Below are 72,089 nucleotides of genomic sequence, written 5' to 3'. Positions count from 1 at the left end.
TGGATCACATTCGTGTTCTGATATGTCTCATGTGTTACTTTCCTATGCTGTGATGGGTTGTGATCTGTTGATTATCTGTACACCGATAAGGTTATGTTTGGGATTTGTAGCGAAATTTGAGCGAGATGGCTCTTGGGGTGTTGAATGGTTGATTTTGACTTGGTTATGGTCTTCCTGTTTTTGGTATATAGTGATATCCATATCTCCATAGTTATGGTCACGTGCTTCATGTGTTTGATGTTAATATATTTATGGTTGTTGATTGTGAGTATCATGGCTCTACGTATTCCAGGTGGACCGGTGTCATATTAGGTCATGCATCGCAGCGGCGTTATGCTAGAATATGATCCTTTGTGCTTATTTCGTATGTTATGTTTTCCCTTGTGTTGTGGATTGATAGCATTGCGCTTCGTGATGGTATCTGTTGAGCCGGCGGGATAGTTTCTTTATTTTCATTCTCTTTCCATCATTAGGTATATTTGAGTTATTGTTCCACTACTAGAAATATAGACTTTTTTCACGGAAGAATCGGTGAAAAATCTGTGTGAAAGTTCAATATTCCCACGACATTACCAGGGGAGACGCTCGGTGGAAAAATGACTTGTGGGAAAATAGTTTTCCATTGACAAATTACTTGGACATAGTTTTGACTTGAGGAATAAGTCCCCAAGCTATATCACGCAAAAATGGATCACCTATACCATTGTCTGGATTATGAACCTATATAGAGTTGAAGAAAATTGAGAAGTTAGAAAATACAACTTGTGCAATAATAGAATTTGGTAATATATTAGTTAACACTTGTATAATCTCTAAACCACTCTGAAAATCTTGGATAAACAACATCTTGGCCAAACACACTCACAAAATAAATGTCTAACATATTTATAAAGTTTAGTAGTTAAAATAAGAACAGATCATGCAAGTAGGTCAGTAATATAATTTCAAACCTACTTGTAAAATTGTTGAACTTCGGGGCAATTGAGTAATACATGTGTTGTAGCTGACTTTTTCTCCATCACAGTCCAATTTGTTTTTGATACTTTTTAGAACTTCTACTGAGTTGATTGAATATGGATATAGGCAGTGCCAAAGGATCATTATCACCTTCATCGTCATACCGATTTGGCCTATTTCTCAAATATGAAACCTGATGCTCAAATAATATGAACAAAAATTAGAGGTTTCTTTAAATAGATATGCTTCACATATTGATCCCTCAATCTTGGATTTTTGTTTCACCATCCGTTTACATTTGCCAATAGTCCTACATAGCATAATTTTAGATGGGAAGAAGTGTAATAAAAAACATAAAGGAAAAATAATTAATGGTTATTACCTCTCAAATGGATACATCCATCTACATTGAACATGCCCTCTAAGTCGTGCTTCTCTTATAAGATGAATTGGGAGATATTCCATTACATTGAAAAAATCTCATGGAAAATTTTTTGCCAGCTTGTTTATGATTAAATGGATTTTACTTTCCATCAAAACTAGATTTTCCTCCCTCAATGTATTAGAACATAGGTCTTTGTAAAATAAGCTTATCTCTGTGATGGGTTTCCATATTCACTCAGGCAATGCGCTAAATGCAATAGGAAGTATTCCATGAAAATATGACAATCATGGCTTTTCATATACACCAACTTTCCTTCTTTCATGTCAAAATAATTGGATAAGTCTGAAGCATACCCATGAGGCATTCTCAAATTTGAACCCAATCATAGATCTTTCGTTTGTCATCCATTTTGAATGAATAACTGGTATTAGGCTTCACCATCATGTTATTTTCTTGCCATAGTTCTAATTCTCTTTGCCTACAGTATTCCTGTAAGTCTATGCTGGCCTTCAAGTTATCTTTTGTCCTGTTCTTGTCATCCATTACAGTATGAAACAGGTTATCAAAGAAGTTCTTTTCAATATGCATGACATCCAAGTTATATCGAAGAAGATTATGCTTCCAATAAGGTAACTCCCAAAACATGCTCTGTTTAGTCCAATTATGCACAACACCATAACCATGTAGTTTAAGCAATGGAGACTCTGTTACCTTAGGTAAATTCTTAACCCTCTCCCAAATTTCCTCCCCCGACAAGTTGTTGGTGGCTCATCATAATCAGTTCGATTCTTCATAAATGCACTAGTATTTCTCCTAAACTCATGATCCATTAGCAAAAACCGACGGTGACTATCAAACCATGTGCTCTTGCCTCCATGTTTCAAAGTGAATGCTTTTGTATCTTCCATACAGAAAGGACAAGCTAACTTTACGGCAGTCGACCATCCAGATAACATTCCATAAGCAGGAAAGTCATTAATAGTCCACATCAAAGTAGCACACAATTTGAAATTTTGTTTAGTTGATATGTCGTATGTTTCAACACCTTCATGCCACAATAACTTTAGCTCATCAATCAAAGGCTGCAAATATACACCAATCAAACTTTTTGGATTACTTGGACCCGGAACTATGCCAGTTAGGAACAAATATGGACTTGTCATACACATCTCTAGCGGAAGATTATACGGTGTAACAAAAATAGGCCAACACGAATGTCACGACCAAATTTTCCTATAGGCCGTGATGGCGCCCAACGTCGCCGCTAGGCAAGCCAATGATGAACTAGCCATGTATTTATTCTTTTAATATTTTAGAAATGGTTAATTTTTAATTATTAAATAAGTAAGAGGTGAGAAATTTAATAAAATAAAATGTGAACGATTTTAAGAATAGGTGTGGTGAAATAAATACTCAAAATCATCAAATGTCTACTAGCAAAATTCCAAGACCTGGTATTACAAGTGTATGAGATACTAGTAGAATATACAAAATACTAACTACTGTCTGAAACAAAGTATACAGAAAGTAAATACAAAAGAGAGACTTCGGGTGCTGCACAACGTACTCGGAAGGCAGCTCACCGCTAAGTCTCGGAGTATCAGGAGTGCGCACTCGGATGACTACCAGATGCACCTGCTTCAGATCCTGCACGGTTAGTGCAGAAGTATTGCATGAGTACATAAACAACATGTACCCAGTAAGTATCTAGTCTAATCTCGAAGAAGTAGTGACGAGGGGTCGACTTCGATACTTACTATGGGCTAACAATAAAATATCGAAATTCTAAATAAGCATGAGTTATGTAAATAATAATGAAACTTAATAACAAGCAGTGAATAAATAATTCTTTCACTAATAGTAAATCCCAAGTCAATTTTCGTCATTAAATAATTGTAACATCTCAAGCCATAAAATAATAGCAAGTATAATTAGGCTCCGAGTATTATTACACACGATTTATGCCGAGGTCGTACCGTCCGATCCAAAATATATTTATATATATACTGTGTGCACTGCCGAAGGTTGAACGACATGAACCATAGATGCATCTATTAACCTACCGAGGCAAAAAACCCACTCCCATGAGAATAGAGAAGTTTACCTCGCTCGCGGAAGTACTTGCGGTGCGAGTGGATATGTATTTCTTAGAGTTATTATATATATTCCTTAGTTCTTCCCAAAAATAAGAAATTTAAATTGGAGAGTTTCAACTTTACAATCCCTAATCTCAGCTTTATTTTAGACAATTAATATGCATAAAAAACATAACAGTACAATCAAGGCATAATGTAAATCTAAGGCTACTCATACATCTCGTGGAATATCGCTACGCACGGACTCTCATCACCTAGTACGTTCGTTGCTCCCCTCACAAGTAATTCACAATAAAAAAATACCCATAAGGGGATGAGTTCCCTCTTACAAGGCTAGGCAAGAGACTTACCTCATTCTCAAGCTCACTTTTAATCCACAAGTATGCTTAAATTCTCAACTCGGTGCCAAACAACCCGAAACTAGTCAAATGTTATATAAATTAATCAATATGTGTTCAAAAGTTCATAATTTAACTATTAGAGTAATTACCCAATCCCAATTGGAAGATTCCTAAAATTTATCCCCGGGCCCACAATTTTTGAAGATAATTGTTACTCATAACCTCACGAACTCAAATATATATTTTTCACTCAATTCCATAATCATTTTCGTGGTTAAATCCCATTTTTATTAAAACCTAGGTTTTTTAACTAAACCCATAATTTTCACAATTTTACATGTTAACATCTACTCATAATCTATTTATTTAACTTACATGGGATAGAAATTACTTTCCTTCAATAGCTAGGTGAAAACCTCTCTTTAAGAAGCTCCAAAATTGCCCAAGGAGTGAAAGAAATGAGTAAAAAATAGCGTAAGTCCCGTATTAAATGAACCTCTCTGCCTCTAGCACTTCCGCTTCTGTGGCTCATTGGCCGCTTTTGCGGCTCCGCATCGACGGAAAGATCATCGCAGATGCAGTTCTCCCCCATTTGGCCTACTTCCGCATCTGCGGACAACTGGCCCGCTTCTGCGGGACCGCTTCTGTGACGCACATGCCGCACCTGCGGCTTTGGCCGTTTCTGTGGTTGCTTCCATCGCACCTGTACTTTCGCAGGTGCCCACCATGCTCCGCATCTGTGATCTCTGAGCAGCCCACACTGGGCTGCCTCTGCGTCTGTTGGCTCGCTTATGCGAGCTCGCACCTGTGGCTGGCCCTCCATAGGTGCGATTGCACCAGAAACTCTCATGCTTCAGCTATTCTTTCCAAGTCCAAATGAGTTTCGTGCCTTGTCCGAATGGCATCTGGGGCCCCCGAGGCCCCATCCAAACATAGCAACAAGTTTATAATTATGAGACAGACTTGCTCGAACCATCAGAACGGGGAAAGCAACGCCAAAACTAAGAATCACACCCCAAATCAAATCAGATCATCTTATGAACTTCAAGTTCTTCCAACTTGCTCCGAACGTGCCGAATCGTACCTAAACTACTCGGAATGGTATCAAATTTTACGTGCAAGCTTTAAATCACCATACGGAACTATTCCAAGGCTCGAAATCCCAAACGGACCTCGATAATACCAAAACCTACTCCCAACCTAATTTAAAGAACTTTAAAACCTTCAATATGCCAACTTTCAACTTTATGCGCCGAAATGTTCCTAGGTCATCCAAAACCCGATCCGGACACACGCCCAAGTCCAAAATTATCATACGAACCTATTAAGACCGTCAAATCCTGATTCTGAGTTTATTTGCTAGAAATATTGACCCAAGTCAAACTTAACCCTTTAAAGCCAATATTAAGGAACTAAGTGTTCCGATTTTAATCAGAACCCTTCCAAATTCCTAACTAACCATTCCCGCAAGTCATAAAATAGTTAAATCACATACAGGGAGTCTTATTTAGGGGAACGGGGATCAAAAAAGTAAAATGACCGACCGGGTCGTTACAACAAATATGGTGCAGCAGAGACAGAAAAAGAAGTGAATCCATCTGCACACAAACCCGACCTAACATTTCTTGGTTCATTAGCGAAGTCAGGATGCATCCTATCAAAATGCTTCCATGCTTCTCCATCTGAAGGATATCACAAAACACCAGGCACCCTTCTATTTTTATAGTACCATCTCATATGAGGAGCCAAACGCATTGATGCATACAACCTCTTTAACCTAGGAATAATAGGTAAGTAATGCATCCTCTTAATTGGAATTTTCTTCGCTTTGGAATTTGTGACTTCCTTAAAACGAGACAATCCAAAAAATTTGCACGCTTCTAGAGCCGCATCATCTTTATAATATAACATAACACCTTTTTCACAACAATCAATTTTTGTTGAGGAAAGTCCTAACTTGGAAACTAACTTCTTAGCCTTATAGTAATCACCGGGTAAGTTAATGTTCGGACTAACTTCACCCATAAGCTCAATTATACCATTCATGGCCGCTTGAGAAATATTTCAATCCGATTTGATAGTTAGTAATCTAATTGTAACAGATAACTACGAGTTTATTGGGCCTTCATACAGTGGACGACTAGCCGCCGATAATAATTTATAAAAGAGTTTTGCCTCATCATTGGGAGACTCATCAACATTTTGTTGGAATTGAACTCCTGGGTGTATCCCAAAAGCATTCGACACCATTTTATGTATTTGAGAATTTTCATAATTATTCTCAAAGAATGTACTACGCTCACAACCAGTAAGATTCTGAAAGGTAACATCAGCTAAATTATGGGTGTTGTCTCCATGAACCGTCCACACATAATAGTTTTCTCTAAACTCCTTTCTATAAAGATGAACTTTAACATCCTCTTGTATCAATACCTTTATACAATTGTACTTAGTACAAGGACACCTAATCGTTCCTTCATTACGGAATTCAGGAAGGCTTTTTTGCATAAACAATAATCCTTTAACACCTTCTACAAATTCTTCCTTCAGTCCCCCAAGATTAGGATGATTTCTATCGTACATCCATCTACGATCTCGTTCCATCCATTACACAATAACAAATAAAATAATTAAATAAAGAAATGAATAATTTATTTTATTCGAAGTTTACAATTAATCTGAAGATTAAACCTTTAAGAACTCACATTTATTCTTTATTTTTATTAAGTCAAGAAAAAACTATAGTTGTAGTTCAAATTTTTGTGAATCAACAATTTCTTGGAATCCGTTTTTAGAAATAGTAAGTCAAACCAAGATTCTAACAAACTTATCTTGTATCAATATCATGGCTCTCAACAGAAATTATATATGTCTTGTAATCAAATAAATTAGTAAAGATATAATCTCAACTTAATGGAATTCCACACAACTACTTACAATCTGCAAATATATGAAGCTTTAATAGAAGTGTTAAAGTTATAACTTTCATTTTGATATTATGTTAGCCACTGAGTGATACTGAATGAACTTCATATCAGGTGGAGGCATATAATCTTGTTCAATTTTATATAACACATGAATTTGTTATGAAAAAAAGAAAAAGAAACTTGAGTCTCAAGCAGGAGAATTAAATCTAAGAAAGATTATCTGCTTACGGCATATAGATGCTCATGAATCACACAAAAGAGAAGTTCAATACTTGGAATTAGAGAATATTTTACTAGTCCAAATAGTTATTTTATATATCCTTTGGTTAGTGCTCAACGTGTCAACTTAACAGAGAGTTTAATTTGACAATGTTTGTTTCAGGCAACCTAAAACATGAATGTTTGAACTGTTAATCTCTAATTTTCATACAAGTAATTAAGCTACCATAAACAAAATGCAACTTGCTAGAATTATTCAAATAAAACTTAATACTTTCTCCAGCTACTGAGTGGACCTTAAAAGATTTCCATTAGCACAACAAGACTGATCCTTAAACTTTAAAAGTTCTAAATCTTTATATTTAACAAAGTCTTCTTTAACATTGTCCAATCAATTTGGATGAAATGTAAAACAAGTGTACCATTGCTTTCTTATGATCTTTTACTTTTTATGTTTTTCTGTCAAGGAATCAAAACACATAAACCCATAATTATAGATTAAATAACTCAAAAGGGAAGGCAAGTATTTGGGTGATGGTTGTTGAAATAAAGTAAATAAATATAAAAGTTTACAACCTTAACACAAAACAGGAGTAAAAGAGCTAAAGAAACCCAAAAGCAAGCATACCTGGAGGAGGAAGAATCACATGTTAAAGGAAAATCAAGAATTATGCAATGATTTCAAAGTAGCAAAAGGGTCAATCAGATTATATCACCTTTAACTGTTAAAGAAACAAACACCTACAAACAATGAAAATCAAATGAAAATGTTAAGCTATGATAAGAACTCAAATGATAAAATCATTCTCAAATAGACACATTGAAGCACCTAATGAAATAAGCCATGAACTCATTAATTTCTCCTCTTTAATTCTGAAAAATATTAGTAACTATTCTTTTTCTTCTTTGTTTTTTTTTTAATTCAAAGAAAAGCTATATTTTTAGATTATTGTGAACAAACCCAAACCTACCCCATTCATGTACTTTTAAAAGAATCTGAAAAACATTCCAAAAGATATTCTAATATAAACTTAGACATTCTAAAATGATATTCCAATATAACGTCTTTAAGCTTATTTAATTAGGTTTATAATTCTTTCATTGTATTCAGTATGAGCAACATATAAGTAAATCGTAAAATCAACGAGCAAGAAACAGGGACTAAAACATTAAATGTGTACACTTAACCTTCAAAAACAAAGCAAATCAACGGTGTGTCAGAATGAGAAATAATTTGGTTGAAAATTTACTGGCAACAATAGTGTCACAAACACTTATACATAAACAATGTGTCAGAATGAGAAACAATTTGGTTGCAAATTTATTAGCAACAATTTGCAGCCTTCTTTTACTTTTTATTTTTACAGAAAGTGAAGCCTCCAACAAAGTCCAATGACGTTGCTTCTTCAACTTTTAGTAGTTTCTGTGCCAAATATGTAAGGGAACATATTATCTCTAACTCTATTTGTGTATGTTGGACTAGAAATATACTTGCTGACACCCTCTTGCCTAATATGACTCTAAGAGACACAATAAACATAATCAATATGTCTAATAGCAGTAGTATAAGCTGGCAAAAATGACAAACCTAGAAGGCTTCCTAAGTCTAACAAGGCTACATTATTTTACAGTTCTCAAGGAAGAAAATATTCTTCATTTTGACATCTTAAACTTCTTTTTGATAAACTAAAATTGGAGACAACCGCAAATAAGAAATGAGAGGAAACGAGTGAGTTAATATTTGCTACAATTGATATTTAGGGAAGAAGAAAAACAAGCCACACAAGTGATGAACAAAAACTCATGTTTCAACTTAATCCAAATGTGAACAGAGTGGAGGGAGCTTCTACTATGTCAAAAGCTTCCCTTGTAGGTTTTAGCATCAATCGATTTCAAATTCTAATCAACCAGAACAAAGAACTTAACAGGCAAATCGCCACTTCCTTCTCTTCAACATGGTCAGCCTCAGATATATTACAGCAATGGCTTGGACATAAACTCTACTCTTTGCAAATAGTAGAATTCTAAAATCTTAGCCCTACTTCATATTTCGATCACTCAACTTCTTCCTTTTTACCACAAAATGCAAAACCCCTTCTTATCACACTTCAACCCAACATTACTCCCTCATTTTTTTTTTCTTTTTCACAGATAATTTATCACTCCCTAGAAGTTGTTTCTTGCTAAAAGTTGAACGCATAGGAAATCACCAAACTACCAAACTGACACCTATAAGTTATTACAAAACAAGCCACAAAAGATGCATATCCAATTATAGTTTCATGTTTGAGCATATATCAACAATCTCCCAAATGCTAAAATGGATAACACACATTTCCTACAACTCTTGCTACACGAGCACTACTTTAAATCTCATATACTCTTTCTGATCAACACCATTAAGACATCTTAGAAATCTTTCTAATTTTTCCATGTTTGTGAAGAAAGTGTAACGACCCGACCGATCGTTTTGAGTATCACAGCCCCGTTTCCTCCTTTACTACTCAATTTGGGCTTTACAATTGTTGTGTGACTTGTCGGGGTAATTGGTTCAGGTTTAGTGAGGTTTTGGAATAAATTGGAACACTTAGTTCCAAGGTTTAAAACTTAAGTTTAAAAGGTTGACCAGATGTTGACGTATGTGTAGTGACCCGGAGAATTTTTTTTACTAAAAAAATTAAGGTTTTGTGGTGTCGAGGTAGATCAATTAGTACAAAGGTTGTAGAAATTTTTTCGGGAAGTAAAGAAAATTTTTGGCGAAAAAACATGTTTCTGCGGTCCATTATGCGACCGCATAATCACTCTGCGGGCCGCATAACGGTCGCAGAAGTGAGGCAGAAGAGGGCCAGTTTGGATGAAATCTGCGGTCGACTATGCGACCGATACGGACCGATATGCGGTCCGCATACACAGACAAATATTTGCTAGTATTGGACACCGATTATGCGACCGATATGCGGTCCGCATAACCATTATGCGGTCGCATATGCGACCATAGAACCTGTTCTGGAGCTTCATTTTTCTGGTTTTATAAACCCGACCCCATTCTTATAAAACACTATTAGGGGTCATTTTGAAGGATTTTATCTGATATTTTAGAGAGAGGTGAGAGAATTTTAGAGAGAGAAAGTGAAGACTTAGTCATTTATCCATCAATTCTTGTTCAATGTTCGAATATTTCACAAGGATCTTGCTAGGGCTTCATAGAGGTAAGAATTTCTTTCCTCAATTCTTCAATTTCGGGTTTGGAGTAAAAATATGTGATTAATAGTATGATTCTTGGGTGTAAGAGTATTATGTATACATACCAATAAGGTTGTGGAAAGATTGTTAAGTTCAAATGGGTAAGGATTGGGTTGAAAATGGTATAAATCTTCATAGACTTTAATTGAAAATTTGAAGGTCGAGTTGATGTCGGAATTTGGTGAAATTTGTATGGTTGGACTCGTGGTTGTATGGGCGTTCATATTTTATAACTTTTGTCGGGTTCCGAGACGTGGGTCCCATGAGCTATTTTTGAGTGTAAATTCGGATTTTGTGGAAAAATTAGTATTTTGATATGGAATAAATTCCTATAATTTGGATTGACTGAATCAAATTAATTGTGACTAGATTCGAGTCGTTCGGAAGTTGTTACGCGCATAATGGAATTTATGGAAGCATTGTTTAACTTGCTCGACATTGGATTCGGCTTGTTCGAGGTAAGTAACTTTTCTAATCTTGGAGTTGAGGGTATGAACCCTGAATATACGTATTATGTGAATTGTTTTTATGTGATTGGTGTTGAGGTGACGGGCGTGTGGGCGTGCACCGTAGGAATTGTGACTTGGTCAAATTCTATGGGATTGTATAGTTGAACTATCTGTTGATATCCGTACATTCTCTACGTGTTAGGGAAAATTGAGCTGAGACTCGTATTAAAAATCATGCTTAGGCATATGTTGTTATTGATGGTACCCATTGGGGTCATTTTTGTGGTTGAATAATATGTTCAAATTGTAATTGTTCACTCAGTCATGTTTATTCATTTCATATCATACCTCAGTCTCTCTTATTTATTGTTGGTGCATCATATCATTGTTGTTGGGCTATTTTTCATGACATCGTGAGCCCGAAAGACTGGAGAGATTGATGACCGAGTGAGGCCGAGGGCTTGATTGTGAGGATGAGTGTGGATCGGGGCTGCCCGCCTGTAGCAAACTTTATTATTATGGCACGTGAGTTGTCCGTGCAGATTCTAATATGATATTATAGCACGTGAGGTTTCCGTGCAGCACGTGAGTTGTCCGTACAGATTATAGCACTTGGGCTGAAGGAGCCCCTCCGGAGTCTGTACACACCCCCAGTGAGCGCAGGTACCTACTGAGTGCGAGTGTCGAGTGCTGAGTGACTGGGAGGCATGAGTGATTGTGAGGTATGCCCGAGTGGCACGAGTGACTGTGAGGTTTGCTCGAGGGGCTGTATATGAGTGATGTTCTGCCCGAGGGGCTTTATGATTTTATCACTGAGTTGCATCGCATTGGCATGCACACATGACATACAGGCATAGAGATGTATTTTTCTTATGCTGTACAACATCACATCATTCATGATTTCTCACACATTTTTGACAGATGGACATAGTGATGCATTTGTTTTATACGGGTTATTTGGAAAGAAAATGAAACATCCCATTTATTATTGAAAGAATTTTGGAAAAATCACAATTTTTAGACTTACTCATATTTTGGTGATTTTAGTGAAAAGAATTGAGTTTTACTATTATATTTGAAAAGAAAACTATTTATTTTTTTGGAACTGTGAACGAAATGAGCATTTTATTATTGAATTATTCATTGTGCTGCCTCAATTTTTTTGTTATGAGATTTGATTTCTGGATATTATTGTGAACTATTGGTTTTGGACCCGACCTTGGTAAAAGCTCGTCACTGCTTTCAACCTAAGGTTAGGTTTGTTACTTACTCAGTACATGGGGTCGGTTGTACTGATACTACACTTCTGTACCTTGCGTGTAGATATTGGCTGTTGATGTTGTTGTGTTCGATGGGAGCTGAATTTGAAGATGTATCTGCGTTCCGGTTGTAGCTGCCTCTTGTTCATGGTAGCCTTAGATTCATAAAACTCTGTTTATGTACTTTTCAAACAGATGATGTATTTATTTCATACCCGCTTTATAAACTCTATTCTTAGAAGCTCATGATTTGTACTACCAGTTCTTAGAGAAAAGTATTGGTTTTAGATACTTTCTTTTAATTAACTGCCTCGTAAATTTTATTGAAATCAGATAGTTGGTAATTGGCTTACCTAACGAGTTGTGTTAGGTGCCATCACGACTAGTTGGATTTTAGGTCGTGACAGAAAGCCTATAAATGCATAGCACCAACCCATATAAAAAACGGATCTGAAAAATAGACCAAACTAACAAGAATAAATCAACCCAATATTGTCTTTTAAAAATTTTATTGTTTCTAAGACGAACCAAATAAAGACTTAGGTTTAATAAGACTATACATGCATTTGAGAACAAAAACAAAATTTTCAAACCTAGGGTTTGAAATAGCAGAAAATCCCTAAGTTTCGAAATAGAGGAAAACACGAAATAGACTGAAAGAAAACTAAAAAGTTATGTGAATAATAATAAAACTTTCCCAATACTTCCCTGAGAAATCTCTGCGGGAAAACCTTTTCATAAAATACAAAAATAAAAAATTCAAGATTTTTCGTTCGCACGGAATCTGTGGGAATATTTAAAAATATATATTTTTATTTTCCCTGGGAATTTTTTTTAGTTTTATATAATTAATTTTTAATGACTTTTCCCACAGAATTAGAGAGAACTAAATTACGCGTATTTTTGCGCCGAAACGGTCCCATGGATAATCAATGGGAAATGTTATTGTTTTTTCCTGGAAAAGAAATTTCACTTTTCTCATTGAGATTCGGTGGGAATTGCCACTAACAATTTGTCCGTGGAAAAATGTTGTATTTCTAGTAGTGTTCATTGGTGTTTAACCCAAAAAATAGTTTTCAAGGTCAAAGCAATAATTTTATATGACGGGCCACAAGCAACTGATTCAATCCGAAAGATATAAATTTTCGTTAATACAACGTCATAGATAAGTGAAAAATAAATTCAATGACAGATAATATAATAAAAATAAAGTAGAGAAAAAATAATTCTTATTTAATGTCCTTGATAGGATGTTGAGCCAAACATAGCTTGAAGGGCCGAACTATGGCTAACTTGGGAGCAAGATGCTATGATTTACAATGTATATAATTGTAGATAAGAAAATTAGATTTCCTGGTGGTGATAAAAGTGTGTCTATTTATAGGGCTAAATCTAAATAACCATTCTCCTTAAATTATGGGTCCATTATGAGCATTTACTCAATCTATCCGTTACTTTTGGAAGACTTGTAACAGCTGTGTAAATGCTGGAATTCCGTAACTGATGAGTTAATTTCGTAACTGATGAGTTAATTCCATAACTGATGAGTTAATTCCACAACTGATGAGTCAATCCCGTGCCTGTTAAGTCAATCTTGTGCCTGTTGAGTCAATCTCATGCCTATTGAGTCAATTTGGTGCTTGTTCAGTCAATCCCGTATCCGTTGAGTCAATCTCGTAATTGATTGCCCTGTTCGGACCGTTACAACCATTTATCGCATTTATTGTACGTTACATAATTGATTTATAACTGATGGCATAATGATGGTAAATCCCATGTAATCCGGGATTAATTGATTCTTTCCTCATATATAATTATGAGCTATTCTCTCGTAACTGATCCGGAACTATTCTATGATGGTCAGTTCCAAGACTAACAGGCACGGTACGAGTATGCTCGGTCCCGGGGTTGTTTCACATATCATATCTACATGTCATTCTTCACTTTTCTCATAACTTTGCTGACATGTGTCGACATTTAATAGACTCACGTGGCGAGTCTATTTTTCACTAATACAGATAGTCCCCCACTTTGCGGTTACTTAATGTGATGTGACCGGGAAGTGGAAGATTTTATCTTTTCCACCCTTGCCGCTGCCTCATTAAAAACCTTGCCAGAAAAACCCATTAGGGACAAAAATCGGGCGAAGAAAAAAAGAGTGCAGAACTTAGAAATTCAGATGACAACTCCGTCACTTATTTTCCTTTCGTCAATGATCGGTTGGTGCTAAAAAAGTATCACTAGCATAGAAAGCTTTATCTCGGACTTTTAACATTCATCCGGAAGTTTTAATCTTTGAGTTTTGACTCTTGGATTTTTAGTTGTACCCAAAACTTTTATAACCTCACAGCCTTAGAGACCGGGGATGTTAATAACCAGGAAATTTGTACTTTTGGTTTGGATAAAGTCTAGGAATTAATGCATCTAGTTAACTTTATGATCGGGAGATCTGGTCGTTAGCCATTTGATTGGTTGACTTTAGAAGAAGAGTACTATGGGTACTAATTCTAGAGAGTGTCCTTGCACGTCTTCCAAATAAAATATTTTACAAGGGGAGGAAAGAGCTTCCGAGGATAGTCAGAGTAATCCCGAACCAATCCTTAGCCTACTCAGTTTCGTCTACGAGTTAGATGTTATTTTCATTATCATGGTGAATGATAGAGAGAGTTCTCTAATTTGAGAAAGATATAAGTACTGCAAATTTAAGTACTGTAATCATGTTTGTATAGACATCATTTAGTACTTTAGGGAATTTATCTGAGTACTAATTTTTCTTGGCACTTTAGAAATTTATTTGAGTGCTCATATTTAGTCTTGTAGACTTAAAATATATATTTGGATGCATTGTTACATGTGTGATGTCTAAAAGTTGCACCTTTGGGTGTCTAACATTTAAATAAAAGAGGGGCTTTTATATATTTTAAACGCTATGAAGAGGACGTCTCCTTTTCATTCAGGCGTAAAATAGGATCGATTGATCCGAGTAGACTTTTAGTCTAAGGGAGTATTAATCTCGATAGAATTTACAGGAGTATTGACCCCATTAAGATTTACGGGAGTATTGATCCCGGCAAGACATTGAGTCTGAGGGAATATTGATCCCAAATAAATATATATCTTAGTAGATTTGTCCTGAAGAGACATTTAATCTGATTGGATTTTGAATCCAAATTGGAGTATATGAACATACTTTCAAGTAGAGAGGGACACATGTCCGAAATAATATTTGAGATTTTCATTAATATAATTGATCCAAGTAATAATACAATTAGCCATTAAGAAAGGCTTATATATTTAACTTGAATAGTCATTGTTGGACCGAATATAAATCACGTGTTTATTCAAAGTAAACTTTATTCTGGTGGCATATTTGCATATATTTATCTTGACTTGAATATAAAACTCTCGTTTTTATCGTGGGATTCTTGACTCTGACATAGAGTTCTCGATCCTTTTTATGTACGTGTAGTATATGTATTTTTGAAGAAATCATACAACACTGTTTGAAGTATTTATGCTTGATATGAGTAAGACAACTAACTGAGTTGAGATTATGGTAAATAATGTCGGAATACTCTTAGGAATTCGATCTCCCAAGGTAATAGATTTTTTGTATCACTTCTTATAATATTAGGTCCAATTGACTAATGTTCAAGTATAAGTAATATCCCTAGTGTTCGAGTTATGAGGTATGAGAACTCAAACACTGGAATCATAATTGGACAGTCCCCACTATAATAGTACCTGATAGGATAGCTAGTTTCGATGTTGATGGACTTTCAAATGGCCCAGTTCCAACATAGGGACGGTACCAGAGTTCTTTTTATCAAATATATTTTACTCTGGGCGGGAACTACGGAGGTTCCAAAATGTTGTCGAGGATCATGCCATATCTTGATTTGAGCTATTCATACAAGCTTTGATGAGTTTTTGATTTAAAGCCTTATTACTGGAGTAATTTTTACTGCTTTCTTTATAAATTTCTCGCATCATATATTTTGTTTGTCTGGTCCATGTGGCATTTTAGCTTTGGGACCCTTGAATATTCTCAAATATAACTCTCCTTCAACAAGGCAGTACAGGATGAGACGCACTCAGAGTTGTCGAGAGCGTGCTTGTCTGTGGGTAAAGTTCCATTCTGCAAGTAATCAATGAATTTATTATGCCAAAATTAAATTAGTCGAGCTTACCTCATTTGCATTCTAGTTGATGATAGATCAGGGATCGCCCAAATAAGGGATGACTCGATCCCGAGACTGTTTGATCCAGAAATAATATTTCTCAATAAGAGCCCGGAGTTGCTTTTGGAGTCGGTGATATTAGCAGTAGATCCGTGACTAGCACATTCGGCTCGATTTTCTTGGGTTGCATAGTTTTTTTGGATTTGATCAATCATTAAACCAATATTTTTGCTCTGAGTCCCCTAGCTGATTCAAGCCCTATAGCATGTTCTTAATACTCATCTTTGTTGTTAGTAATAAAATAACTTTTATTAATTATCTAACTACTTTCCCTGATAGGAATTAAGCATTGTCTCTAACCCGAGACTTTTAATACTTGTGGACCTAATTGTGTAGAAGGTCCAGATCCCGAGAATTATTTCAAAAATAACATGTACTTTCTTTTCAGCTTCGGGTAATATGTTCAAGCTAAGATTAGTCATGAAATATGCTAAACTTGTGATTTTATAGTCGTACATGGCTGATAAATAATATCATATTCCCTAAGTTAGACTACTCATTTAGCTAGCCTTCCTGACATTTCACGTTTATGCAAAATATTGCGTAATAAAAATATAGTGACTACGGAAATTGAATGACATTGAAAATAAAGCCTTAGATTTAAGGCAGCTGCAATTAATGCCAACTTCTCAAAATTTAGATATGTAGTTTCCGTATCTAAGAGCATTTTATAATAGATAGGAGAATGTGTACCTTTATCTTCTTGAATTAAGATTGTATTTACTGAGACATCCGAGACAATTTGGTATACCGCTGGACTCCACTGTCAGGCAAGCCAACACTAAATAGTTAATTAAATCCTCATTTTAATACTTTTGAAATCGTAAATTTACTTCAATTTATCTAGTAAAAGATGAATTTACAGAATAAATAATAATATTTTCCAATTTTAATACTGAACATCCCATAATCATCCCAGAACCCGGTGTCACAAGTGCATGAGCCTTTTCTAAAAATTTAAAATAAAATACAATAACTATCTGGAATACAACTCGGACAGGAAAGAAAATACAATTCACTGAAGGAGACTCTGCTGGCTGCGGTGCGTCGTATAGAATGCAGCTCACCTAAGTCCCCGCCATGATCGTGCCTCTGCGCCCACATGGCCGCTAAACATATGTGTACTTGCACAAAAATATGCAGCAAGTGTAATATGAGTACGTAAATCAACGCGTATTCAGTAAGTATATCACGGCCCAAAATCTAACTAGTCGTGATGGCACCTAACCCAACCCGCTAGGTAAGCCAACTTTTAATTATCCAATTCTAATAACAATTATTAAAGCAATTTAAGTGAATAAAAATCTTAATCTCATACATCCCCCAAGAACTGATAGTACAAATCATGAGCTTCTTAGAATAGAGTATACAAAGTGAAAATAAAATAAATACATAGTCTATTTGAATAATACATAAATAGAGCTTTTATAAATCTAAGGCTATCATGAACAAGAGGCAGCTACAACAGAAACACAGGTATATCTTCAAATCCCACAACCATCGAGCACAGCAACAACAACACCCAACATCTATACGCAATGTGCAGAAGTATAGTATCAGTACAACCGACCCCATGTACTGAGTAAGTAACAAACCTAGCCTTAGGTTGAAAGTTGTGACGAGCTTCTACCAAGGTCGGGTCCAAAACCACTAGTCCACAACAGTCCATAACAACATAAAGCAAATAATACTAGAAGTAACTCAGAGATTAAATGCTCAGCTAAATCATGATTTCAAAAATAATAGTTATTCCTTTCAAGTACATCAGTGAAAACCCAAATCATTTTCCGAAGTTGTCAAAAAAATGAATAAGTTTGAAAACAATAATTTTTTCCAAAATTTCTTTCAATAATAAATGAGATGTTTCATTTTCCTTCCAGATAACCCGTGTAAAAACAAATGCATCACTATGCCCATCTGTCAAAATGTGTGAGAAATCATGAATGATATGATGTTGTACAGCATGAGAAAAATACATCTCTATGCATGTATGTCATGTGTGCATGCCAATGCGATGCAACTCAGTGATAAAATCATAAACAGCCCCTCGGGCTTACCTCACAATCACTCGTAAACAGCCCCTCGGGCATACCTCACAATCACTCATAAACAGCCTCTCGGGCATACCTCACAATCACTCGTAAACAGCCCCTCGGGCATGCCTCACCATCTCTTATGCCTCCCAGTCACTCAGTATTCGGCACTCGCACTCAGTAGGTACCTGCGATCACTGGGGGTGTGTACAGACTCCGGATGGGCTCCTTCAGCCCAAGTGCTATAATCTGCACGGACAACTCACGTGCTGCACGGACAACTCATGGGCTATAATATCATATCAGAATCCGCATGGACAACTCACATGTTATAATAAGCCAATAAGGCCTGCTGCAGGCGGGCAGCCCCGATCCATATAATATTAATAATATATATAAAGCCAACATGGTCTGCTGCGACGTGCAGCCCGATCCTAAAAATATCCTCACAAGCAGGCCCTCGGCCTCCCTCTGTCATCAATCTCTCTAGTCTCTCTCTCATGGGCTCACAATATCATGAGAATAGCCTAAAAATGATGATATGATGTATCAATAAATAACAACAGAGACTGAGATATGATATGCAATAAAATGAATATGACTGGGTATGAATTTTCAATTTAAACAAATAATTCACAGCAATATGACCTTCGTGGGTCCCAATAATACTGGCACATAGCCTCAACATGATATTTAATATGCTTTTCAGCTCAATTTTCTTTAACACATAAAACTGCATGGAAAATGCCAAGATTATTTAACTATAAAATTTCACAGAAATAATTATGTCACAATTTCTATAGTGCACGTCCACACGCCCGTCACCTAGCATGTGTGTTACCTCCCAACGATTTACATAATACATATATTTAGGGTTCATACCCTCAGCTCCAAGATTAGAAGAGTTACTTACCTCGAACATGCCAAATCCAATGTCGAGCAAGCTAAGCAATGCTCCAGAAATTCCATTCTGCGCGTATCAACTTCCAAACGGCTCGAATCTAGTCACAATTAATTTGATTCAGCTCACAAAAATTATAGGAATTAATTTCATATCAAAATATTAATATTTTCCAAAAATCCGAAATTTAGCTCAAAAATCACCCGTGGGGCCCACATCTAGGAATTGCGATAAAACTCACAAAATACGAATCCTCATTCAACCATGAGTCCAACTATACCAAAATTACTCAAATCCGACCACAACTCAGCCTTCAAATCCTCAATTAAAGTCTATAAATTTTTCTACTATTTTCAACCCAAAACATTAATTTATTGATAAAAATAATAATAGATTTGTGTAATTTAACTAAAACCGAGTTAGAATCACTTACCCCAATCCATATGGTGAAAATCACCTAAAAAACTGCTTCAATCCGAGCTCCATAGCTCCAAATGTGTTAAAATGGCCGAAACCTCAAAATATATCTTCTGTCCAGGCATTTACTCTTCGCGATCGCGAAGCACAAAATTTTTCAGCCCCAAAATTGCTCTTCACGATCGCGGGAAATCAATCGCGAAGAACAAACTTCCCCAACTCTTCCAGACAGCCTCTAGTATATTGGTCATAACGTTTTGTACAAAACTCCAAATTGCAAATGGCTTAACTTTATGAACACTAGACACCAAGAGCTACAACTTTCATTTGTTTCTTATCTCCCAATTAGTTATATATTTCTAGATATAAGCTTCCAAAGTTAGCCCTGTGCAACAGATATTTTCAAACTCTTCTCGGACAACCTATAGTATATCCACCATAACGTTTGGTACACAACTCCAACTAATAAATGGTTTATATTTATGAAAACTAGACACAAAGGGCTACAACTTTTATTTTTGGATCATCTCCAAATTCCTTATAGATTGTGAGATATAAGCTTCCAAAGTCGGGTCAGTACAACAGGATTTTCCTCTACGCGATCGCGAAAAGGCTTCCGCGATCGCGATTCACTGTGCCCAAACAACAAAATTGCTCTTCACGATCGCGACCATTTGTCCGCGATCGCGATGCATACCTCTGTGGCCAAAAACTAGCAACTAAGAATGGCATAGAAATGGTCCGAAACCACCTCGAAACTCACCCGAGCCCCTCGGGACCTCAACCTAATATACTAACAAGTCCTAAAACATCATACGAACTTAGTCGAAACCTTGAATCACATTAAACAATGCTAAAACTATGAATCGCACCTCAATTCAAGCCTAATAAACTTTGAACTTTCAAATTCTATATCTTGTGCCGAAATACATCAAATCAATCCGGAATGAGTTCAAATTTTGCATACAAGTCATAAATGACATAACAAAGCTATTCCAATTTCCAGAAATCGGATTTCGACCTCGATATCAAAAAGTCAACCCCTGGTCAAACTTTTCAAAAATTCAACTTTCGGTATTTCAAGTCTAATTCCACTACGGACCTCCAAATAATTTTTCGGACACGCTCCTAAGTCCAAAATCACCATACGGAGCTATTGGATTCATTAGAATTAAATTTCGAGGTTGTTTACACATAAGTCGACATCCGGCCACTATTTTAACTTAAGCTTTAAACCTTGGAACTAAGTGTTCCAATTCATTCCAAAACCTCACCGGACCCGAACCAATTGCCCCAGCAAGTCACACAACAACTGTAAAGCCCAATTTGAGCAGCAAATGGAAAAACGGGGTTGTAACACTCAAAATGACCGGTCGGGTCGTTACAAAGTATCCCGCCTAACCCCGAAAAAGTAGTGACGAGGGGTCGATTTCGACACTTACTATGGGCTATAAATGGGATATCAATGATATAATTAAGTATGGATCATATGAACGGTTGCAAGCTCAATAGTTTGAAGTAAGTAAGCAGTTCTTTCATAATAAAGAAATCTCTAAATTTATCTCCCATTATTTAACAATTTAACTCAGGCCGAGGAGACAATATCATTATTTATAAATTTCAAGGCATACAAGCATGCACAAATCATGACGAGGTCGTACGGCCCGATCCAACAAGTATTTAAAATGTACACTGCCAGATGGTCGAATGGAGCGAACCATAGATGCATCTATTTAATCTATCGAGGCATTCGGCCCGTTCCACAAAAGATAACACATTCAAATAATCAATCAAGAATTCATCAAGGGGAAATTATGCAAGAAACAGGCAATTTCTCTTATAAAAGTCAAGAAAACGATGTCTAGCCTTTTAAAAATTTATTAACATAGTTCGATATGATTTAAGCATTTTAAATTGACAACAAGATTTCAAATATTATAAGTAAAGCATGCTTTTGGGTCCTGGACTACCCGAACTTAGGAATAATAGTAGTTACGCACGGTCTCTCGTTACCTAGTGCGTACGTAGCCCTCACAAATAGGAGCACACAGTGATTTATTTCACCTATGGGGTAAATTCCCTCTTACAAGGTTAGAAACGAGACTTACCTCGCTCCGAAATTCCATAACCGGCTCCAAAGCCGCTCCAACAACTCAAACTGAAGTCCGTTGCTCCAAAACTAGTCAAATATGACGCAACCAAATCAAAATATACTCTAATACTCATAGTTAATCATTTTATAACAATTTCCAACTTCGTTCGAAAAGTCGATAAAATCACCCTCGGGCCCACGTACCCGGATTCCGAAATTTTTTGAAGATAAACTTTACTCATAACCCTACGAACGCAAATATATAATTTATTCTCCATTTTATGCCCAATTTCGTGAACAAAATCCAAGAATACCAATTTCTAGGTTTCCTACCAAAATCCCACAATTTCTACAAATTTCCATGTCTAAATCCATATATAAATCATGTATTTAACTCACAATGTGCGGGAATTACTTACCTCATAATAGATGATGAAATCTCCTCTACAAAGGCTCCAAAAATCGCCCAACTAAAATAAAATGCGGAGGAAAATGGCCAAATCCCGTATATAAAACTTCACTGCACAGGTCCGGCCTTCTTCGCGATCGTGGAAAGACCATCGCGATCGCAAAGGCCAAAGACACAGTGTCCCCAAATTTCCTCTACGCGTTCGTGATGCTTTCCGCCCTCACTGCTTCCCGTTCGCATACCCAGCCTCGCGTTCGCGTAGGCCAAACATCCTCAGCCCCAGTCCTCAGTTCCTTCTACGCGTTCGCGACTCCCCACTCGCGTTCGCGTAGGTTCCTAAAGTTTTCACCGCGTTCGCGTCTCAACCTTCGCATTCACGAAGGCCAAATCCCAGCAGCCTCAAAGTTCCTCTTCGCGAACGCGGGACTCCCTTCGCGTTCGCGAAGAAGGAAACCAGATACCAGATACAGCAGCAACAAATCATTCCGTTTTGGTCCGAAACCACCCCGAAACACACCCAAGGCCCCCGAGAACCCTTCTAATCATACCAACCAGTCCTATAACATAACACAAACTTGCTCGAGACCTCAAATCACATCAAACAATATCAAAATCATGAATCGTACCCCAATTCAAACTTAATGAACTTTGAAACTTCAACTTCTACAATCGATGCCGAAACTTATCAAATCATGTCCGATTGACCTCAAATTTTGCACACAAGTCATATTTGACATTACGAACCTACTCCAACTTCCGAAATCAGATTCCGACCCCGATATCAAAAAGTCCACTTCCGGTCAAACTTCTAAAAAACCTTAAATTTCTAGCTTTAGCTAAATGACTCCAAAATGACCTACGGACCTCCGAATCCACTTTCGGACGCGCTCCCAATACCAGAATCACCATACAGAGCTATTCCTAGAACCGGAATCCCAAACAGACATCGATAACATTGAAACCCAAATTTATGAAATTCTTCCAAAATGCCAACTTCCACGATAGGTGCTGAAACGCTCTCGGGTCATCCAAAACCCAATTCGGACATACGCGCAAGTCCAAATTCATCATACGAACCCGTCGGAACCTTCAAATCCCAATTCCGAGATTGTTTACTCAAAAATACAACCTTAGTCAATTCTTCCAACTTAAAGCTTCCGAATGAGAACTTTTCTTTTCAAATCAATACTGAACTTCCGAAATTTCAATTCCGACCATGCGTACCAGTCATAATACCTGATGTAAAGCTGCTCATGGCCTCAAACTGCTGAACGACGTACTAGATCTCAAAACGGCCGGTGGGGTCGTTATAAAGATTACATTTACCGAGACATCCGAGACAATTTGTTATACCAGCAATCATCTTTCTCCTCGGAATTTTGAAATTAATGATGAGTTGATGTTAGTTAGCTAGTCCAAATGATTCGAATTTACGGACTAAAAAGACCTTTCGAAATTTTGTCACTTTATCTTTTATTATTTGACTCTAGTTTCTTCTTTTTCTCTGATCGGATTATATCACGGATCAATATTTAGCATATAAACTATTACCTCTAGTGGTATATCTGTTATATTAGCATAGAGGCATGAAAAGCAATTTGCGTTAGCATGTAAAAATTCAATCAAATTATCTTTAAAATCGGTGTCGAGTCTCGACCAACGTGAAACTTTCTATTTTGGAAGTTAATAATAGTTTCTAGTTCTTCAGCATTTGAGCTCGTGGCTTCTGATTCTTTTGGTTCAATGATTGTTTCCGAAAATATTTATCTAATTGTCTGTGGCTATTAATGAACCTTTCTGATTCTTTTGGTTCAATGATTGTTTCCGAAAATATTTGTCTAATTGCCTGTGGCTATTAATGAACCTTCCTTCCTTGTGGTCTTTAATTATCCTTCCCTTACCTATCTTTTCTTTTCCAATTGTCAGGTGCGGTATCTCAGTAAACAACCCCGTGGGTGTTTTACCCGTGCTTTTCCTAACCTTCATTCTTCTCCTGTGAAATTTTGCAATTTAGCAATGTGATTCCTTACCTGTTCGAGAAGGTCCAGATCTTTTTATGTAACGATCCGACCGGTCGTTTTGAGTTTTACAACCCTGGTTCCCTATTTTCTGCTCAAATTATACTTTATAGTTGTTGTGTAACTTGCCGGGGTAATTGGTTCGGATCCGGTGAGGTTTTGGAATGAATTGGAACACTTAGTTTCAAGGTTTAAAGATTAAGTTAAAATAGTGACCGGATGTGGACTTATGTGTAAACGATCTCGGATTCGAATTCTGATAATTCCAATAGCTCTGTATGGTGATTTTGGAATTAGGAACGTATCCGGAAAATTATTTGGAGGTCCATAGTGAAATTAGGCTTGAAATGTCGAAAGATGAATTTTTGGGAAGTTTGACCGGTGGTTGACTTTTTTGATATCGAGGTCGGAATCCAATTCTAGAAATTTGAATTGGTATGTAATGTGAAATGTTACTTGTGTGCAAAATTTGAGGTCAATCAGACGTGATTTGATGTGTTTCGGCACAAGATATAAAATATGAAGTTTTAAAGTTCAATGATTTTGAATTTAGGTGTGATTCGTCGTTTCAATATTGTTATGTGGGTTTTGAGGCCTTGGTTAGGTCCGTATTATGTTATTGGGGTCCCGAGGGGCTCGGGTGAGTTTCTGATGGTTAACGGATCAAATTTGGACTTAAGAAAATGCTGGATCTGCTGCCTACCGGTGTGATCGCACCTGTGAAGTTTTGATCGCAGGTGCGAAGACGCATGTGCGTGAAATCATTCGCAGAAGCAAGGGAGTGTTGGCTGGGAAGGCATCGCAGAAGCGGAATCAAGGGCGTAGAAGCGCTTGCGCAGGAGCGGCCCAGCACGCGCAGAAGCGCTTGCGCAGGTGCGGTCCTTGGCATCGCAGAAACGATTATGGCTGGCCAAGCTGTTCTCGCAGAAGCGATTATGGCTGGCCAAGCTGTTCTCGCAGAAGCGAGATTTTTCCTGCAGAAGCGAGATTTTTCCCGCAGAAGCAAAGGTCGCAGATACGACCCCGTGTCCGCAGATGTGAAAATCGCTGGGACAGAACCTTAAATTCGAGGGTTCGACATTTTCACCCATTTTCAGATTTTGGAGTTCGGGTTGGGCGATTTTGGAGAGGAAATTTTTTACACAACTTGGGGTAAGTGTTTTTAACTCCCTTGTGATTATATTCCATGAATTAATCTTCATTTTTGGTGTAATATTATCGAATCTTCAAGAGAAATAGAAGAAAATTTCTATAATGTCACAAAACAAAATTTTTGAGTTTGAATACCGATTCGGAGTCGGAAAAGAGTGAAATTAGTACATTTGAACTTGTAATTGGATGAGTTGTCGTATTTTGTGAGTTTTGTTAGATTTCGATACATGGGCCCCACGGGTAGTTTTTGGGTGTAATTTCAGATTTTATGGAAAATATTAGCATTTTGATATAGAATTAATTTCTATAAATTGTGTGGACCGAATCAAATTAATTGTGGTAGATTCGAGTCGTGCGGGAGTTGATACGCGCATAATGGGATTTCTGGAGCATTGTTTAGCTTGCTCGACATTAGATTCGGCTTGTTCGAGGTAAGTAACTCTTCTAATCTTGGAGTTGAGGGTATGAACCCCGAATATATGTATTTCGTGAATTGTTGGGAGGTGACGCACATGCTAGGTCACGGGCGTATGGGCGTGCACTATAGAAATTGTGACATAATTGTTTCTGTGGAATTTTGTAGTTAAATGATCTTGGCATTTTCCATGCGGTTTTATGAGTTAAAGAAATTGAGCTGAAAAGCATATTAAAAATCATGTTGAGGCTATGTGCCAGTATTATTGGGACCCACAGAGGTCATATTGCTGTGAATTATTTGTTTTAAATTAAAAATTCATACTCAGTCATATTCATTTTATTGCATATCATATCTCAGTCTCTGGTGTTATTTATCGATACATCATATCATCATTTTTGGGCTATTTTCATGACATTGTGAGCCCGAGAGACTGGAGAGATTGATGACTGAGTGAGGCCTAGGGCCTGATTGTGAGGATTATTATGGGATCGGGCTGCACATCGCAGCAGGCCATGTTGGCTTTATATATATTATTACTATTATATGGATCGGGGTTGCATGCCTGCAGCAGGCCTTATTGGCTTATTATGGCACGTGAGTTGTCCTTGCGGATTCTGATATGATATTATAGCACGTAAGTTATCCGTGCAACACGTGAGTTGTCCGTGAAGATTATAGTGCTTGGGCTGAAGGAGCCCCCACGCTGTCTGTACACACCCCAGTGAGCGCAGGTACCCACTGAGTGCGAGTGCCGAGTGCTGAATGACTGGGAGGCATGAGTGACTGTGAGGTATGCCCGAGAGGCATGAGTGACTATGAGGTTTTCTCGAGGGGCTGTATATGAGTGATGTTCTACACGAGGGGTTGTTTATGATTTAATCACTGAGTTGCATCGCATTGGCATGCACACATGACATACATGCATAGAGATGTATTTTCCTCATGCTGTACAACATCACCTCATTCATGATTTCTCACACATTTTGACAGATGGGCATAGTGATGCATCTGTTTTACACGGGTTATCCGGAAGGAAAATGAAACATCTTATTTATTTTTGAAAAAATTTTGGGAGAAATTTATTGTTTTCAAACTATTCATATTTTTGACAACTTCGGCAAATGATTTGGGTTTTCACTGATGTATTTGAAAGGAAGAACTATTATTTTTGAAATCATGATTTGGCTGAGTATTTTATCTCTGAGTTACTTCTGGTATTATTTGCTTTATGTTGTTATGGATTGTTGTGGACTATTGGTTATGGACCCGACCTTGGTGGAAGTTTGTCACTACTTTCAACCTATGGCTAGGTTTGTTACTTACCCAGTACATGGGGTCGGTTGTACTGATACTACACTTCTGCACATTGCGTACAGATGTTGGCTGTTGTTGTTGCTGTGCTCGATGGTTGCGGGATTTGAAGATGTACCTGTGTTCCTGTTGTAGCTGCCTCTTGTTTAGGGTAGCCTTAGATTTATAAAAGCTATGATTATGTATTATTCAAACAGACTATGTATTTATTTCATTTCCGCTTTGTATACTCTATTCTTAGAAAATCATGATTTGTACTACCATTTCTTGGGGATTGTATAAGATTAATACCTTTATTCATTTAAATTGCTTTAATAATTATTAAATAAATTGGATAGTTAGTAATTGGCTTACCTAACAGATTGGGTTAGGTACCATCACGGCTAGTTGTACTTTGGGTCGTGACAAGGTGGTATCAGAGCTCTAGGTTCATAGGTTCTACAAGTCATGAGCAAGTGTCTAGTAGAGTCTTGTGGATCGGTATGATGACGTCCATACTTATCTTCGAGAGGCTACAGTGCATTTAGGATATATACTTCCCATCTTTCTTTCCTTATCGTGCGAGATTGATTTAGCTTGAGACATAACTCTTTGACATCCTTCCACGTATTCGTATGCGCACATGAGCGCTTGGTATCAGTTGTGCATCGCCGGCTTGTAATTCTATGAACGAGGTTCGAGATGTGTACTATGTGTTTTGGTGATGGGCTAGTGTGGAGGACTTGAGGCCAAGTTTAGACCGCATCTTAAGCTCGGTAGCTTCAGTTGTAACTTGTACAATTGGACTCATTTGTCCGGTGATGACCCTACAGTGGAATTTGTGGCTCGATGAGCGGTGTAATGGCGGTATGATAGGTATGATGTGACTGCGAGATGTGTTAAGACAATTTGAAGATAACGAGAAGTGTTTCCTTGAAATGTAAAAGGAAGGCCATTGGGTGCTTGATTTTTGATTTGATGTGACGTACAATCTCGAGTGTGAATGTTTTGAAAGATCTTTCACGTGTATAAATTTTGGGACAAATTAAACTCTCATGTCTGGTTAATGAGTTTGGACTCAGAAAGATTTAGTGATTGTGTAGAAATTGTGGCTGCGAAAAGATATAACAAGATGCCAATTTGAGGCTAGGGAGGTGGGTTATCTACTGGAGAGTAATCTACGTAGGTGTGTTCCTTGTAATGTGAGTGGAGGGTTTCTTTTCTGCCAGTAGGGCGTATGTGTGGAGATTTGAATTTGAATCTGGCTGAGAAAGTCGACTTAAGTGTCAAGGGAATGATTGCGAGCTTAGCGGATGATTTGGGATATTTTTATGGTTGGCGTTGTATGAACTTGGGAAGAAGTTTTGTTGAACTGACTGTGGCATTATGGCAGTAAGAGAGTATTGGTATTGTGAGTTATGGAATATTTTAAATTTATGGCTTTGAGCCAAGTGGGGGAGTCTTCTATAAACAATTTGATTTCATGGTTAGGTGTTAAATTTTAATTTTGGTCTGAGGCATACTTGTGGGTTGGCTATGACTTGCAGAAGTTGAGATCGAGGATGACTCGAATAAGGAAATTTTTGAATACAGGTTATGTTGTGCTTTATGAGTAAACTCATGGGATGAGTGAGTTGTTATTTTCGAAATATAGAGTACGCACGGAGTATGAATTTGATTGGGGGTATTAAAGTAGAGTTACTTCTTTGAGTGTTGTTGTGCTAATGGGGCACGTGTCTTTTGGCCCATTTGGGCAGTGCAATTTAGATTTGAGCAAAATGGGTGACTTCCGAGAAAATTCTAATGGGTTTGAGAATTTTATATAGCAATTGAGAATTTCTCCGGACTTGTGTATGGATAAAACCTGAGATTTGCATTTGATGGTGCCTGAATTTACGAAAGTTCTGTATGACTAGGGATTCTATATTTTAGTATAAGGAAGGTAAGAAGAACAATTTTATATTCACATAAAGTATTTTCAGAGTGAGTGTTATAGTTATGGTGTTTCTGGAGGTGCTTAAGAAGAATACAATTGCTTAAGGGACGTAGGGCATTGTGGTTCTATGCTAGGGTTCGTGGGGTGAATTGTGGTTAAAGATCGTGGTATTTTAGCAAGGAGAAGTATCAATATGAAGACATATTCGGAAGGGACTCGGAGAAAATATGACAACTGGGTAATAGACTGGACTAGTATGGTAATGTTAGGATCGGTCCTTTGGGTAATTATGATGTGGTAAACTTTGCAGATGTTTTGGTGGCAATATTCTTGGGTTTGGCGACCTGCGAGGCTTAGTCGAGTTAGAGGAATTTAGTTTTAAGGGCTTGATTATGTGCAAATGGATTCCAAAGTACTCTGGATGATTTGAGCCGGATACTTTTCTACCGATATGGGGAACGTGTTGTGTATTGTGATTTTTTCCTGGAAGAAGCAAGAGAAAGGGTTCTAACTAATAGGGTATGTAATTTGTTGGTGATTCAAAATTTATAATAAGATTCTTGTGCTTTTCACATGATGGCAAGATAGATGTTATGTGTTATGCGGAAGTTAGATTTACATGTACAAGGTGGCAGTACAGTCTTGAAGAGAAGGTAACGAATGTTGGATAACATGGACGGTTCCAAATAACTAGATGGATACTATTACTACTTGGTGTTGTATGAGAAGGGGGCAGACTTCAGAAGGCGCATTGTATTTTAACTTACGGATGTATAAATTAGTATTGCGGTACTCACATGGTTGATAGACTACTGATATTCAAATTTTGCCAAGTGGCACGGAAGAACTTTTAAAGTATTTCTCGTGGGATGATCGTATATGAGAGAGATGTTAGGCATTCGGGCGGTGGAGATGGAATCAAATATGGTGATTCGCGTGATCTATGGATTTGGAGATTGGGAGTTCTCGGGAGCAGATTGTTTCATGGTTGTGGACTGTGAAGTTGTGGCCGGAGCTAGCCAGATGATAAAATATGTTATGATTCAGTCATTATGAATTTTCAGAGGGATTTGTTTTTATCTATTTGTGGGTAACCCGAGTTGATTTGGGGGTCCATAGGTAGGCCCAATTAAGATGTGTATTCTACACCGAGATAGAATGGTTGGCTCCATACTGCTATTATTGAGGGATGTGTCATTCGGTTGATGTTGAACTTATTCGTGTTCTGAAATAATCTGTGAGTTACTTCTTTATGCTACGAGGAGTTGTGATTCATTGGTTATGTGCACAGATGGTGCGGCTCTATTTGAACCTTATAGCAGAATTTGAGTGTGATGAGTATTTGGGTATTGCATGATCGATTGCGTAATGATTATGTTCTTTCTGGTTTTGTGTGGCATGTTTGTCATTTGCCTCTCTGTGTTTATTGATTTTGAGCGAGGTGGCTCGAGGTATATTATGGACCAGCATTTGGATGGGGTCACGCATTGCAATGGAGTTATGTTAAGGTATGAACCTTGTACTAGAATCGGGTGATGGTTCTACAGTGTATGATGAATTTTCAGCATTTCGTTGTGGCGGTACTTGTTAATCTGGCGGGGCAGTTCTCTCATTTGAGTCATATTCCATGACTGGGTACATTTGAATTGTTGCGTATGGGTGCACGGATGGCACGGGTTGTGGCTCTAAGTTATATTAGTGCGGCATGTCTGTGGAACAGTTGTGTTTAGTAATATAAGGTCATTGGACCTGGAATGGGTACTATCAGGTTTAATTTCGGTATATTCGGGAGTATAATATTGAAAGTCGGCTCAAAAAGTGATTACGGTTCTGGTTGGGTGCGAGAGAGCTCTGTGACTTGTTGATCTGGTGAGTGGTCATGAAATTTCGCGTGTTTCTTTTATTATCAACAGTGTACGAAGGTTTTGGGATGAGGTTTGGTTCGATATGGGTTTAATACTAATATGTGGTTAGTTTTGGAGTAGTCACTACGCTCAGGAATGGTGCTACGAGCATGCGAGTTGTATAATATGTTAGTTGATTATATCCGTGGTTATAGTTATAGCTCGATGCAACTTTTTCGGACTTATACGGTGTGTAAATGTAAGATTTGTGTCTTGAAAGAAATTCTAAAGGCTGGAAATTAAACTCCAAGGTTTTTGGGCTAAGGTTAAATTAATGGTTTTCAATTGTATTGTGTTGTCAAGCTTATATGGAATGGGGTGATGTGGGTTCACCCCCGGGTACGGGTGTGGTGAGATGAAACAGTGATTTGATGGCTTGGAAGCAATTCTTGGCACGTTCGAGGACGAACGTATGTTTATGTGGGGGAGAATGTAACGACCCGGCCGGTCGTTTTGAGTATTACAACCCCGGTTCCCCATTTTCTGCTCAAATTATACTTTACAGTTGTTGTGTGACTTGCCGGGGTAATTGGTTCGGGTTCGGTGAGGTTTTGGATGAATTGGAATACTTAGTTCCAAGGTTTAAAGCTTAAGTTAAAATAGTGATCGGATGTGGACTTATGTGTAAACGATCTCGGATTCAAATCCTGATAATTCCAATAGTTCCTTATGGTGATTTTGGACTTAGGAGCGTTTTTGGAAAATTATTTGGAGGTCTGTAGTGGAATTAGACTTGAAATGCAGAAAGATAAATTTTTGGGAAGTTTGATCGGGGGGTTGACTTTTTGATATCGAGGTCAGAATCCGATTCTGGAAATTTGAATTGGTCTGTAATTGAAATGTGACTTGTGTGCAAATTTGAGGTCAATCGGACGTGATTCGATGTGTTTCGGCACAAGATATAGAATTTAAAGTTTCAAAGTTCAATGATTTCGAATTTAGGTGTGATTCGTCGTTTCAATGTTGTTATGTGGGTTTTGAGGCCTTGAGTAGGTTCGTGTTATGTTATGAGACTTATTGGTATGTTCGGACAGGGTCCCGAGGGGCTCGGGTGAGTTTCGGATGGTTAACGGATAAACTTTGTACTTAAGGAAATGCTGGATCTGCTGCCCACTGGTGTGATCACACCTGCGAAGTTTTGATCGCAGGTGCGAAGCCGCATGTGCGCGAAATCGGTCGCAAAAGCGAGGGAGTGTTGGCTGGGAAGGCATCGCAGAAGCGGAAGCAAGAGAAGCGCTTGTGCATGAGCGGCCCAACGCACGCAGAAACGCGACTGCAGGTGCGGTCCTTGGCATCGCAGAAGCGATTATGGCTGGCCAAGCTGTTCTTGCAGAAGCGAAGGTCGCAGATGCGACCCCTTGTCCGAAGATGCGAAAATCGCTGGGACAGAACCTTAAATTCGAGGGTTCGATATTTTCACCCATTTTCGGATTTTGGAGCTCGGGTTGGGCGATTGTGGAGAGAAAATTTTTCACACAACTTGGGGTAGGTGTTCTTAACTTCCTTATGATTATATTTCATGAATTAATCTTCATTTTTGGTGTAATATTATCGAATCTTCAAGAAAAATAGAAGGAAATTTCTATAATGTCACAAAATGAATTTTTCGAGTCTGAATACTGATTCGGAGTCGGAATAGAGTGAAATTAAAACTATTGAACTTGTAATTGGATGGTTGTCGTATATTTTGAGTTTCGTCGGATTTCGAGACATGGTCCCCACGGGTGATTTTTGGGGCTTAATTTCGGATTTTATGGAAAATATTAGCATTTTGATATGGAATTAATTTCTATAAATTGTGTGGACTGAATCAAATTAATTGTGATAGATTCGAGCCGTACGGGAGTTGATACGCGCATAATGGGATTTCTGGAGCATTGTTTAGCTTGCTCGACATTGGATTCGGTTTGTTCGAGGTAAGTAACTCTTCTAATCTTGGAGTTGAGCGTATGAACCCCGAATATATTTATTTCGTGAATTGTTAGAAGGTGACGCACATGCTAGGTCACGGGCATGTGGGCGTGCACTATAGAAATTGTGACATAATTATTTCTGTGAAATTTTATAGTTAAATGATCTTGGCATTTTCCATGCGGTTTTATGAGTTAAAGAAATTGAGCTGAAAAGCATATTAAAAATCATGTTGAGGCTATGTGCCAGTATTATTGGGACCCATAGAGGTCAGATTGCTATGAATTATTTGTTTTAAATTAAAAATTCATACTCAATCATATTCATTTCATTGCATATCATATCTCAGTCTCTAGTGTTATTTATTGATACATCATATCATCATTTTTGGACTATTTTCATGACATTGTGAGCCCGAGAGACTGGAGAGATTGATGACTGAGTGTGGCCGAGGGCCTGATTGTGAGGATTATTATGGGATCGGGCTGCACGCGGCAGCAGGCCATGTTGGCTTTATATATATTATTACTATTATATGGATCGGGGTTGCCCGCCTGCAGCAGGCCTTATTGGCTTATTATGGCACGTGAGTTGTCCGTGCGGATTCTGATATGATATTATGGCACGTGAGTTGTCCGTGCATCACGTGAGTTGTCCGTGCAGATTATAGCGCTTGAGCTGAAGGAGCCCTTCCGGAGTCTGTACACACCCCCCAGTGAGCGCAGGTACCTACTGAGTGCGAGTGCCGAGTGCTGAGTGACTGGGAGGCATGCGTGATTGTGAGGTATGCCCGAGTGGCATGAGTGACTGTGAGGTTTGCCCGATGGGCTGTATGTGAGTGATGTTCTGCCCGAGGGGTTGTTTATGATTTTATCATTGAGTTGCATCGCATTGGCATGCACACATGACATACATGCATAGAGATGTATATTCCTCATGCTGTACAACATCACATCATTCATGATTTCTCACACATTTTGACAGATGGGCATAGTGATGCATTTGTTTTACACGGGTTATCCGGAAGGAAAATGAAATATCTTATTTACTATTGAAAAGATTTTGGGAGAAATTTATTGCTTTCAAACTATTCATATTTTTGGCAACTTCGGCAAATGATTTGGGTTTTTACTGATGTATTTGAAAGGAAGAACTATTATTTTTGAAATCATGATTTGTCTGAGCATTTTATCTCTGAGTTACTTCTGGTATTATTTGCTTTATGTTATTATGGATTGTTGTGGACTATTGGTTATGGACCCGACCTTGGTGGAAGCTCTTCACTACTTTCAACCTACGGCTAGGTTTGTTACTTACTCAGTACATGGGGTTGGTTGCACTGATACTACACTTTTGCACATTGCATGCAGATATTGGTTGTTGTTGTTGCTGTGCTCGATGGTTGCGTGATTTGAAGATGTACCTGCGTTCCTGTTGTAGCTGCCTCTTGTTCAGGGTAGCCTTAGATTTATAAAAGCTCTGTTTATGTATTATTCAAACAGACTATGTATTTATTTCATTTCCGCTTTGTATACTTTATTCTTAGAAGGTCGAGAGTCCTTCAAGTAGGCTATCAGCTCAGCTGAAGATGTTGGTGCGCTCCATTTGCTCCGGAGTTGCTTGTTTGGTCAATATGATTTAGATGTGTATTATTTAGTATGGCAGGGCCCTGTCCCGACCTTTATGATAAGTATATACTCTTAGAGGCTTGTAGATAGATGTAATGTATACAGATACTTGTATGGCCGTGTTGGCCTATATTTTAAGTATATAATGGATCACATTGGCCTTATAGGCCCGTATGTCACATGTATGACTTTCTATATCAGGTTGGGTCATCCTATGTCTAGTATTCCCTCATAATTTATTCTAGTTATATCATGACAGCCTTTCCGGTTCATTTACCTATAATAGTATGATATGAAATATACGTTACGTTGGTACTCAATTAAGTAAGGTACCGGGTGCCCGTCGCGGCCCATCAGTTTGGGTCGTGACATAGAAACGTCACCCCAAAATAAATGGGACTTCTTGATTAGACTCGTAATTGTAGATGATGAAATTAGTTGGGAATGTAAATGATCCCACTTGGACCAGCACATCTTTAATCACACTCTCGAGACTAGCTAGATATCTCTCTACCAATTGTAATATCTCCATAGTGGGTCGAGGATTTCCCAAACCTAACTATCGAAACACGAATAAGGACATCAAGTTGATGCTTACCCCAAGATCGCACAAGGCTATCCAAATTGTATGTTTATTAATAGAATCTAGATAATGAAGCTCCCTGGATCTTTCAGTTTAAGAGACAGCTTGCTCTGAATTATTAAACTACATTCTTCTATGGGTACCTTAGTTTCGAACTTAGTCAACTTACGCTTATTCGCCACAATCTCCTTGATATATTTAGTTTCCATCAATGTAATGGTAATCTATTCCTGCTTCAAAATATCCAAGAACTTCTTGTATGATGTATTATCTTTCTAACTCTTGCAATTTTTGAGGGAAAGGAGGTAGTGGCTTGGCCACTATAGGCTATGGTAGCTTTGCTATGGCCTCTTTCTCTGACTTCTCTAGTTGCTTTGTACTTTTTGGTTTAGTTTTCATTGTAGCTCGTTTTTCATCAAAGGTTATTTTCTTTCTCTTCTTGGATGAGACTTCTTTTAACTCTCTCCCATTTCTCAGTATGACAACATTGATAGGAGCCTTATGATATAGAATGATTGCACTTGTTGTATCAGCTGAATCTGTTGTGCTGGCAAAAATTGTTGTTTGTTCAGAACCATAGTCATCTTACTATATTAGTTCACCAAATAAGCCATTTGTTGCATTCAACTCAAGTACACCGACGTCCTTATGAACTGTGTGTCTACCTACTTTTCTATGTCATTCTGTATTTCTCTTAAAGAACTTATTCATGAGTGCGTAGATCTCATAAAAACTATTTTCGAATAGTTGACCGCATGTTGAAGCATTTACCACTATTTTTGTCTTAGGATGAAGACTCTCGATAAAAGTGTGAGTTAATACCATATTAGTCTAGTTATGGTGCGGACAGTCCCAAAGGGAATCGTTCCCAACCTGAATATAGGGACTCACCCTCTCTCTGTTTAAAAGTAACTATTTAACTTTAGATCTTTGCAGTATTACTAGATGGGAAGAATCTTGCCAGGAATTTGCGAGCAAAATTATTTCACCGTGTGATAGAGTTAGCTGGTTCAGCTTTTATATACTTCTTCGTCTCGTCCAATAGAGAAAACAAGAATAGTGTGAGTCACCTCATGTATAGCCAGTGGCCACTTCAATAGGTAGTAGAGAAAGTGCATGAATGTTATTTGCTTCCCTCAACCTCTTGCGAAATATTCTCTCATGTTCTAGGTCAAAGTCTTCAAGTCTGTCTTGACTCCTAACTCATTGCATTCTAGCAAAATACCTTAAAAGTAGACATTTAATCAAAAAATATTAGACTTGACTAAATAAGTAATTAAAGCTAAATCTAGTAATGCATTTAATTTCGAAATTTTCGGCAATGGCACCAGAAACTTGTTGCTCCCAAATGCAAAAGTAAGTATATATGCCAACAAGTAATATAGTAACTTAGATTTAGTTCAACCTAAATATACTTGTCGTTAACTACCTACGAATTCAACTAAAGTGCATTATCTATTCAAGTTCACCAAATTGAGTTTTTTACACTAATTTATTATAGCAAAAATTAAATACGCAACAATACTACAACACTGAAAAATTATTATTTATCAATTTAATTCGATATAGATGAGTATTCTAGGGTTGTGGTGCATTCACCAATCCTATTGAGTTTTATTTATTCCTCTTGAATTCGAATTACATGTGGTTGCTAATTAACCGAACTAAATTTACTTGTAGTATTCCCCCGCATTACACTAGCCTACTTAGGATAGTTTAATGTCTATATTCCCATAGAATTAATCTATCAAGAATGCATTACGATCACAATATATAATTAAGCGAGGTGACTAGGTATATTCCTATCTTAACTACAAATCTGAATCCTAACCCTAAGGATAAGATTGGACTTTCTTTAATTCATCTCTAGTCTAAGAATGACTTTCTCAAGCATAACCTTGATAGTTGATAAAACTTAACTGTGACCAGACAATCAAGTAATTATGCATAGAATTAACGAAAAAACAGTATGATAGAAATTCGCATTAAAGGAGAAATTACGGTTAAACATTAGTGCTCATAGCTAACCACAAACTTAGAAACAGAGAACTTAGCCACGAATAGTCATAATACTAATTACACAACTATTTAGAATAATAAAGTTACGAGGAGAGAATATGAAAGGAAGAGAACTCGATGATCCTTACTTCAAAGTTGCTCCACGCTTGTGTTTTGCGCCTCCAATTGTCGAACTCCCTCGAAATTTAGGTTTGGGAACCTTTTATACGTGTTAGGGATGTGTAGGATAAAAAACAACCTTCTCATTTTAGTGCTAGGATAATTTCCCAGACTTGGGGGCCCGGGCACCACATCTCGGTACCGAGAGATCAGTGGCTTGGACGTTGGCGTTGTGACTCAAAATTTCTTCACTGCCTTCAGCACCCCAGGCACCGAGAATCGGTGGCCTAAATATTGGGTTCAGCCTCTGATTTCCTTTTCTATTTCCAGTGGTCAGTCACCGAGAATCGATGGCCTGAGCACTGAAATTGGTCTTCTTTCATTTCCCGTCAATTTTAGCTCAAACTTGTGTGTGTTTACTTCATTCCACTCCCAATCGATTCCTATACGTATAAATATTAGACTTAGGATCAACTCATCACAACAAACATTATAATCACCAATAATAGGCTAAGATATGAGGCAACTAGCACACAAAAATTCGTATTTCTGGCCGAACACCATATATATTCAGATGAATTAATGATTAGGAACGTAGATAATGCAAAGATGGCAATTTATTTGTGGACATACAAATAAAATCAAGTGACGTACTCTTCGCCAAGGAATTTAGTGGGTTGTTTATAGAAGACTTTATTTTTTCTTTGTTTTAAAAAAAGAATTGTACTTTTGGCTTTAAAAAAATATAGCGTCTTTCATGTAATGACAGGTATATTCTACATTCGAGGATTTTTTTTCGTGATCTCTAACCCAACAGCGACTGACATTTACTCACAAGGTGGATTTGACCATGTTGGAAATCATCAACAAAAAGACGACAAGGACGTAGATAATTTAACTTCTGTATTCCCAACACATTGGGCGGCGATCATAATTTTTGCCTAGCTCCTCTTCTTTCTTGCGATCACCTCATCAAGCTTGGGCTAAATTTATATTTGTCGTGCTCACTTTTCATGTCAATTAAGCTTCAATCAACTTTTAATTGCACGATTGCCCGTATTTAACCATAATTTCATCAAACATAAATTCTGACACCTCAATTCCAATATAAAGAATCCCACATTTGTGCAGAATTAAATTGGTATCTACTCTATTTGCATTGAGAGAAAGCAAAGGGAATTTTCAAAGAAGTAACGAGGAATTGTATCAATCGTTCGTAGCTTTATTTTAATTTGCAGAGGCAGTCGAGTACCAAGACTAGCTAGGAAGTTATATAGCTTGAATTCCCACGTTTAGTTTGATGTTTTGACCTTGAATTTCTGTGCAATTGTAGTTGGGAGCATGTCCAACTATCAGTTTACTTCTTGCTTGGTAATAAATATTTTATTTACCCAAAAGTAAAGTTGGAATAAAATTAACTTATCACTACTTCATTTGATCAAGTTTTATTGAATCTCGATCATAATGAGTGTGTGTTCAAAATTTAAATTACAATTAGGACGACATATTTCTCCAAAGAGATTTGATAAACTCTAAATCAATTATTCAACATTCAATTATTTTAATACTACTTCTACTACTACTACTACTAATAATAATAATAATAATAACAATAATCAAAATCAAATTGGCTGCAAGCTTTATTATAGACGAAATTTATGATTTTGAATTCTATAAACGAAATAAAGAATATGAAACACAATATTCAACATCTAATGTTTTGGAATAAATAATTAAAGTCATGTATTTTGGTAATAAGCTCTTTTTCTTCATGTTTAAATTTTCCAATAAAGAGGAGTGGGAAATTAGGGTTCATACTCTGTTTGGCCAAGCGTATGAAAAATTAAAAGTATTAAGTAAGTGTTTGTGCAAGCTCTTGAAAACATAAGTGACTATGCAACAGAAACAATTACTTTTATGCAAGGAGGAAACAAAAATTTGTAACTTCTTCTTGGAAGCAAAAGCCAAAGCTCTTAATTTTATAGGACAAAATACATTTTCCAACATATTATATTTACCAAATAATTTAACCATCTGTCTCTCATGTCTCGTACTTCAGGTTCATATTTAATTAGTTTCTTATAACGACCCGATCAGTCGTGTTGTGTACTGGGTTTTGTTTTTGTGTTACGAGATTTTTCATAGCTCTATTTGATAATTTATAACTTGTGTGTGTAGTCCGTGTCGATTTTCGAAAAATATAAATGTGAATTTTTAAAGTAAAATGAGATTTTTTACTTTAAAAATGACTAGAGTTGATCACGGTAAATATTTTAGGTAAAAGATCTCGGATCGGTGTTTTGACGATTCCAGTAGGTTCGTATGATATTTTGGACTTGTACGTATGTTTGGTTAGGGTCCCGAGTGACCCGAGCGCATTTCGGCGCATTATGTGAAAAATTAGAAAAAAAATTGATTTTAAACTCTTAAGCTTTGATGATCGAATTGTAATTTTAGATGTTATTTTAATGATTTGAGATAGCGAGCCAGTTTGTATGATGTTATTATACTTGTGTGGATGTTCGGATTTGTAACTATTCGGGCAGTTGTTTTGTATACTGTAGCCTCGTTCCCCTATTTATTGCTTCTTCTATATTTATTTGTGGTTATGTGACTTGTTGGGCGTGGTTAGATTGAATTCGGGATAATTTTAGAGTGAATTGGGACACTTAGTCCCAAGGTTGAAGCTTAAGTTGAAAAGACTTCACCGCAGTTTGACTTTTGTGTAGACGACTCCGGAATGGTTGAGAGAACTGCATCATCTGCTTTCAAGAAGCTCATTGTGAAAAGGAATACTTTGTCCGGGCTCAGGATGTATAATAAAGAACTTAAGCCAGAGTATCAGCTTATGTTCGAAATGGTGAATAAAGTGTTGCTGCTTCGGTTTGAGAGGAGGTCTATTGCTTCAATCGCAGACCTGGTTCTCATTAAAGTGCTGGCTTCCTATACATCCATCAGCCTTTTCGGACTCATGATTGGTCATATGATGAAAGTTGTAAACATTAGGATGGCAAGCATGGTCTTCCGTATGGGTTCTTCCTCACAAGAGTTTTTGAGCACTTTGATGTCCCGTTGGAGAAAGCCACTGTAGGGAGCAGGAAGCAGATGATCACTATGAGCACCCAAGAGCAATGTGAATGTGTGTTGAAGAAAGGAGGAGTATGCAGCAATTCAACCATCTCCAATTTGATTGAGGCTCAAGAGACAGCAACTGCAGAGATTAAGCGGCTACAGGCTGAGAATGCTATCTTGAGGTCCAAGCTCACTTAGAAAAGCACGGAACCTGGTTCTAGTGGTCACTTGAAGAGAAGAACTCTCGGTTGAAGTCTGAGAATTGAAAGGTTGATGAAACAGGTCGAGGACCTGAAAGAATAGATGATCATTGATCATCGGACTGCGAATAAAAGAATGGAAAAGCTCTTCAAGGCCTTTGCTCCTTAATCTTTTTTTCTCCTACCTAGTGATCCATATCTTAACCCTTCTTCAATCCCATCCATATCCCATCCTCTTTTGATGTTGTTGTTTAATGATTTTGGCATTTTGGCTGTTTAAAATTGTAATAAGTGATATTGTTGACTGTGTTGCACCTCTGTTTAATATTTATCTTCTATGGGCAATCACTATCTGTTTTGTGCAATGTTACTTTCTTGTGTTCTTGTTATTGTTTATGTTGCGTGCACACAAGTGGCATGAGTTAATGTTGTTGAACTTCTTTTTTACTTTTGCTAATTATATTATTCTTTTCAATGATGCCAAAAGGGGGAAGATAATTGAGACGGGAGTATTTGTCTACTTTTTGCAAGGGAAACATTTAAGTCTGTTATACTGGTAATTGTCACGACCCAAAATCCAACTAGTTGTGATGGTACCTAACCCAATCTGCTAGGTAGGCCAATTGGCAACAATCCAATTCAAATAAGGTTTACTGAGAAAATAAATGATGAAATAATTGACCTTTTATACACTTCCCAAGGACTGGTAATACAAATCATGAGCTGCTAAGATTTAGAGTTTACAAAGCTGGTATGAAATAAATATATCATCTGTTTGAAATATACATGAACAAATTAATAATTCTAAAGCTACCAATAATAAGAGACAGCTATGACCAGAACGCATGTACGTCTTCAATGCTAACTCTCGCCATAAGCAGCAACATCAGCATCCAAAATCTGCACGCAAGGTGCAGAAGTGTAGTATGAATACAACCGACCCCATGTACTCAATAAGTAACAAACCTAATCTTAGGTTGAAAGCAGTGACGAGCTTGGAAAACGGTCAGAATCCAACACCAATAAGCAACGACAACTCATAACAATATAATAAAAGTAGTACAAGAAACAACTCAAAGATATATGAAGCTCAGCTTATTCATAGTTACGGAAAAAATAGGCATGATTTTTATGTATAACAGTGACACCCAAATCTTTCACCCAAATCACCAAACTATAAGTAAGTTAGAAATCTGTGATTTTTCCCAAAAAATTTCAACAACAGATAAGATGTTTCAATCTCAGATAGTATGAGGAAAGTACATCTCTATGTCTACATGTCAATGCGCATGTGAAGTCATAAATATCTCAAAACCGTGTAACATAAGGAAATGCATCTCCATGCATGTAGGTCAAGTATGCATGTCAAATACAATGCATCACACTATCATGTACTCATACTCTCAGAGTACTCAATATCACTGCCTCACACTCTCACTCATCACGCTCAATCACTTAGCACACTTAGTCACTCAGCACTGTACGATACCTGCTGCGGCGCGCAGCCCGGTCCCATCATGAATCAATAAATACTGCGCTCAGTGTTGGTATGTTAGACTCCGGAGGGGTGGATCCTGCCCAAGCGCAAATAAAACCTGCTGCGGTGCACAACCCGATCCCATCATGAATAAATAATATATGTTGTGGCTTGCAACCCGATCCTATCATGAGTCAATAGTATCTGCTGCAGCGCGCAGCCCGATCCCATCAATATCACTCACAAAAAGGCCCTCGGCCTCACTCAGTTATCAGTCTTTCCAGTCTCTCGGTCTCGCAAATCTCATGCCAATCAGCCCAAACAATGATAATAAGATATGACAACAAATGATAACAGAGATAGAGATATGATATGCAAATGAATGAATATGACTGAGTTTGTAATTGCAATTTAAACAAATAACTCTTCAGTAGAAATGACATCAGTGGGTCCCAACAGAATAAGTACATGGACGAAACATGATTTCTATCATGGATCACAACTCAATTACTCTAACATAGAAATAAGATAGATAGCTACACAGTACCACAGAATCAACTGAGTCACAATTAACCCAGTGCATGCCCACACGCCCGTCACCTAGCATATGCGTCACCTCAACCACAAACACATAACATGTATATTCGGGGGTTCATACCCTCAGCACCAATTTTAGAAGTGTTACTTAACTCGAACCGCCGGACCCAATATCTAGCAAGCCAAACAATACTCTAGAAATGCCATCATGCGCGTATCAACCTCCGAACGACTCAAAACTAGCAAAAAATAACTCAAATACATCAAATAATGCCTAAGGAAACAAACCCAATCGATAAAGGTCAAATCTTTAATCAAAAGCCCCAAAGTCAACCAAAGGGTCAAACCTGGGCTCGCACCTCAGAACCTTAAAAAACTCACAAAATCCGACAACCCATTCAATTACGAGTCCAACCATACTAGTTTCACTCAAATCCGACTCCGAATCGATATTCAAAACTTAAAATTCACTTTATGAAATTTTAGACAAAACCCCTCAATTTCTCTCTTGAAATCATCAATCAAATGCCAAAAATGAAGGTAGATTCATGAAATATAATCAAAACTAAGTAGAGAACACTTACCCCAATCCATAAGGCAAAATCGCTTCAAATAGCGTCTCAATCCGAGCTCCATAGCTCCAAATATGTTAAAATGGTCGAAACCTCCGAAATAAAGTACTTATAATCACTGGACGAGTTAATGAATCGTGATCGCAGAAATACCATCGCGATTGCGAAGAAGAAAAATGCACTACCCCAGAAATACTCTACGCGATCGCGGAACAAGATTCGTGATCGCGAAGCACAAAATGCTCATCCACGAAAAGTCTCTACGCGAACGCGGCCCTAGGCCTGCAAACGCGATGAAGAAGTCATGAGACCTGCCTAGCTCTGCTCTACATTGTGCGAACACGTACACACTTGCATGAACGTGATGCTCAATCTCCAGCAACCTACGTGAACGCGGACGAATATTCGCGAATGCGAAGAAGAAATACTCAGCTTAAGATATTCCGCTACGCTAGCGCATCCCTATCTTCTCCATCGCGAAGGACAATCGAGGCATCAGAAACCAGCAATGCTAATATGAAGAAAAAGGGTCCGAAATCGATCTGAATCACGCCCAAGCCCCTCGGTACCCCATCCGAACATACCAACAAGTCCCATGACATAACCCTAACCTACTCGAGGCTCCAAATCACCCGTAAATATCTAAACCATGAATCGCGCCTCAAATTGATCTTAATGAACTCTGAATCTGTGAACTTCCAAAACTCGTGTCGAACTTTATCAAATCAACTTGGAATGGACTCAAAATTTGCACACAAGTCCCAAATGGAATAACGAAGCTTTTTCCAATTTTCGGAACCACTATCCGAATCCGATATCATCAAAGTTAACTCCCGGTCAAACTCATGAATATTCCAAACCTTCAAATTTCTCAACCTTCGCCAATAAGTGCTGAAACCTTTTAGAAATATCCAAATGTAAATCCGGGCATATGCCCAAGTCCAAATCACCATCCGGACCTAACGGAACCATCAAAACTCCGATCCGGGGTCATATACTCAAAAGTCAAACTTGGTCAACTCTTCCAACTTAAAACTTCCTAGTTGAGAATCATTCTTCCAAATAAATTCCGAATCATCTGAAGACCAAATCCGACGATTCACACAAGTCATAATACATCATACAAAGCTAATCAAGACTTCTATCGTCTGAATGGAATGAAAATTCTCAAAACGACCGGTCGTGTCATTACATTCTCCCCCACTTAAACATACGTTCGTCCTTATACGTGCCTAGAGTCATCCCAAAGCCATCAAATCGCCGCGTAACCTTACCATGGACATAACCAGGGGTGATCCCACGTCACCCCAACCCATATAAGTCTGACAACACAACATAATTGAAGATCCTTAATTCAACCTTAGCTCATAAGCCTTAGAACCCAATTTCCAACATCCGGAATTCCTTGTAAGACTCGAATCTCGCATCTACACACTGTATAAGTTTGAACAAGCTGTATCAAGTCATATCCATAAACCAATATGTAATCACATGATATACCACACAACTCCCATACTCGTAGCAATAATTCTCGATCACGGTAGCTGCTCAAAACAAACCCAATATCGGTAATAAACCTCATATCAAGTAAAACCTCATTCCAAGCCTTCGTACATTGCCGATGATGAAAGAAACATGCAGAAACTCATAATCACTTATCAGATCAACATGTCCTGGAGCCTTCTCTCGTCCAACAAGAACCAAAGCCAAATCCTAAGCTGACTTCCGATTATTCTTCCAAACATACCGTAATCAAATCCGATAATATCCATTCTAGGTCCAATGACCTTATCTCATCAAACATAACTATTCTATTGACATGCCACACCAATACAACCTAAAGCCACAACTATGCAATCTATGCACCAATAAGCAACAATTCAAATGTGCTCAAACATGGAAAATGACTTGAATGAGAGAATTGTTCCGCAAGCTCAACAAGTACCACCACAACCGCCATGCTATGAACCCATCATACATAGTAGAACCAAGACACATGAATCTAACACAAAGTATAATATCCCAACAAAGCCCGCTACAATGCCTGACCCATCCAAACACCGGTCGATTTGAAATACCCCAAGCCATAGTGCTCTAAATCAACAACTACACACAATTCGACATCAAGTACATGAAGTTCATGACCATAACCATGGAGAAGCAAATAATACAATATATCACAGCCCGGAGTGAACATAACCAAGGCGCAATCAACCATTCAACATCCCAATAACCATCTCACTCAAATTCCACTACAAGGCCCGAACAAAACCACATCATGTGTGCATATAACCAATAAATCACAACCCCTCGTAGCATAGAAGAGTAACACATAGAACATATCATAATACGAACAAGCTCAACTCTAACCGAATGACACACCTTTCAGCAATAATGGTGCTGAGTCAATAAATCCAACCCTGTGTAGAATACACATCCTCCTCGGGCCTACCAATGGGCCCCCAAATCAACTCCGATCATCCCGAAATGGATAAATGGCCCTCCAAAAGTCCACAATGACCTAACCATAGCATGTACTACCAATTAGCTAACTTTGGCCACATCTTCACAGTCAGCAACCTCGAAACAATCTGCTTGTGAGATCTCCCAGTCCCCAAATCCATATAACACATGAATCACCATAGCCGATCCCAACTCCGCCACCCGAATGACTAACACATCTATCATACATAATCATCCCCACGAAAAATACTTCTATAATTATTCCACGCCACATAGCAAAAATCTGAACATCAATATTCGATCAACCAGGCGAGTACCGCAATACCAATGAAGCATCTGTAAGTCTAAACACAGTGCGCCTTGTGAAATGCGCACAATTCTCAGGTAATACCAAGTAGTAATAACATTCATCTAGTCATTTGAAACTGTCCATGTTGTCTAAGAATTCATGACCTTCCCTTCAAAACTGAACTGTGACCTTGCACGTGCAAATCTCAATCCCACACGACACACCGCGTCTATCCTGCCATCATATGAAAAGTATGAGAATCTCATAATCAACTCTCATTCACAAGAAGATTACATACTCAATTAGCTGGAAACCTTTCACCTGATCCTATTCAAGAGAAAACCACAACGCACAACAAACTCTCATGCCTGTAGAAAATATCCATCTCAAGCCATGGTAGAAATCATTGAGAACTCTTTGAATCCCATTTGCTCATAACCAAGACATCAGAATTTAATCCCTCTAACTCAACCAAGTCACGCAGGTCGCCAAATCTAAGAGTATTGCCACAAAACACATGTAGAGACTTACCACATCATAAGCACCTAAAGAACCGATCATATCTATTTCTATGCCGATCCAACTTACTACCAAGCTATCCTATTTCTCCGAGTTCTTTCTGAAACCCTCAGGTTGACACTCCTCCTTGCTAGAGCTCCACGATCCTTACTCAAAGCTCACCACAATAGATCCTAGCATCAAACCACACCGCCCTAAGGCCCATAAGCCGCTATATTCCCTCTTAAGCACCCCAAAAGTACCACAACCAAGATACACACTCTGAAGAGACCTTTTGTGAATCTAAAGTCGTTTACTTCACCTTCCTGATACTGGAATGTAGAATCCATAATGATATACAAATACCGCAAGTCTCGGCACCATCCAATGTAAATCTTAGATTCTAGCCATATACAAATCCGAAAAAAAGTTCTCAATTGCTACATATAAATCTTGAATCCATTAGAACCTTCTCGAGAGTCATCCGCTCTGCTCAAATCTCAATTGCACTACCCAAACGGACTAAACGACTTGTGCCCCATTAGCATGACAACACCCAAGGAAGTAACCCCGCCTTAACGCAATAGAGCAAATTCGTACTCCATGCTCACAACATCCTTCGCAAATAACAGCTCAATCGTTCCATGACTCCCATATACCCATAAAGTATAATACACCATGCATCCAAAAATTTCCTTTCTTAAGTCATCCTCAAAACCAACCTCTGCAAGTCATAACTGGTACACAAGTATGACTCATACCAAAACCAATACAACATGTAATTATGCAATCAAATCGTCGATAGCAGACTCCCCCACTTGGCTCAAAGCCATAGTTCAAAACACTCGATAACGCACAATGCTCATACTCCATTACTGCCATAATCTAGCAGTGAGATTCAACTAAATTCTTCACAAGCTCCTGCAACACAATCCATAAAATACCTCAATCATATGCTAAGCACGTATTCAGCCTCGTGGCGGTCAAGCAAATTTTCTCAACCAATCCAAACTCAAATTGCAACACCTATGACCCACTCGTAGAAAAGAAACCCTCCACACAATATCATAAGGACCACACATCCGTAGATTACTCCGCAGGTGATAACCTACCTGCTTAGCCTCAACTGACATCTCTCTATACCCTTTCATAACCATAACTATTACACAATCACTTAATCTTCCTGAGTCTGAACTCATCAACAAGACCTGAAAATCTACTTCTCTCCACAAATAAACAACATGAAAGATTCTTCAATACGATCATAACTCGAGACAATACAACACATCAAGACATAAATCAAGCACCCAATAGTCCTTTTCACATCACAAGCAACCTCTTCTCGCCACATCCAAACCATCTGAACGCATACCGCAATCACTTCATACTCATCACATAGCCATCCAACCATTCACCGAGCCATAAGTTCCACTCATATGGACACTACAAGACATAGAAGTCCAAAAGCACATGATCACACAACTAAAACTACCGAGCCTAAGATGCGATCCAAACCGGGCCCCAAGTCCTCCAGAATGGCCCATCACCAAAACACAGAAAACACACAACTCGCACCTCATCCATGGAATCCACAAGCCGTCGGTGTATAGTTGATACCGAGCGCTCATATGAGCATATGAGTGAGTGGAAGGAACTCAAAGAGATACGCTTCAAGTTGAAGCAATGCCGCACAATAAGGAAAGAAAGAATGGAAGTTTATCCTAAATACCATGTAGCCTATGTAGCCTATCAAAGATAGGTATGGACATCATCATATCGATCCGCAAGACTCTACTAGACACTTGCTCATGTCTCGTAGAACCTATGAACTTAGAGCTCTGATACCAACTTGTCATGACCTAAAATCCAACTTGCCGTGATGGCACCAAATCCAACCCACTAGGTAAGTCAATTGGCAACAATCCAATTCAAATGACGTTTACTGAGAAAATATATGATGAAACAACTGAACTTTTATACACTTCCCAAGGACTGGTAATACAAATTATGAGCTGCTAAGATTTAGAGTTTACAAAACTAGTATGAAATAAATATATCATCTGATTGAAATATACATCAAAAGATTAACAATTCTAAAGCTACCAACAACAAGAGGCAGCTATGACCGGAACACAGTACGTCTTCAATGCCAACTTTCGCCATACGCAGCAACATCAACATCCAAAATCTGCACGCAAAGTGCAGAAGTGTAGTATGAGTACAACCGACCTCATGTACTTAATAAGTAACAAACCTAACCTTAGGTTGAAAGTAGTGGTGAGCTTGGACAACAGTGAGAATCCAACACCAATAGGCAACGACAACTCATAACAATATAATAAAAGTAGTACAAGAAACAACTCAAAGATATGAAGCTCAGCTCGTTCACAGTTATGGAAAAAATAGGCATGCTTTTCATGTATAACAGTAACACCCAAATCTTTCGCCGAAATCACCAAAATATGAGTAAGTCAAAAATCTGTGTTTTTTCCCAAAAAACACAGATAACATCGTACGGTAAGATAAGATGTTTCAATCTCAGATAGCATGAGGAAAGTACATCTCTATGTCTATATGTCAATGTGCATGTGAACTCATAAATGTCACAAAACCATGTAACATGAGGAAATGCATCTCTATTCATGTATGTCAAGTAAGCATGTCAAATGCAATGCATCACATTTGATGAAATCATGTACTCACACTCTTAGAGTACTCAATATCACTGCCTCACACTTCCACTCATCACGCTCAATCACTCAGCACACTCAGTCACTCAGCACCGTATGGTACCTGCTGCGGCGCGCAACACGATCCCATCATGAATCAATAAATACTGCGCTCATTGCTGGTATGTCAGACTTCAGAAGGGCGGATCCTGCCCAAGCGCAAATAAAACCTGTAGCGGCGCACAGTTCGATCCCATCATGAATCAATAATACTTGTTGCTGCGTGCAAACCGATCACATCATGAGTCAATAGTACTCTCTACGGCACGCAGCCCAATCTCATCAATATCACTCACAAACAGGCCCTCGACCTCACTCAGTCATCAGTCTCTCGGGCTCGCAAATCTCATGCCAATCATCCCAAACAATGATAACATGATGTGATAACAAATGATAACAAAGACTGAGATATGATATGCAAATGAATGAATATGACTGAGTATGTGATTGCAATTGAAGCAAATAACTCAATAATAAAAATTAACTCAGTGGGTCCCAACAAAATAAGTACATGACATAAACATGATTTTTAACATGGATCACATCTCAATTACTCCAACACGTAGGAATTTTATGGATAGAAATAAGATAGATAGCTACACAGTACCACCGAATCAACCGAGTCACAATTCACCTGGTGCATGCCCACACGCCCATCACCTAGCATGTGTGTCACCTCAACCACAAACACATAAGGCATATATTCGGGGGCTCATACCCTCAACACCTAGTTTAGAAGTGTTACTTACCTAGAACAAGCTGAACCCAATACCGAGCAAGCCGAAAAATACTCTAAAAATGCCACCCCGTGCGTATCAACCTCTGAACGGCTCGAAACTAGCCAAAAACAACTCAAATACATCAAATAATGCTTAAGGAAACAAATCCAATCGATAAATGTCAAATCTTTAATCAAAAGCCCCAAAGCCAACCAAAAAGTCAAAATTGGGCCCGCACCTCGGAAACTTACAAAATTAACAAAATTCGATAGCCCATCCAATTGCGAGTCCAACCATACTAGTTTCACTCAAATCCGACTCTGAATTGATGTTTAAAACTCAAAAATTCACTTTATGAAATTTTAGACGAAAACCCCCAATTGCTCTCTTGAAATCATCAATCAAATGCCAAAACGAAGATAGATTCGTGAAATATAATCAAAACATAGTAGAGAACACTTACTCCAATCCATATGATAAAAATTGCCTAAAACATTATCTCAATCCGAGCTCCATAGCTCTAAATATGTTAAAATGGCCGAAACCTCCGAAATAGATTAAATATAATCACTGGACGAGTTAATGAATAACGATCACGGAAATACCATAGCGATCGCGAAGAAGAAAAATGCATTGCCCCAGAAATACTCTACGCGATCGCGGAACAAGCTTCACGATCGCGAAGCACAAAATGCTCAGCCTCGAAAAGTCTCTACGCGAATGCGGCCCTAGGCCCGCGAACGCGATTAAGAAGTTATGAAGACCTGCACAGCTCTGCTCTACATTGTGCGAATGCGTACACACTTGCGTGAATGCGATGCTCAATCTCCAGCAACCTACGCGAACGCGGATGAATATTCGCAAATGCGAAGAAGAAATACTCAGCTCTAGATATTCCCCTACGCGATCGCATCCCTATCTTCACGATCACGAAGGACAATCGAGGCATCAAAAATCAGTAGAAACCAGCAATGCAAAGATGAAGAAAAATGGTCCGAAATCAATCTGAATCACGCCCGAGCCCTTCGGGACCCCGTCTGAACATACCAACAAGCTCCATAACATAGCTCGGACTTACTCGAGGCTCCAAATAACCCCTAACACTATCAAAACCACGAATTACGCCTCAAATCGAACTTAATGAACTTTGAACCTTTCAACTTCCAAAACTCATGCCGAACCTTATCAAATCAACCTGTAATGGACACAAAATTTGCACACAAGTTCCAAATGACATAACAAAGATTTTTTCAATTCCTGGAACCACAATCCGAACTCGATATCATTAAAGTCAACTCCCGGTCAAACTCATGAACATTCCAAACTTTTAAATTTCTAACTTTCGCCAATAAGTGCCAAAACCTTCTAGAAATATCCAAATACAAATTCGGGCATACGCTCATGTCCAAAATCACCATCCGGACCTAACGAGACCATCAAAACTCCAATTCAGGGTTAAATACTCAAAAGTTATACTTGGTCAACTCTTCCAACTTAAAGCTTCCTAGTTGAGAATAATTCTTCCAATTGAATTCTGAATCACCTGCAAACCAAATTCGACGATTCACACAAGTCATAATACATCATACGAATCTAATCAAGACTTTTAACGACTGAGTGGAATGAAAATGCTCAAAACAATTGGTCGGTCATTACAGTAACATGTTGATGTGGTTGATCCGCAGGGGGAATAGCTAAGTTTGTTATACTAATAAAATGTTAATTAGGCATGATCCGTATGGGGAACATGTGGGAGATGGTTCTCAGGGGGAATATAAATTATGGGTTTGTCATCATCAAAAATGGAAAAATTAATAAGTTATGTTATTCTGATTTTTGATAATTTGCCAAACTTTATTGAAGAACCAGATGTGATCAGTTCTTTCGGGCTTGTTGCGATATGTTATTCATGTTTTGATATCTAGACAAATGCTCTCAAGGAATCAGATAAGGGACCAAATGTGATCAGCTCCCCAATCGTCATACAGTCAACTCTACAGCTATAAAAGTTGTCTCACAATACCAACTGGCAGCAGTGCAGCGGAATAGCCGTTACTACTAGAGGCCAAACTAAAAGATATATTGTCTCTATCTATTCTCACATGCTCTTTCATATATATTGAACACGATACAAGGTTTGACCTAACACTTGCAAATCTGAAAAACATATTCTCTCAAGTGCTAGCCGCCACTGTTCTCTAGGTGCATTCAAGAACAAAGCTTATAGAAACACAAGGACCAGATCCCAACACTGAAGATGTCTTAGATCCTTAAGTTTGTTGTGTCTTTGTCTTATGTTCTTTACTTGTATTCCTACACTACTTTCGAGAAGTACCTTTGTAGGACAATATTCAACTATTGTTGTTTTGGTTGTGTTGACTAGAGTTACTCAAAGTATGTTGCTTTGTAATAGAGATGTTACAAAAAGCTTGCAATAAAATTATTGTAAGGGGTGAGAGATTAAGAGTTTAATTCCTAGATTGGAATAGGTTATAATTTGAGGTTTGCTCAGTTTAGTGAAGTTGAAATCCTACTAGGATAGATCGTGATTTTTAATCCCTTGTGCAAGAACAGATAGAGAGCCTGATTCTCGATACTATTTGATGGACTCGTAGTTTCTATCAAAACTAAAATAACATCATACAGAAGCGGAGAATAATTTTAATTTTACTAATCATATATAACTGCTATCGTGCTTCTGAGTGACCCAAATCATCTGTCTCCTCTGGTCTACATAATGAAATGATAAGCAAGTGACTTAATAAGGGGTACTGTAAATATAGCCAAAAAGTATCCCCAGACTCTTTAAGATTTTACAGATGCAGTCCAGCAATTCTGCACCAAAAAGATTAGAAAAAAAGAAGAAGAAAAGGTTGCATGACTGAACCAGTTACGTCGTACTTCAAGAAAAAAAAGTAATAATATAAGAATGAACAAAGAGGACTCTTGAGTTGTCAAATATGAATAGTGAAGAGATGAAGAGATGCATCAAAACAGTTAAAATATAAGACATCAAATAGGACTCTTCGTTTTTGCAATACATAAATATTGTGTTGTTTAGCAATTTGTTCAAGATAATAGAGATATTAAGATAGACACCTTAATTTTAGGCTTATTAAAGGGGAAAATCGTCATACAACTTTGAGTCGGTAAATTTATAAATTAACATTAGAGTTAGGGCCTCCATACTTATAATATACTTCTTCCGTTTCAATTTATGTGAACCTATTTCGTTTTTAGTCCATGCAAAAAAGAATGACCACTTTCCCTAGTTCGAAACAATTTACCTTTATACAATAATTTATAGCCACACAAAATATATGTTTCTTCATTTTACACCACAAGTTCAAAAGTCTTCTCTTTTTTCTTAAACTCCGTGCCCAATCAAATTGGTTCACATAAATTGAAACGGAGGGAGTAGTATATAAGATTAGGGCCTTCATATTTATAATATAGGGAATTTTATAGCTTTACCCACAAAAACTAAACTAATTATCTTTACCTACCCATTAATTTTTTTTTTTCCTACCAAACTAATTACTCTTCCTACCCATTGTAGATTTTATAGGTAATATTATTAATGAAAGGAGATCGGGGAATAGTGATTGGGCTATGCTTTCATAAAATTAAATGGAAAGTCATAAGAGGCTATTGTTAAACCGTGAGATTAAATTGTGACCATAATTTATTCTTGACACATTACATAAGGAGGAGGGAAGCGAGAACCTGAGAAAGCCAACAACAGGTGAAATCGTAGGCTGCCCATAAAATTTAAGTATCGAGAAGAGAGAAATAATTATTATTTTCATCATCTACTTCTAATACAATAAATAACATCTCCATGGAATTCCATCTAACACCTCTTTTAAGAAAACAAAATTGTAAAAAGCATGAGAACTTTGTTAAAATATTTAAAAAGGATCCAGTTAAAAATTTTAAAAAAATAAAAAATGACCCAAATATAATATCATATTGTATATTATAATAATATATTATTATAGTAAACTATATACTATTGAATTATATATTATATACCAAAATAACATACAATATATGAAAATGATATTTTATGTTCATTTGACATTACACTATTACATTAAAAAAGTATACTATTATGATATATTGTATACTATTACAGCATATTGTTACGAGTATATTGCACATTATTACAATATACTGTTACAGTATATTATATACTATAATAGTATACAGTTGCATTATAGCTATATACTCCTATAATATATTGTATATCGTAAGGGTATACTGTTAGGTAATTGTGTTCTTCTTCGATTTTTACCATATATCGTTGCAGTATATTGTATACTATAATAGTATATTATTGCAATATAGCTATATACTCCTACAACATATTGTATACCGTAACAGTATACTATTAGGTAACTGTTGTCATGCCCCAAACTCGGGGAGCGCGACCGGCGTCAACCGAGTGAACCCGGTCAAGCAAGCCTGTTAGATTTCCTTCTACCCAAACTCATCCATGAATAAAGAGGAGATGCACTCCATTAATCAAACACTGAAAAAATTTTCTTAACAACTCTCATTTCATTTCCATTAGCAGCTTCATTTATAATTTCTAAAATATTATAAGTTTATAGATATAATGAAAAACATATTTGCCAAATACCAATATTTCTAGTTAAATTCCCCACATCAAACACCACCACAACCTGTCTATGGAGCCTCTAAGTACAACAGAAGAGTAATATGAAAATGCTGGCAACAAGGCCCCGGCTATACCTTAAAACACAAAGTACAACATCAAATGATATCATGCCCGGAATAGAGTAGGGCTCACCAAAACCTACTGAATAGGGAGTAATTGCTAACGAGGACCAAAGTTGCCCGCTGATAAACCACCTGCATCCATTGAAGATGCAGCGTCCCCAGCAAAAGGGGCGTTAGTACATATGAAATAGTACTAGTATGTAAAGCTAAATGTCCTCTTTTAAAATGGAATGTCCATATAAGAAAAGGAAAACCATAGAAACAACAAGCCACAATCAACAATATCCAAATGTCCAGTTAAAACACAATAATTTTCAAAATACGAACTTCATATACAATTTTGGTTGGGAGATCATTAGAACCGATATACCACCGTCTTTGTTAGCATGGAGTCCGATCACGCCTGATCGGCTAGGCCATCTCCCCACGAACAATGTGGTTTGACACGTGATGTGAAATAAAGTTGTTACCAAGAGTAGTACCACCATGTGCACAACATGGCATCCGATCTCCACCCGATTAGCTAGGCCGCCTTCCCACATATGTCGTGTGGGTTGACTTTTCCAATTCACAATTATTACCAATTTCATCCCAATTAAGGGGAATAATCACAATTTCACCAATATTTTAATTTCATCCCAAATAAGGGGAATAATCACAATCCACCCCTATACCGGCACGTGTAGTTTCAGGTGTGGGCCTTATGACCCACCCTTCCTCGGTTTTGCTAATGATACTCTCAAAAAAAAATTTGATTTGATTTGCACACAGAGGTAACATAAATACAATAGTACTCACCTCAACATCTTTCACATTGTATAAATTCTCATTAGTATTTCTAGTCATTCACAACGACAATATTTCCTTGGCTCATTTCGCCATTCACAAGATTCTTTATTTCTGGCACGATGGCCGTATTGCATATTCCACATTTTTACCTCTTTCAATTTCAAAGATCACCATCAAATATCAACATATAGAATATTCTATAAATCACAACTTTAAGTTTATTAGAAATGAACAATTTAAGCACAATAGATTTCTTTCAGAGAAATAAAGTAAAATAATTGGTAATTGATGCGCAATTTAAAATCATCAACTAGTAACACACCATTTATTCTTGAAATACTTTTTCCCAAAAAGGGAAATACATAATTTCCACTCACGAATATGTAAGAACGCAAAATACATTGAAAATACTCACAAAGCATAGTATTTGTTAAAACAACCACATATGGCATGACTTGAGTACAAAAACTTTTAGGAAATTCTATTTTCGAAGTCATTTTAAAACAGTTGAGTTGAGGCTCATTTCATATTCTTTATCACATCACCTCACTTCATTGGCACCATTGGCCACAAGTATAACTTTTACTCTTGGCACGTTGGCCATACTTTATATCCCCAATTCACTTAATTCACTTCCAACCATCTTTATTGATTATCAACAATAAGAAATTTCCAATCAAGACTTTAGGTATACATATGAGCAATTAAGAGTCTTATGCATATTGTGTTTTCTTACACAATTTGGCATCATAACCTTCAGTTGAAACACAACTCAAAGACATAGCATTTTAATACACATATCATTCTTGAATACATTCCCAAAAGATAATATAATGTGATAGGAACATTCGGAACACGTTTTGAATACATAATTCTAGACACTTTACTTATTCCGGACAATCGAATTTATTGGGGAAAACTCGAAACATAGAATAAGGAACTTGGGACAACCATACTTGGAACTTACGGGAACATCATGGAATTCAATTCTTAGAGATAAAGTTTAGCCAACATAACTTGATGAAGCTCCTTAGCAATAATAAAACCACAGACTACTCTTACAACTTCAATCTACATCAACATAATTCAATTGGACCAATATTAGTAAATATTTTTAGGTTTTTGATCATTTTGGCATTTTATCAAACACCTAGAGTGCATATCATTCAACTGCCTCTAGTAATGGTATTTCTTCATCCAATAATACCTCCTTACCACCAATATCCTTTGTCTACTAACTACCTTCTTAACACCATTATAATCATCAATGAACTCACATCTGCCAAATTTTACTAATTAACTCATTACAAAATCTCTACCACACCCAATAATCTAGTTTAAGTATTTATGGCTTCCAATCACCATCTCATAAGTGCTAGTACTTATTCCTTGCTCATTTATTCACTAACAATTCATGCATGTAGGATTAAGGGTGAAAGATTACCTCTTGCAGACCAAATCTTGAAAGTCAACTTTTGGGGTGTTCTTGAGATTTTGAAGAAATCCTATGGAATCCAATACAAAACCTTGTTGTAACTAGTGATTGAGAAGTGAAATCATCATAAAAACACACTTAAAAACTCACCTTAGGTGTGTATTGGAAGCCTTGGCCGGATGGGTGGTAGAGAGAAAACCCTAGTCTTGAAGAAATGACTTAGCCCCTCTCTCTACCCGTCCTTGGGGTTGTTTAATGGGCTCCTACGCGCACGGCCGCGCACCTGGGCAAGTGGCCGCTCACCTGAGGCAGAAACTCTCAAATATGCGCGGTCGCGCATCTGGGCGCGCATATGATACAGGTCCAGTAAAATAGCCATAACTTTCTGTATACATATCCAAATGACGAACAGTTTGATGCGTTGGAAACTAGACTTGAAGGGATTTAATTTGATAGGTAGATAACCTCCTAAGTCTGTATAGTTTGGTAGAAGCATGCATTTGAAGTAGGATGTTGTGCTAATTGGGACATCCTTTTCACTTAATGTATCCAACTTGTTCCACATAAGTCCTTGCCATTCACAAAACTCCTTAGTATGTTCCAACACACCTTAAAAATACATTATCATTTCAAAATGATGTCGCTCTATCCCATAGGTCTCCTTTAATATTCAAATACATTATTCCCAAATACCACTGGCGCACTATAAAATCTTAATTCATTAAGAAATTTTTAACGGGGCCTTATATTCTCCCCCCGCTTAGGATCATTCGTCCTCAAATGAGGGTCGAAATTCACCATTAGCACCCAATGTGACTCAGTTGCTATAACACACACCAGCAGTTCTAAATTTTTTACTAACTCCCTAAATTTCCAAAACTTTCGCCAGAGTCTCCCATGTAATTGGGGCCTATCCACCTGCCAGAGAATCCAAAAACAACTCCTAACAACATATCAAGAACTCAACAAAGTATCACAGTATATATCAACAACACTGATCTCAACATTAAGGGCATTACATTAACATAAGTGGTATCTAGACATGAGTTGCACATATTTAAATCATAACACATAACAAGTACCCTTTTGAATTACAACCATTTGGTTATACAGGCAAGTGAGAATACTTCCTTTACTTTGACGGAGGCAGATCTCAATTTTCGGACTTATCTAACAGGGATGATAACTAGGTACCTCTTATAAGCCAATTACCCATTAACTCCACCTTCAGTAGTTTCCAACGGAACGATAGGCAAAGGATTTCCAACAACCTTCTGGAACCTAGATACATGATGCATCTGGTGCATGGAGGACAACAATGGAAAAATATCATACTCATAGTTTGGCCTATTTCCTTCAATATTCCATAAGGCCTAATGTGACTACACATACTTTACCTTCTTTAACAATTTACCCAATATATTAATAGAGAAAATCTTGAGAATAATGCGTTCACTTCCTTCAACTCTAAATCCCTACTCCGAACACCCAAACTAAACCTTTGGCTACCTCCAATAATTACTCTAAGATGTGCTAGCATAAATATGACCATAAAGTTTCCTATCAAATATATTTGATCACGGGATGATGCTTCTTATTTGACATGTTTGAACCTTCAACCCCCATAGGTTACTATAAATAGGAATAACGAGGTCCGAGATTGGGCTGGAATTTTTCAAGAATCCATCAATGTGCTGAGCAGGGCATTTCAGGAGGTTATATCCTAAGAGAGTGAAGGTTACTACCAATAGTGCTGACATGGTTAATCATTTTCATGACATCATTGATTCGACAAATGAGGCATGGAGTTGCCTAGTAGGCATTGATAATGTAAGAAAAATCAGTTTAACTCGAAATGAGAATATTTTGGCACCATAAATGTGATATAGGTTTCAAAATACATGTAGTTGCATTACGCTCTTAACAGTATTTGACACAAGGAATCTATGCCACAAGGTTGAAAAAAGATGTTAAATACTTGTGAGATTATTATCATCCTGATAGCTTAACCCTTCCTGATAGTTGATCCTATACGAGAGGACTAGAGATACGACAAACTTGTCTTTCAAATCAATATACTCATCATATGTGCCAGAATCTGAAACATCCACCTGAAGTGGGGAGGGAAAATTCGCGATAAGGTTGCTTAACTTTCAACCACACATAAGTAAAACCATGTAGCTATGTCATCTAAATGTTGGGATGAAATCATGTATTGGTTAGAGAGAATGAACACTTTGCTCTGAGCTAGACATATTTTATTTTTATTTTTGCAATAACAGCTCTCAAGCTGCAATACCAGGCCACTTCATGGGCAACTACAATACTAGGAACAAAGTGAGTTACTCACTAAGGCATGATCTAAGTGGGCATGAAAGTCATACTGAAATGGGCAAAAAAAAATATCTTCCTGTGACGAATTTGTGAAAATCTCAAATTTTCCAGAAACTTTTATACGGGCAAGTGACCCGTTTCAATTGACAGGTACACATATGATAGGTACTGAGATATGCTCTCATGTTACTAGACAGTGAAAAAGATTCATGATAATATTCACAAATGAGGGAAGTGATTGTTCAAACCATATGAGCCACATACACTAGAGAGAAAAAGAGTGGCTCAAGAAAGATCTCAACACTAGGCTCCTTTACATTAGATATGATATCACGTAGGTAAATATTATGATGGTGCGTGCATAGGCACAAGTGAGCAGATGTTATCCATTTGAATCAAAATGTTCTGTAAGAAATTCATCAAGTATAGTCCCTTGTTGAGAATTTAGGGAAGCAGTGGGAAGTATTAACCTAGGGTTATAACCCAATTCAAGGAACTCATTATATAACTCAATTTCTCAAGAGATTGTAAATATAAGGAATTGTGATAAAGAGGCTTCACGAATACTGCATCTCGTTCAAAGAGTAGCTACAGAGAACGACTCATAAAGTTGTTCTGGTTCTATCCCAACTTCCATAGTAACACAAGTAGTGATATATGACAAAGTGGAACTGGGATCAACAAAAGCATGTACATCATGAGACTGTACAGTCAATATACCTATAACCACATCTGAAAAAGCCTCCAACCTTTGACGCTTCCTCATAGCATAAAACCTGTTGGGTCCTCCCGAACTCTGAATACCACCCCTAGCTGCTCCGAGCCCTGCGGGCGGTATAGTGCCTCTAACTGGGGGAGGTATTGTGGATGTAGTAGCTATAGAACTGGATGGTTGTGTCGCTCCCCCGCCCATGCTCTGGCGAGACGAATGACAATCTCTCTGAATGTAACCCCTCATACCACACTTATAACATATATAGGTACCATAGTGACATACTCCCGGATGATATCTCCCACACTTCACACAATGGGGATGAGGTTCGCTAAACTGACTCATCCAACTGACCTGATATTTACCCTTTTTGCATACATCATAAGCATCCCCCTTATCCTTACTCCAAGCTTCCAATGCGGGAGTAACAATTCCAGCACCGGATTGCTGTGTGGGCCTTTGGAATTGTCCAAAGCTACCACCCCTAACGCGTTGCTGGGCATACTCACAACACGACGCCAAATGTTCCTTCCCGCATGTCGGGCAGAACGGGATGGGTGTACCCAACCTAGGGAATTTTTTCTTCTTGTGCCCCATCTTTCCACAGCCATAACATATTTCAAGGGTCATCCAACATGTTCCCAAGTGTCGTTTGCTGCAGATCACACAATCTGGTTCATTAACACCAACAACCCTCTTTTGTTTCTTAGATTCTCTCACCATACGATCTGATGGTGCGGTGATATTGGTAGGAACAAGTACACTTCCCTTAGCAACAAGTTCCTCCAATTCCTCCACGGCTCAATGCATTCTCCCAACGAACTCTTGTGTAATCTCCCCCAGATTCAATGGTGGGTTCATTCCCTCCCCGCTGCTCTGAACTCGTGGATTACTCATCTGGAAAATGAGACATGTAGAGGAAATTAGCTCCTTATCTTGGGCTCTATCGCACGATATGGAATATCAAAGAAGTGTGAAATTTCCAAAATGTCCAAATAGCCTCCTCATTATGGATGTGGTCGACAACACACCGATAAGAAGGACTCTACTAGACACGGCTCCGAGACATCCTAGGACACTTTACAACCTTAGGCTCTAATACCAAGTTTATCACGGCCCAAACTCGGGGAGCGCGACCGGCGCTCAACCAAGTGAACCCGGCTGAGCAATCCTGTTAGATTTTCTTCTACCCAAACTCATCCATGAATAAAGAGGAGATCCACTCCATTAATCAAACACTAAAAAGATTTCCTTAACAACTCCCATTTCATTTCCATTCGCAGCTTCGTTCATAATTTCCAAAATATTACAAGTTTATAAATATAATGAAAAACATGTTTGCCAAATACCAATATTTAATTAAATTCCCCACATCAAACACCACCCATAACCTGTCTACAGAGCCTCTATGTACAACAGAAGAGTAATATGGAAATGTCGGCAACAAGGCCCCGGCTATACCTCAAAACACAAAGTACAACATCAAATGATATCAAGCCCGGAATAGAGTAGGGCTCACCAAAACCTGCTGAATAGGGAGTAACTGCTAACGAGGACCAAAGTTGCCCGCTGATGAACCACCTGCATCCATTGAAGATGTAGCGCCCCCGGCAAAAGAGACATTAGTACATATGGAATAGTACTAGTATGTAAAGCTTAATGTCCTCTTTTAAAATGGAATGTTCATATAAGAAAAGTAAACCCATAGAAACAGCAAGCCACAATCAACAATATTCAAATGTCCAGTTAAAACACAATAATTTTCAAAATACGAACTTCATATACAATTTTGGTTGGGAGATCATTAACACTGATATACCACCGTCTTTGTTAGCACGGAGTCTGATCACGCCCGATCGGCTAGGCCATATCCCCATAAACAGTGTGGTTTGACATGTGATGCGAAATAAAGTTATTACCAAGAGTAGTATCACCATGTGCGCAACATGGCATCCGATCTCCACCCGATCAGCTAGGCCGCCTTCCCACATATGCCGTGTTGGTTGAATTTTCTAATTCACAGTTATTACCAGTTTCATCCCAATTAAGGGGAGTAATCACAATTTTACCAATATTTCAATTTCATCCCAAATAAGGGGAATAATCACAATCCACCCCTACACCGGCACGTGTAGTTTCAGGTGTGGGCCTTATGACCCACCCTTCCTCGGTTTTGCTAATGATGCTCCCAAAAATATTTTTGATTTGATTTGCACACAGAGGTAACATAAATACAATAGTACTCACCTCAACATCTTTCACATTGTATAAATTCTCATTAGTATTTCTAGTCATTCACAACGACAATATTTCCTTGACTCATTTCGCCATTCACAAGATTCTTTATTCCTGGCACAATGGCCGTATTTTATATTCCACACTTTTACCTTTTTCAATTTCAAAGATCACCATCAAATAAAAACATATAGAATATTCCGGAAATCATAACTTTAAGTTCATTAGAAATGAACAATTTAAGCACAATATATTTCTTTCCGGGAAATAGAGTAAAATAATTGGCAATTGATGCGCAAGTTAAAATCATCAACTAGTAACATTCCATTTATTCTTGAAATACTTTTTCCCAAAAAGGGCAATACACAATTTCCACTTACGAATATGTAAGAATGCAAAATACATTGAAAATACTCACAAAGCATAATATTTGTTAAAACAGCCACATGTGGCATGACTTTAGTACAAAAGCTTTTAGGCAATTCTATTTTCGAACTCATTTTAAAACAGTTGAGTCGAGGCTCATTTCATATTCTTTATCACATCATCTCACTTTCAGTGGCACCATTGGACATAAGTATAACTTTCACTCTTGACACGTTGGCCACACTTTATAATCCCAATTCACTTATTTCACTTTCAACCATCTTTATTGATTATCAACAATAAGACATTTCCAATCAAGACTTTAGGTACACATATGAGCAATTAAAAGTCTTAAGCATATTGTGTTTTCTCACACAATTTGGCATCATAACCTTCAGTTGAAACACAACTCAAAGACATAGCATTTTAATACACATATCATTCTTGAACACATTCCCAAAAGATAACATAATGTGATAGGAACATTCGGAACACATTTTGAATATAATTCTCGACAATTTGCATATTCGGGACAATCGAATTTATTGGGGACAACTCGGAATATAGAATGAGGAACTTGGGACAACCATACTTGGAACTTATGGGAACATCATGGAATTCAATTCTTAGAGATAAAGTTTAGCCAACATACCTTGATGAAGCTCTTTAGCAATATTAAAACCACAGACTACTCTTACAACTTCAATCTACATCAACATAATTCAATTGGACCAATATTAGTAAATATTTCCAGGTTTTTGGTCATTTTGGCATTTTATCAAACATCTAGAGTGCATTGCATTCAACTGCCTCTAGTAATGGTATTTCTTTATCCAACAATACCTCCTTACCACCAACAAGAGATACTACAACATTATTTGCCCACTAACTACCTTCTTAGCACTATTATAATCATCAATGAACTCACATCTACCAAATTTTACTAATTAACTCATTACAAAATCTCTACCACACTCAATAATCTAGTTTAAGTATTTATGGCTTCCAATCACCATCTCATACGTGTTAGTACTTATTCCTTACTCATTTATTCACTAACAATTCATGCATGTAGGATTATGGGTAAAAGATTACCTCTTGTAGACCAAATCTTGAAAGTAAACTTTTGGGGTGTTCTTGAGATTTTGAAGAAATCCTATGGAATCCAATACAAAACTTTGTTATAACTAGTGATTGAGAAGTGAAATCATCATTAAAAACACACTTAAAAACTCACCTTAGGTGTGTATTGGAAGCCTTGGCCGGATGGGTAGTGGAGAGAAAACCCTAGTCTTGAAGAAATGACTTAGCCCCTCTCTCTACCCGTCCTTGGGGTTATTTAATGGGCTCCTACGTGCACGGCCGTGCACTTGGGAAAGTGGTCGTGCACCTGAGGCAGAAACTCTCAAATATGTGTGGCCGCGCATCTGGGCGCGCATATGACACAGGTACAGTAAAATGGCCATAACTTCTGTATACATATCCAAATGACGAACAGTTTGATGTGTTGGAAACTAGACTTGAAGGGATTTAATCTGATAGGTAGATCACCTCCTAAGGCTGTATAGTTTGGTAGAAGCATGTGTTTGAAGTAGGATGTTGTGCGAATTGGGACATCCTTTCCACTTAATATATCCAACTTGTTCCACACAAGTTCTTGCCATTCATAAAACTCCTTAGTATGTTCCAACACACCTTAAACTTATATTATCATTTTAAAATGATGTGGCTATATTCCATAGGTCTCCTTTAATACTCAAATACATTATTTCCAAATACCGCTGGCGCACTATAAAATCTTAATTCATTAGGAAATTTTTAACTGGGCCTTAAAACTTTGTTCTTCGATTTTTAGCTGAAAGATTCGATCTCAATTACCTCAAATCTACTTCAAATGTGATCAAATTTCAGTATGAACTTTCAAAAGGTACTATAAGTAATATTTAATAACACCCACTTTGAATCAAACAAGAAATCTTCAAAAATAAAAATTGGTCTTCAAGCCAATAATGGTGGATATTCAAACACACATAAAACTTCAGATTTGGGAAGCTTACTCGAAGGTACTATAAGAAATATTTATAGCACCCACATCAAATCAAATAATAAATCTTCAAAATAAAATTTCAAATTCAGGAGCTTCAAGCTCAACAATGGTGGGTCTTCATACACACAAAAAAATCATAAGAAAATGAGGTAGAGCAATAGCTTGGGTTGACCCTCTTAATGAAGATCGATTTGGCAGAGAAGAAGTAGATCCATTCAAGTCCACTACTAGGTAATCTTGCAAAAATGGAGCCAAATGTTTTTAACATTCTGTACTTCAGATGAGAAGGCACATAGCTAATGGGTGGGCCGGGTAAATAGTTTGGGCTGCATAGGTAGGAAAAGTAAATAGTTTAGGCTTAGGTATTAAAGGGTAAATAGTTTGAGCTTAATGGGTATAAAGTGAGATTTTTCCTATTATAATATAGTATAATATATAAGAAAAGATTAATATTAATATATGATATCTGATTAATAAAATAAGATGTTCAATATTATTTTATTGGCGTAAACATATTTATATTGATTAAAAATTTAATGTATTTTGTGAGTTAAATTTTTTTACTTTTAAAATAGGGCAGCCCGGTACACAAGGCATCGACATTCACATAGGGTCGGGGGGAGGGTCTCACCCCAAGGGGTGTGATGTAGACAGTCTAATCTAATGCAAACATTACTCTGCTTCCACAACTTGAACCCGTGATATATTGTAACGCCCTGACCGGTCGTTTTGAGTATTTGCACTTCGCTCGGTAGTTTACGGATATGATTAGCTCTGAGTAATGTATTATGACTTATGTGAATCATCGGTTTTGATTTTCAGGTTATTCGGAATCGATTTGGAAGGATGAATTTCATTGTTGAAGCTTTAAATTGGAAGAGTTGAACAAGTTTGACTATTTGTGAATTTGACCCCAGAACAGAGTTTTTATGGTTCCGAAAGGTCCGGATGGTGATTTTGGACTCGGGCGTATGCCCGGATTTGCATTTGGATGTTTCTAGAAGGTTTCGGCACAAATTGACGAAAATTAGAAATTTGAAGGGTTGGAAAGTTAATAAGTTTGATCGGAAGTTGACTTTGAGGATATCGAATTCGGATTGTGGTTCCAGGAATTGAAATAGCTTCGTTATGTTATTCGAGACTTATGTGCAAAATTTGGGTTCATTTCGGGTTGATTTGATATGTTTCGGTGCGAGTTTGGAAATTGAAAGTTTAAAGTTCATAAATTTTGATTTGAGGTGTGATTCATTGTTTTGATGTTATTATGTGTGATTTGAGGCCTAGAATAGGCCCGTATTATGTTATGGGACTTATGGGTATATTTGGACGGGGTCCTGAGGGGCTTGGGTGAGTTTCGGACGTAGTTCGGATCATTTCAAATGGTTTTTGCATTGCTGGTTTTCTGCTGTTACATGTTGCTTCTGGTGTTCTTCGCGATCGCGAAAGCTTGGCCGTGATCGTGAAAGGTGTTTGGTCAGTGGATCTATTTGTTCTTCGCTTTCGCGCTTCTGAGGTCGCGTTCGCACTGGGTTGAAGATTTTAGTCTTCGCGTCCGCGTCCATGGCTCTGCGTTCGCGTAGTGTTGAGCAGGGGTTGGTCAGTCTATATGGGTTCTTCATCGCATTCGCAGTGGGTTGTCCGTGATCACGGAAGTCTGGTAGTGTGTTTCATCACGTTCGCGAGGGTTTTGCCGCCAACGCGTAGTGTAAAGTGAGGCAGTATGGGTTTGTGCTTCGCGAACGTGAGGCTTCTACCGCGTTCGAGTAAGAGGATGCCTGTGCAGAAGTATAAAGTACTCTATTTCGGGGGTTTCGACCATTTTTGCATTTTTGGAGCTATGGAGCTCGGATTGAGGAGATTCTTGAAGCAATTTTCACCATGTGGATTAGGGTAAGTGTTTTCTACTCATTTTTTTAATTTTATATCATGAATCTATCTTCGTTTTCGGTATTTGATTGAGGGGTCCAAAAGAGAAAATGGGGGGTTTTAGCCTAAAGTTTCATAAAGTGAATTTTTGAGTTTTGAACATCGATTCGGAGTTGAATTTGAGTGAAATTAGTTGGACTCGTAATTGAATAGGTCCCTCTGAAGTCTGCACACACCCCTGTGAGCGCAGTTGATTTATATCAAGGGATGGATCTTCCATGGACATGGATCTTGTCCGAAGCATTTATACCTAGGGATGGATCTTCCCCACGGGATGGATTGGCCCTACTCAGTTCAGAGTGACTGATGGTCAGTTGATGTATATATTCTAGGATGGATCTTCCCTGGGCCAGATTGGCCATATACAATATTGAGTGATTGAGCATGATGAGTGAAAAGTGTGAGACAGTGAGATTGAATACTCTGAGAGTGAGTACATGAGTTCATCTCTGAGATACATTGCATTGACATGCACATATGACATGCAGGCATAGAGATGCATTTTTCCTCATGTTGTACGGTATCACGTCATTCATGACTTCCCACACATATTGATATATGGGCATAGTGATGTATTTTACATTGGCTATCTGGAAAGAAAAATGAAACATCTTATTTATTATTGAAAGGACTTTTGGGAAAAATTTCTGTTTCAAACTTACTCATATTTTCGACGATTTCGGTAAAGGATTTGGGTTTTCATTGATATACTTGAAAAGCTGAACTATTTTTTTTGGGAAACCATGAATAAGCTGATCATTTCAACTCTGAATTACTTCTTTTATTACTTGCTTTATGTTGTTATGAACTGTTGTTGGCTATCGGTGTTGGACCCGACCTTTGTTCCAGCTCGTTACTTGTAAGCCCCCGTAAAAGTTTTCCTAAAAACTCGAATTCTATGATGCCAAAGTAGGCGTAAAGGTTAATAAGCTCGCCGCGATTTTGGACTTTTTGGATTGAACAGTGTGCTGGGAGTTGAAGGAAAATATTGGGCAGAAGTACGCATTTCTGCGGCCTATTCTGTGGCCGCAGAACCACTCTGCAGACCGCAGACTGGTCGCAGAGTGGAGCAGATTTCTAGGACATTTTGATGCCCAATTTCGCGGCCATTATGCGACCGCATAACCGTTTCATGGGCCGCATTCTTGTCGCATATCCCGCCTTGGGATTTTTCGGAGGGAGATTCTGCGGTGCACTATTCGACCGCAGAATCATTCTGCGGTGCATTATGTGACCGCAGAACAGGTTTGCGGGCCGCATAGTGACCGCAGACTAGGTTAGTTTCTTTCCAGTTCTGGCCCGCATTTTCGCAGTCATTTCGCGGACCTCATAACCACTATGTGGTCGCATATGCGACTGCAGAACCTGTTCCGGAGCTTCAATTTTGGGGTTTTTAAACCTGACCCTATTCCGTTAAAACATATCCCATGGACCATTTTGATCATATTTTCTGATATTTGTAGAGTGAGAGAAAGGGTCCTATAGGGAGAAGTGATCTTCATCAAATTGTTCTTCAATTCTCACCGAAAACCTTGAAGATTATCAAGAGAGGCGCCTATGTCTTCTTCCTAAGAGGTAAGATTCTATCACCCAAACTCTTAATTTCAAAATATGACTAGAATGGGCCATTAGTCAGGAAATTCATGGGGATGGGGGTGCTTACTTTGCATGCATGTGTTCCTAAGGTATGTGGAAAGATTATGAGCTAAAAATGATAGAGAATGGGTTGGAGAAAGATGGAATCTTCCATAAAGAGGGGCTTAAAACATTGATGCACATGTGTGTTTGATAATATGCTCAAATGAGCTAAAACCATGTTCATCTTCCTAATTTTGGTTCAATTTTGTTATATTGCTAAAGTAGATTGAAGTTTCTAATAGTCCGGAACATCTTAGAGTTTTAAGAGGCTCAATTGAGGTATGTTGGCTAAACCCCCTTCTCCTTAGAATCGAACCCCACGGTGTTCATGTAATTGAAGTAAGCTCTTGATCATTATAGAATTGGCAATTTCTAATGTGTTTGTGTTGAAGGATGTAAGTTCAATATTTATTCTAAAGGCTTCATCATGTTGTCTTGTTATTTGAGGATGTGTTCAAAAATATGGAATATGTGTTAGAACTGTTAAGACTTCATGTCAAGATTGAAATAAAGGTTGTTATGCCAAATTGTATGAAAAAACCTCTATGTGCCTAAGATTTCCAAATTGCTCATATGTGAATTTAATGTCTTGAATGGGAAGCCTAATTATTGTTGATAACGATAATGATATTGAATGTAGAAAAGGGGTCTGGAACTATGAAATACGGTCAAGTGCCAAGAATGACTTTGTAATCGTAATCACTAGTGCCAATGAATCGAAAGTATATGAAAGAAGTACGATGTGAGATGATTGACTGAAAAAGGTAATGTCTCAAATGAGATGGGCTAGCCGATCGGGCCGAGATCAGACTCCATGTAAGAACACGGTGGTATTGTGGATGAAATTGTGGTGATGTCTCAAATGAGATGGCCTAGCCGATCGGGCCGTGATCGGACCCCATGCCGCACACATGGTGGTACTGTACTGGAAATTTTAGTAAAATTGTGGTAATGTCTCAAATGAAATGGCCTAGCCGATCTGGCCGTGATCGGACGCCATGCCGCACATATGGTGGTACTGTGCTGGAAAGTTATAATGAAATTGTGGTAATATCTCAAATGAGATGGCCTAGCCGATCGGACCGAGATCGGACTCCGTGTAAGAATACGGAGGTACTGTGAATGGTGGAATATCGGTACTAAAGGTCACCCAACTTAATAATATGGAAATTGTCTTGAAAATGTATATGAACCTTAACTTGTTTTTTTACTATTATTTGAATCCCTTATTGAATTCTTGACTGTTCCACTTGTACTATTATTTGTTCTATTGAGTTGGTGTTTAACTTTACATACTAGTGCTATCTGACGGTACTAACGTCCCTTTTGTCGGGGGCACTGCATCTTTAAATGTATACGGGTGGTTACGTAGCAGACAGTGTTGATCACAGATAGTGCTGCATCCTCTTCTCAGCGGACTCGGTGAGCCTCATTTTATTCCGGGGTCATGTATTGTACCTTTTTTATATTATGGTCACTTTTTGAGGTATAGACGGGGCCTTGTTGCCGGCACCATCCTTACTCTCTTTTGTATCTTTAAAGGCTCCGTAGACACTATGTGGGTTGTACATGGGTGTTGGGAATGTTAAATAAGTCATGCTGTGTTTGATCACGTGTTCCCCTTGAACTATAAGAAATGTGTATTTTGAGACTTAAAGGCGCAATGTCTAATGAAATGATTTAGGATTGTATGAATGAGATTCCTACTGTATAATTAATGAAATCACGTCTTTTCTTGATCATGGGTTAATTGGGTAGAAAGTATCAACAGGCTTGCTCGGCCGGTTTCACTCTATTGAGCGCCAGTCGCGCTTCCCGAGGTTGGGGAGTGACATTACTACTTTCAACTTAAGGTTAGGTTTGTTACTTATTGAGTACATGGGATCAGTTGTACTCATACTACACTTCTGTACCTTGCGTGCAAATATTGGCAGCTGACATTGCTGAGATCGACGGGAGCTGGATTTGAAGATTTACCTGCGTTCCGGTCGTAGCTGCCTCTTGTTCATGGTAGCCTTAGATTCATAACAATCTGTTTATGTATATTTCGAATAGATGTTGTATTGATTTCATACCAGCTTTGTATATTCTAATCTTAGAAGCTCATGATTTGTACTACCATTCCTTGGGGAATGTATAAGATTCAGTTAATTTCTTTTACTTAATTGTCTTGTTAAATTTTATTGATATTAGATAGTTGATAACTGGCTTACCTAGTGGGTTGGGTTAGGTGCCATCACGACCAGTTGGATTTTGGGTCGTGACACATATAGGTCACATAGAGATACTTTTATCGTTGCTCCAAGGCTCCCCTTCAAATTATTTTACTTTTAATTAAATAAAATTCTAAAAACCAAATATAGTACTCTATCTGTCAATTTATGTGATGTACTTTGATCGATAAAAGAATTTAAGAACGAACGAGATATTTCTAAACGTGTGGTCTAATATAATGCATAGATGTTTTTGTGTCTATAAATTATCTTAACAAGGATAAAATGAGAAGTTTAATATTAAATTATTTCTAAATATAAAAATATATTATCTTTTTCTGAATTGACTAAAATAAAAAATACAAAACATAGATTGACGAAATATATATTTTCATAAATTAACTATAAAGTAACTTTTGACGTTTCCTTTTGTTACAATTTGACAACCAAAATGTATTGGGTAAAATTAACAGATGATAGGTGACAATAAACACATGTAGGAGATGAGTCAGCAAATAACTGACACCGGGTACAAATGAGTGATGGGTATTGTATAAGCTCCAAATGCATCAAAGCAAAAGAGGAGAATTTGAAAGCAAGATAATGGTTGAAGAAGGCAGCATTAAAGGAGCAGTCATTACAAAGAATCATAGTATTTACTCTCAATCATTATGTAGCTATCGAGAGGGTTTTTATTCACCTTAAAGAGGAGCTTGATTTGGGAATCTCGTCTCCTCTAATTTAGCTATAAATAGAGAAATTTGTACTCTTTGAAGGACACAAAACACTTATTTGAAAAAAGGCTAATACTACTCTCTTATTCTGCAAAACTTTATTTTACTAATATTTAGTTCTCAGTATTGTTCTTGTTTTCGGAGAAGTTCAATTCAAGGCTCATGCTTGTCTATTCATTAATTTTTCTTATTTTACTCGCTTTTGCTCTTCATTATTTTATTTTCTTGGATCAATTTAATCTATATGTCTACAAATCACATTACAAATTCAACTGTACCGTTTTACAGGTAAACAGTTTGGCACCCACCATGGGGAATTGACAATTATGGTATTACTTTGATCTATTCATCTTTTACTAACGTACTTTGAAGTTTTTCTATAGTAAGCAAAAAAATAAATATGGCACCCAATTATGTCAATAACTCGCTCAACGTTAGAACAAACAATGTTAATGAGCATAAGGATAATTTTCGTGGTGGAGATTAGTAGGATGATTCGACTAGTAAAACCCGTATCGATGGAAATGAGACAACTCCAGTCAGAGAGGAACGGAATACTTGGCGTGCAAGGAGTCCTACCCCTGATGATATGAATGATGAACCCGTTGTCGAGACGGTAAAAGTTTTGAGAGCGCATCAAATGTAAATTATGAATCATCTCTCGAGATAGGAACAAATAATGACTGAGCTCCAGCAAGCGCAATTGGTTGCTTCAAATAATTCTAATGGAAGAGTTCGAGCCCCTCCCGGCATGCTTACAAATCAGACAACGCAAAGAACTGGTAACATCGCTTCAAGGGAGGAGTTCAGATTTAATTATTATCAAGCAGGCGGTTCAGGCAGTGGATCTAGGAATGAAAAAAAAACACAGATGAACCTTTTAAAATCGAGCTCATGAGGTTCATGAGGGAAATGAATGGTCGGATGGATCAAAAAGCTAAAGAATTCCACGCTTGAATGGATCAGATCCGGGGGCACCTACGGTACTGAAGGGCCCGGACTCAAAGAAGTATACTCAATTGTCGTTCAAACAAAGTGTGGCCCTGGAGTTGATTCCAAAGAGATTCAAGATGCCGCATATTCCAAAATATGATGGAACTTCGGATCCACATGAACACATCACAACCTACGCTACGGCTGTGAAGGAGAATAATTTGGCTTCGCATAAAATCGGATTAGTTTTTCTGAAGAAATTTGGAAAAACAAAGGGAGCTTTAACTTGGTATTCACTATTACCTGAACATTCAATTGATTCTTTTGAAATATTTGTAATTTTTTTCATCAAAGCTCGTGTTAGGGCAAGGAAAGTCCAAGCTAGGAAGGAGGATATATTTAGAATCGCTCAAAGTGATTTTGAGTTGCTGCGAGAGTTCGTGATCTGGTTTCAAAAAGAGAGAATGTTGTTGTCAATAGTACTGGATGAATGGGCAG

Source organism: Nicotiana tabacum, chromosome 19 (genome assembly GCF_000715075.1).
Source record: "Nicotiana tabacum cultivar K326 chromosome 19, ASM71507v2, whole genome shotgun sequence".
In the NCBI taxonomy this organism is placed as follows: Eukaryota; Viridiplantae; Streptophyta; class Magnoliopsida; order Solanales; family Solanaceae; genus Nicotiana; species Nicotiana tabacum.
This window is presented reverse-complemented; position numbering follows the sequence as displayed.